This window comes from Somniosus microcephalus, chromosome 5 (assembly GCF_052327205.1).
Source record: "Somniosus microcephalus isolate GS21.2 chromosome 5, FLI_Smic_1.0, whole genome shotgun sequence".
Lineage (NCBI taxonomy): Eukaryota > Metazoa > Chordata > Chondrichthyes > Squaliformes > Somniosidae > Somniosus > Somniosus microcephalus.
This window is the reverse complement of record NC_140991.1, coordinates 128,941,378-129,013,466: the sequence shown is the minus strand read 5'-3', so window position 1 is coordinate 129,013,466 and position 72,089 is coordinate 128,941,378. Positions and strand designations below refer to the sequence as shown.

At 46.8% G+C, this 72,089-nt stretch overlaps 1 protein-coding gene and 1 long non-coding RNA gene across 2 annotated transcripts; one reads left to right on the top strand and one right to left on the bottom strand.

The window, feature by feature from the left end:
* Positions 1–26,907: 26,907 nt before the first annotated feature.
* Positions 26,908–46,694, bottom strand: atpsckmt (fATP synthase c subunit lysine N-methyltransferase). Its single transcript, XM_085988243.1, has 4 exons — positions 46,399–46,694; positions 29,385–29,522; positions 29,247–29,297; positions 26,908–27,345 (listed from the first exon to the last, which is right to left on the bottom strand). The coding sequence occupies exons 1-4, from the start codon at positions 46,642–46,644 to the stop codon at positions 27,169–27,171; spliced, it is 612 nt and encodes a 203-aa protein (XP_085844369.1). The 5' UTR covers positions 46,645–46,694; the 3' UTR covers positions 26,908–27,168.
* Positions 46,643–68,805, top strand: LOC147117319 (uncharacterized). The gene is made up of 3 exons (XR_015078423.1): positions 46,643–47,043; positions 63,132–63,281; positions 67,181–68,805. It is a non-coding gene; the product is annotated as an uncharacterized LOC147117319 (long non-coding RNA).
* Positions 68,806–72,089: the final 3,284 nt, after the last annotated feature.

The window sequence follows — 72,089 nt, the reverse complement described above, 5'->3', positions numbered from 1 at the left end:
ACAATATTCAGCAGATATTACCAATCCTGGTACCATGTTATGTTCATAAATAAATAGACGTTTTCATTATGAACAGCTAGCTTGAGCTCGTCATTTATTCAGCCATGTGGACTAGTGTACAGACATCCATCTTGACTACTGCCTTGTGGGTAGCCCCCTACTAAACATACAGCTCCACCTAGTGTACCATTCTAGAATGACATGTTACTGCTCATTACAACAATACTCAAGGTGTGGTCTCACCAAGGCTCTGTACAACTGCAGCAAGACATCCTTGCTCCTGTACTCAAATCCTCTTGCTACGAAGGCCAACATACCATTTGCCTTCTTAACCACCTGCTGCACCTGCATGCTTACCTTCAGCGACTGGTGCACAAGGACACCCAGGTCTCGTTGCACTTCCCCTTCTCCCAATCTATTGCAGTTCAGATAATAATCCGCCTTCCTGTTTTTGCCACCAAAGTGGATAACCTCACATTTATCCACAATATACTGCATTTGCCATGCATCTGCCCAATCACCCAACCTGTCCAAATCATACTGGAGTTTCTCGGTATCCTCCTCACAGCACACACGCCCACCCAGCTTTGTGTCATCTGCAAACTTTGAGATATATCTAGTTCCCTCGTCTAGATCATTAATAAATATTGTGAATAACTGGGGTCCTAGCACCGATCCCTGCGGTACCCCACTAGTCACTGCCTTCCACTCGGAAAAAGACCCGTTTATTCCAACTCTTTGCTTCCTGTCTGCCAACCAGTTCTTTATCCAAGTCAGTACCTTACCCCCAATCCCATGTGCTTTAACTTTACACGCAAATCTCTTATGCGGGGCCTTATCGAAAGCCTTCTGAAAGTCCAAATACACCACATCCACTGGTTCTCCCTTATCTATTCTACCAGTTACATCCTCAAAAAATTCCAGTAGATTAGTCAAGCATGATTTACCTTTTGTAAATCGATGTTGACTTTGTCCGATCCGGTTACTGTTTTCCAAGTGCTCTGCTATTACATCCTTTATAATGGACTCTAGCATTTTCCCCACTACCGATGTCAGGCTTACCGATCTATAATTCCCCTTGCATGGGAAGGTACTGTGGGGATTGAGGATGGACCAGGGTGTCATAGAGGGAGTGGTCCCTTCGGAATGCTGAAGGGGGAGGGGAGGGGAAGAAGCATTTGGTGGTGGGATCACGCTGGAGGTGGCGGAAATGGCAGAGGCCACATGCATGCTCTCGACCTCTTCAGCAGCACCGACTCACTCTATCACAAAGCTGTCCTGGTCTGCAGTTGCATTTCATCCTTCGCCTCATCCGGTGCTTTAACAAAAAACGTTTTTCTTCCTTTAAGGTGTCAAGGATCGCAAGCTTCAACAACTCTTGGACACTAACGCCCCTCCGGAACCTTCTTCCCCTTCACTTTCCTCTGACCCCATCCCTTCTTCCAATCTCACCCACTGCTGTGTTTTCACTATCCCCTCTGACCTTTCCCTCTCTGACCCCGAATGATCAGTCCTCAGCAAAGGCTTACGCTTCATCCCCTTACGCCCCCACCTCAATGAATTTTGAGCGCAGCACAATGCTGAGCTCTTTTTCCGTCACCTTCGTCTTTGCGTCCACTTCTTTAGCCAGGAGTCTTCTCCCCGAAAGGCTGACCTTTTCTCCCATTTTCAGAATTCTCATTCTACCTGGGCCCCTCCCTCTTGTCTCTTACCTTCGCTAGATCTTTCAATGCGAACTGCCGATGTAACATTGGCCATCTCAATTCCTCTGCTCCCCTCACTCACTCCAACCTACCTCCCTCTGAACTTGCAGCACTCCGTTCTCTCAGATCGAACTCTAACGTCATTAAACCTGCTGACAAGGGTGGTGCTGTTGTTGTTTGGCGAACCGACCTCTACCTTGTGGAGGCTGAACGCCAACTCTCTGACACCTCCTCCTACTTTCCCCTGGACCATGACACCACTACTGAACATCAAGCCGTCATTTTTTACAACAGCAGGACCTGAGGGAATCCCTTATTTCCGGGTTTTCCCACTGTTTTACTCCCCTCCCCAACTCCCGTAAATATTGGGGCCATAGGAACAGAGGAACATGGCAATTGCTAGACAAAAAACCATGGTCTCACCTTCTACTATCCTGGTGATGACATGATAAAATTATAATGGAGTTGTTGACTAATCATGGCAATCAATCGCTATCAATTAGTCTACACTAGCCCCAGACATGAGATGAGGAAAAGTCCTAGTGGTGGAAAGCTTTGGGAACCATAGGTCCAAAGGCATCTATTCGTCCCAAGAATGCACTTATGATATGCCATGTGTCAAATTACTCATATATACTGTACCTAAAAATATTATTTTATGAAAGAAATCTAATTTGCATTTGAATGAATCAACACAATATCTGCTTCCACCATTTCCCACATGTTCACTGAAATAATGTTTCTGCAGATTAGTTTTGAATTTACCCGCTTTCAAGCACAGGCTGTGTCCTCTGGTTCTGCTGTTCTGGACAAGGTGAAACAGCTTCTCATGGTCTACATTATCTAGTCCCTTTAGAATCATAAAAACAGCACTCATGTCACCTCTCAACCTTTTTCCAGTGAGAACATGTCCAATTAATATTTTAGGTGTCAGCCTTGGCTCAGTGGTAGTACTTCTATTCCATTTTGCCACCTTTGTTCTATATCCCCTGGTACCCTTACCTAACAAAAATTATTCAATCTCAATTTTGAAAATTTCAATTGACCCAGCACCACAGCCTTTTGGAGGAGCGAGTTCCAGATTTCCATTACACTTTGTGTGGAAAAATGTTTTCTGATTTCACTTCTAAAAGGGCTCGCTCTAATTTTAAGATTATGTCCCCTTGTTCTGGATTCTCACACCAGAGGAAATCATTTCTCTGCATCTAACTTAATGTACCTCCTCCAAGGCCAATATATCTTTCCTGAGACAAACACAAAGTACTGCAGATGCTGGAAATCTGAAATAAAAACAGAAAATGTTGGAAATACTCAGCAGGTCAGGCAACATCTGTAGAGAGAGAAACAGAGTTAACGTTTCAGATCGATAACCTGACGAAGGGTCATCCACTTGAAACGTTAACTCTGTTTCTCTCTCTACAGATGCTGCCTGACCTGCTGAGTGTTCCCAGCATTTTCTGTTTTTATATCTTTCCTGAGGTTCAGTGCCCAAAGCTGAATGCAGTACTCCAGATGGGGTCTAACCAAGGCTCTGTACAAGTGAAGTATCAATTCCTCACTGTTGTATTCCAACCCTCGAGAGAAAGGCTAACATTCCATTAGCCATTTTGCTTACTTTTTGTAGCTGTGCACTAGCATTTTGTGAATTGTGTACCTGGACACCCAAATCCCTTTGCTCCTCCACAGCTCTGAGGGGGGAAAATTTGGTTGGTTTGCGCCTCCCGTTAGTGCCTTAAGAGGGGCGCAAAGCAACTACCACCTGGTTGCGGCAATGTTTGCGCCGCTCGCGAAATTGACCAGACATTTTGCGGCGGCGCTAAACACTATCGCCACGATCTCCTGCACCCACAGATCATGACGTCAGTTGAGTGTGCAACGCCCCGGTAGCGTCCCGGACCGAATATTGACTGGCACCCCCTGCCGCTAGCAACGACAGGTTGAGGGGAGCGTTTTCCAGTCGGGAAGGGACTGGGGGAGTGCTATTTAAAGGCGACCGCTTCCTGCCTTTTTTTGTCTGCAACATTTTGCACCACGCATTCTGAGTGAGAGAGAGAGACTTCTGGAGATATTCAACGCTGTGTTAAGGAGTTTTGGGTACTGAGCAGCACTTTGCAGGTTCATTTTGATTTGATCTTCCTTGCATCGATTTAGAAAAGGCTATGTGGGCTGCACTCTGAACTGTTCCCCTGGTTCTCCATTGTTCTTTCCAGCAGATTGGATGTACAGGTCTCTCCAGGCCGAGATTCAAGGCTGCAATGAGCAGGGTGTGGATGGAGAGCAAGATCGACCCTCCCCTTTAAGAACTGGCTGGCGCCAGTGTGTCTGTGTTCCATTGCTGACTGACATCACATGAGCTTCGCCAGCGCTCTGAGGTAGCGCCTCGCTCCTCAGCATTAGCGCCTTAAGAGAGGTGTGTAGTACCTGATTTAGCGCTCCAATCACCTCCAGGGGCGATAGAAGCCAAGTTTGCAGTCAGAGGCGATAATTAGCGACAGGCGCTAAACTTTGCGCCCAGCCGATAATTGCGCCCCAAACGGGGCGATACTGAATTTCTCCCCCCCCAGTCTCTTATCATTAAGAAAATATTCCGATTTGTCTTTCTTGGACCCAAAATGGATGAACTTACACTTCCCCACATTGAACTCCATCTGCCATAGTTTTGCCTACTCACTGGGGTAGATTTTGACTTATGGGCGGCCAACCGGTTGAATGCGGTGGTCGGCCGCCTATTCCGGCAGCAGAGGCTCCCATCACTTTAAGGCTACGGCCTCATTTAAATTCATTAGGCGAGCTGCAGGGTGCCAAATAGGTGTCCTGACAGATTGAACACTGTAAATCGGGCCAGAGCTGGCCACAGCAAGGTAAGTTGTGGCCAGGGTCGCAATCACGGAAAGTGGGGGTTCCGTGCAGCAGCAGCCCAGCACTGCTCCTCCGGGAACCACAAAAATAACACTTACGTTTAGCGGGTTTCTTTTCTTCCATCGCCCATGGAAATGATCAGAGCCTGCACTGCCCTTCACTCTTCCCCTCTGGAAGAAAGCATGCTGGCTATCATGAACAGGGAGAGATTCATGGCCAACGCGAGTGGCAACACTAGAGGGTTTCTTCACACTGTACTGTCTTTTTCCTTTCCTATTTCTATCTCACCCTGCATACTCTGTATGACAAACTGCAGTTGCATTCATCAGCCACTTCTCTCTCTGCTCTCCAATCACATTAAAAGCTAACCCTTGTCTCTCTTTTTCATTTCAGGTGCAGGAAATGTGGACACCCTTATGCCACATCAGGAAGAGAAGGTCAGTCTTCCTGAATATGCATCATCACTCAATTTGACCCTAGCAAGCGCCAGCTCAGAGACTGATACAGCGCATATTTTAGAAGGTAGGTTAGAGGAAGAGTCTTCACATGGTATACAGAAGCTAGGGCAGGGAGATAGGACATCCAGCTGCCAGCATGCCACAGCTGCCAGCACTACCGGAGGGCAAGATCACATAGTAACTCTGCTGTAGAGGCATTAGATGCCTTGGCTACCAAAGAAGGCTAATGGGCATACAACAGGAAATACTAGGTCCACTGAGCAGCCTGATAGGGATCTTGCGTGCAATGGCATAGATAAGTAGGTACAAAATTCACAAGTCTAAAGCAAGGTTAGAGATTAGAACCCTCCCATCCCTCTGCCCCCCCCCCACCATGACCTTGATAGTGGACATGAGGAACAAACTCCCAAGGAAGGATCAATTGACACCTTTAAAAGAGAGTTGAATCAATAGGCGTTGAGAAGGGGGATTAAGAGTTACGGAGATATTAATAGCACTGCTTGATTTTATTTCAGGGAAGGAATTTAGTATTCCTTAAAATAGGGATAAATAGGTTGCGAGGGTGGGAGGGTGGGGGGGAAAAGTCCATGATAAAATAAATTTATGTGCATGGAATTTGGGAAATAAGTGGGTATCTTGAGCCAAATGGGATTTTCTTACTCTGGACTTTATGGGGGTGAAGTTCCATAGGGTTCTCCCATTCGTCTACCTTAACTTTAGTGAAAGAACCATGGAAACCCCGTAGAAACGGTAAAAACACCACAAGCCATTTTACCAGGGTTTCCACGGCTCTTCCACCAAAGTTATGGTAGCCGATTAAGAGGACTTCCATGGAAATTTACCCCCTATGCTCTTATATGACCTCCTCCAGCCATCCATCACAGATCAGAACTTTTGCTCTTCTAACTGATCCATTATGTTTCCCTTATTCCACCTTCAGTGGCACAGTTTTCAGCCTTCATGACCTTGCACTCTGGAATTCTCTTCCAAAATTCATCCACTTTAAAGGTGCTATAAAACTGCAAATTGAGACTCTCCACATTGGGAGCCCACCAATACTACTGCTGGAGCTATTGGAATACTGGTTTGAAACCAAAGGAGCCTTCAATGGCTGTTCAATTTAACTATGTGTGTAGGAATCATTAAACTCAGTTTTTAATCAATGGCTATCAATAAATTCCTGGATTTTTTTGGATGATGAATCTGCAAAATTTCCTCCTAAATTTGAGAAAAAATACTTGATATTTTCCATCGTCTTCTTACCAAAAATCAGGCCCAGGGGTGTAAGTACATCACATTTGTGACATCGGCAAGTTCATTGTGTGCAGTATGTGCCGTGATGACATCACAGATGTGATGCGCATGCATTTCTGGACCCAATTTTTGACTGGGTGCAACTTAGAATTTTTTAAGGGGACCTAAATAATATTTAGGTTCTGCTGGGTGGGCAATATTCTTTATGTTGCAGCAAATGTTAGTCTTTTATTCCTAGTTAGGTATGGAGCAAGGACAGCAATGCACTGACACAGTTACCATACTGATAGCCCCCTAAAGACTGAGCTCATCAATCAAAGACTGATGCAGATTACACACCAAGGCATTTGTTACTAAAAACAAGATTGCCACGATCCCCTTTGCCTAATCTACAACAATTTTAATTATCACACCAGCAGAATGGTAGTTGAGAGGATGGAGCTAAACACAAGATCATCAATTTAATTTTTAATTTAAAAAAATGCCTATTGTGTTAAGGGAAAGTCTGATTGGTGAGCCTCATAAAAGTGGTATCCAAGAACTGTGTAAAAGTTGTGTTTAAGTCCCTTGCTTGTTTTCTTCAGATTTAGCAATGTTTAACATCAGAACTGTTTTTTTTTACTAATTTTCTACAAATTGCCTGGGCTGTTTATGATTCATTTTTTCCCATTGACTGTTGCTGTTCTTACACTAAAAATAAGACCTGAAAAAAACAGAAATACAGGTTTTTAAATTGACAATAAAACTGACTTTAATGATCCTTATAAATAATTCATTACATTTTCCAGATTCTTCCAAGCACTTTTTAAGTAACTTCCAAATCATTGTAGGTCAAAATTGCAAAAATGCAAAATGTGTGAATATTAGCTGATATTTGGTTCACAATTTGTTGAAAGAAGGGCATGTGCATTGTTAAATAAAATACCAGTACGGCACTACTCTGTTCAGTGGATTTGAATTTTCAGATTCAGAACATGTCCTTGCTGTGTTCACATCTGTCAGACGGAGGCTAAGGATTTTTTTCTGCACCATATTGGTCTGCAGAAAAATTCGGAGGATCTTCTCCTCCTAAAGGGGTCACAGGCAAATAACATTGTGTCTACTGTTTCTTGTATATAAACAAATTACTGTAAAATGGCAACATTACCCCAGAATAATTTTGTCTTTCATCCTTAAACCAAGATTTAATTAGTGCAATAATTAGCTAGCAGAATAATATTACTGCATATGAAACTCAAACCACAATTTGACACTGAGAGATCTTCATTTATTACTTGAATATAAATTAACTGCTGGTCAAACTGATGAAAAAGCCTTGCTTCCTTCTTGATAAAGTTATGTACCTACATGAATGTCAGGAGCTCAACAAATAAAATGGATGAGTCAGAAGTAATGGAAAACAAGGAGCTAATAGGTATCTTAGGAGCTATTGAAATCTGGCTAAAGGAATAGGATGTGTGGGGAACAAATCTGCAGGACTCAAAAAGAAAAAGAAAAAGAAAAACTGCAGTTGCTGTAAATCTGAAACAAAAACAGTAAATGCTGGAAATACACAGTTTCTATCAAGAGAAAAGACAGGATATTCCAGGTGGGTATCCTTCATCACGCTGCAGGGTTATGTGTGCTTCAAATAGGGTAGAGAAGGAACGAGCAGGGGTGGTGTGGCGCTGTTTATTAGGGAAGGTTTATAAGTTACTGAGAGGAAGAAACTGGGGATTGGCACAAATCTCTCTGGGTGGATCTGGAAGACTGAAAGTGGTAAACGTTAGCATTTGAATTATGTTACAGGTCACCACAAAATGAAAAGTAGGTGGGTACACTGCTGCGGGATGTCATAAAAAACATTAGTACTAAGGCTTCCGTTTTAATGATGGGAGATAAAAATCTTGCTAACACGGACTGCGACTTACAATGGGGACAATCTGTATGTGCAATGGAGTTTATTGAACTACTCCAAGAATCTTTTCTTAAAACAGCAAATGAAGAAACCACAGGGAGGAAGCCAATATTGGATTTGCTCTTGACGAATGAAAGATTGACAGGCCAAGTTGAAGAGGAGCTTTTGGGGTCCAGTGACCATAAAGTTACTCCTTTTTAAGGTTGAATTGAGGATGGAACAAATAATAAAAATGACTTATTAACTGGCTTTCAAGATGGCAGACATGAATATGTAATGAAAGCAATAAAATGGGAATAAATATTTAAAGATGTGGACTGAAAATGGGATTGTTTTAAGGTGATTCTTTTTGCATTGCAGAGGCAGCTTATCCCAGAAACATGTCGAGGACAATGATGAAAACAGAGATCATGGAGGCATTAGGGAGAAACTTTCTGCTTTGTACTCCCGTGCAGAGCGGCGCACGCTGGGAGTGCATAATCACAATTTCCAGCATGCAGAATTCCGTGCTCGTTATGCAGCTTGCGCAATTTCCCACCCATTCATTTTAATGGACCAAAAATTAGACAGGCTGCATAATGGCCATGCTATCCTCCACACCCAGCTTTCCAAAAATGCACTCCTGGTGTGTGCTGCTCTGAGGCCAAGGGCAAAACTAGAAAATGACCCCTACAACATTCTGAAATGTACAGGAAACAGGATAGAGAGAACTATAAAATCAAGCAGAGGAATGCCTAGGATCTGATGAGGTGTGAAGAGGAAACAAACTGAATATAGCGGAAACTATAAAGAACATTTCTTAAGTATAACAGAAGCAAGAGAAGGGTGGAGAGGGAAGTTTAACCATTAACCAGTGACAGTGAGACAGGGAAGTGGCAAAATTACTGAATTGTTATGTTGTGACTTTTTACCACTGAAAAAGTGGAAGAGATACTAGAGTTGAGAGAGGAGTACAAGACACAGACTGCAAACCCTTAGTATCACATTAGAAAGTTCACAAACCTTAAGGTAAACAAGACTTCGGGCTCTAACAATTTCCATTCATGGATACTGATGGACAAAGAGATTATAAATTCCCTCATTGATAAAGTTCATTGGAATCAGGTAACGTTCCAATGGATTGGGAAGTAGCAAACATGACCCCCCACCTTTAAAAAGGAGCAAGGGATTAACCTTCAAATCACAGCTCTAATCAGCCTTTGAATGATAATGCAGAACCAGGAACTATAGGCCTATTAATTTGACTTCAGTTATAGGTAAGATGCTCGAAGGGATCATAAGAAATGCTCTATATGATCACCGAGACAGAGAAGTAATCATTAGGGACACTCAACACACCTTCTGGAAAAGAAGGTTGTGTCTTACTAATGTGAATTTTTTGAAGAAGTCACTAAGTTAGTAGATGAAGATAGCCCAGTAGACACTGTCTACCTGAGTTTTCAGAAAGTATTTGCTAAGGTACTTCTCAACAGGTTGCTCTACGACCATCTTCAAGAAAGGTGACAAGCCCGATTGCGATAATTACAGAGGAGTTTCCCTGCTGTCTGCCACAAGGAAAGTAATTGTAAGAATCCTCCTCAATCGCCTTCTCCCAGTGGCCGAAGAGCTCCTCCCAGAGTGGCAATGCGGATTCTGCCCACTAAGGGGCACAATGGACATGAACTTCACCACATGTCAATTACAAGAGAAATGCAGGGAACAGCACCAACCGCTGTACATGGCCTTCTTTGATCTCACAAAGGCCTTCGACACTATCAACTGAGGGATTATGGAGTGTCCTCCTCAAATTCGGCTGCCCTCAAAAGTTTGTCACCATCCTCCACCTGCTTCACAACGACATGCAAGCCATGATCCTGACCAACAGTTCCACCACAGACCCAATTCATGTACGAACCGGGGTCAAGCAAGGCTGTGTCATCGCACCAACGCTCTTCTCGATTTTCCTTGCTCCAGTGCTCCATCTCACCCTCAGTAAGCTCCCCGCTGGAGTGGAGCCAATTTACAGAACAAACGGGAAACTGCTCAACCTCCGACACCTCCAGTCCAGATCCAAGGTCGTCCCATCCTCTTTGTCGAATTACAGTATGCAGACGACGCTTGCTTCTGCACTCACTCAGAGGTCAAACTCGAAACCATCGTCAACACCTTCACCGAAGCGTACGAGAGCATGGGCCTTACACTAAACATCCGTAAAACAAAGGTCCTCTACCAACCTGCCCCCGCCACACAGTACTGCCCTCCGATTATCAAAATCCACGACAAGACCTTGGACAACATGGACCACTTTCCATACCTTGGGAGCCTACTGCCAACAAGGGCTGACGTCGACGACAAAGTCCAACACCGCCTTCAGTGTGCCAGTGCAGCCTTCGGTCGCCTGAGGAAGAGTGTTTGAAGACCAGGACCTCAATCCCGGCACTAAGCTCATGGTCTACAGAGCAGCAGTGATACCCGCCCTGCTGTATGCCTCAGAGACATGGACCATGTACAGCAGGCACCTCAAAGCACTGGAGAGGTACCACACATGATGTCTCCACAAGATCCTGCAAATCCATTGGCAGGATAGGCGCACCAACGTCAGTGTTCTTGCTCAGGCCAACATCCCCAGCATCGAAGCTTTGACCATGCTTGATCAGCTCCGATGGACGGGTCACATTGTCCGCATGCCCGATACGAGACTCCCAAAACAAGCGCTCTACTCGGAGCTCCGGCACGGCAAGAGAGCCCCAGGTGGGCAGAGGAAACGCTTCAAGGACACCCTCAAAGCCGCCTTGAAAAAAGTGTAACATCCCCACCGACACCTGGGAAGCCCTGGCCCAAGACCACACAAAGTGAAGGAGAAGCATCCGGGAAGGTGCCAAATACCTCGAGTCTCTTCACCGGGAGCAAGTGGAAGCCAAGCGCAGGCAGTGCAAGGAGCGCACGTCAACCCAAGCACCCCATCCACCCGCCCCTTCAACCACCGTTGCCCCACCTGTGATAGAGACTGTAGGTCCCGCATTGGACTCATCAGTCACCTGAGAACTCATTTTTAATGTGGAAGCAAGTCATCCTCGGTTCCGAGGGACTGCCTTAGAAGAAAAAGACTCTACGAGTTAGAATCTTGTGGAACTAGTGGAAAGCTGCTACAATGGATTAAAAATTGACTGCCTGCTCAGAGGCAGAAAATTGTTATCAATGGCTGTGGATCTAATTGGAGACCAGTTGCCAGTGGTGTCCCACACATTAATGTTAGGGCCTTTGCTTTTTACTATCTTTATTCATGACCTAGATGCTGGTGTTGGAAAAAATCTGCAAGTTTGCGAATGATATGAAGATTTGTGTGCGTTAGGGCTGTGATCGGCCCCATCATCACTTTTGAGCTGACAGATGGGAATTTAGTAGTATTAGTTGGGACTACGGAGGAGTCTAAACTACTGCAAGCAGATCTTGATATGTTGGGGGGAACGGGCCATGTTTGGCAAATAGTATTTAACTTAGACAAGTGCAGTATTATACATGTGGGCAGAACCAACAATAAACATACATACACCTTACAGGGAAAATAACTGAAGCCTGTGTTATATGTTCATAAATAAATAAATAGACGTTTTCATTATGAACAGCTAGCTTGAGCTAGTCATTTATTAAGCCATGTGGACCAGAGTACAGGCATCCATCTTGACTACCGCCTTGTGGGTAGCCCACTACTAAACATACAGCTCCAACTAGTGTACCATTCTAGAATGACATGTTACTGATCATTACATCCCCCTTCCTTAGAGGTTAAACAAAATCAATATCAATCAACCATAACGACATAAACATCTTCACAACAGTCAACACATCTTCAAAGCTTTACTTTATGAACTCTAAGCTTTTCATTCTTTTATTATAGTTTTCTTTATACTCAAAGATTAAGTCTATCAGGTTTTACTTCACGTGTGGATCTTCTCAACACAAGTAGGTCTGATGTGTTTTCATGAGAGCCTGTATGTGTGTTTGTGTTAGATTGTTCTGGTGGTGAGTGACAACATTCAGTTGTGGCATTGTCATCGATTTGCTCTTGGATAGTTTCTTGTGCTTTCAGGAGGGAACGGCGGTTCCTCATGAGAATCTGTCCTTCCTCTGTTCTAACAGTGTATGACCTTGGTCCTACTTCCTCAAGAACTGTAGCTTTCCTGTTCCATGCATCTGGATCCTCAATCCTGACATCATCCCTTGTCAATGGTTTCAGAGTTTTGGATGACTTGTCATAGTGTGATTTCTGTTTCAGCTTTAACAGTTGAAGTCTCTGTCTCAGTTCCTTACACTGCTTTTCTTTTGCACAGCAGGGTAGCATGGTGCGCAACTTGCAACCCATTAGGAGTTCAGCAGGTGAAGAACCACAGTCTAAAGGGGAGGCTCGGTAGCTCAGCAGGGCGAGATAAGGATCAGACTTGCTTTCTGTTGCTTTCTTCAGTAGCTGTTTGAGAACTTGAACACCTTTCTCTGCCTTACCATTCGATTGAGCATACAGAGGACTGGATGTGATGTGTTGAAAGTCATAATGTGCTGCAAACTGTTGCCACTCCTTACAGTTGAAGCACGGACCATTGTCGCTAATGGCAATCCTGGGAATTCCATGTCTGGCAAAGATGGATTTAACATGCATTATGACACTGCTTGCTGATGTGCTTGAGAGCAGCGCCATCTCGGGATACTTAGAATAGTAGTCAATCACTATTAGATAGTCTTTACCATTCAAATGAAAGAGGTCTATACCAACCTTTTGCCATGGTGCTGTTGGTAAGTCAGCTACTATCATTGGTTCCTTTGCTTGTTTGTTTTGGTGTTTCTGACATGTCTCACATTCGCCTATCATGTTCTCAATGTCCTTATTTATGCCAGGCCAATAAACAGTGTCTCTTGCTCTCCTTTTGCATTTTTCAATTCTGAGGTGTCCCTCATGAATCCTTTTGAGCATGTCTTGACGTAGAGCCTGTGGAATGACTACTCTGTTCTGCTTTAGTAATAGTCCACTTGTGACACTCAACTCTGACCTGATGTGATAGTACCTTGGACAGGAACCTTTTGGCCAACCATGATGAATGTTCTCTATTACTGTTTGTAACACTGTATCTTTTACTGTTTCTTCTGCTATTTGCTTTGATTTTGTGTCTGACACGGGCAGCACAGCAGTGACCATACTCACATGAACATCCACGTCTTCCTCAGTAGAGCTCACATGACTCATTGTGGGTGCTCGGGATAGTGCATCTGCTAACACTATGTGTTTGCCTGGTGTGTAGATCAGTTCAAAGTCATATCTTTGCAGCTTCATCATGAGTCGTTGAATCCTTGGAGACATCTCATTCAGATTTTTTTTTATGATGGCAACCAGTGGGCAGTGGTCTGTCTCAACTGTGAAGGTGGGAAGTCCATATATGTAGCCATGGAACTTTTCTAGTCCAACTACCAAGCCTAGACATTCCTTTTCAATCTGGGCGTATCGACACTCAGAATCAGTCATAGACCTGGAGGCATAGGCAAAAGGCTTCCAATCTTCACCCTCTGCTTGTAGCAAGACCGCGCCTAGGCCATCTTTTGATGCATCTGTTGACACTTTGATTCTCTTTGTTGGGTCAAAGAAGGCGAGTACAGGTATGGTTGTCAGCACTGTTTTAAGGTTCATCCACTCTTGTTCATGTCTTTCTGTCCATGCGAACTCATTTATTTTATGTAGCAGGTCTCGCAGACAGGCTGTGTTGGCTGACAAGTTAGGAATGAACTTTGCAATGAAGTTTATCATCCCCAGGATGCATAGCACTCCTTTTTTGTCAGTTGGTCGGGGCATGTTGAGTATGGCATTTACTTTTTCCATACCTGGCTCTATTCCTTTACCAGATAGATTATCTCCTAGGAAAGTGACTTCCTGGACACCAAACTGACACTTGGCTTTGTTGAGCTTCAATCCATTCCGGCGTATGCTCTGTAGCACTTTAGTCAGTCTCTCATTGTGTTCTTTCAGTGTGGAGCCCCAGATGATGATGTCATCAACATAGACCCGAACTCCTTCCAGACCTTCAATTATGTGTTCCATCGCTCTATGAAAGATTTCAGATGCAGATATTATCCCGAAAGGTATTCTGAGGAAACAATGCCTGCCAAATGGTGTGTTGAAGGTACAGTATTTGGTGCTCTCTTCATCCAGTTTTAGTTGCCAAAATCCTTGTGAGGCATCGAGCTTCGTGAAGTATCTGGCACCTGACATTTCACTGGTGATTTCTTCTTGCTTGAGAATCTGGTAGTGTTCACGTTTTAGGTTTGCATTTAAGTCCTTTGGATCCATGCATACTCTTAGATCATTGTTCTTTTTCTTTACACATACCATGGAGTTAACCCAGTCTGTTGGCTCTTCAACTTTCCTGATGACTCCTAGTGTGGTCATTCTGTCCAGTTCTTCCTTGAGCCGGTCACGCAGGGGTGCTGGAACTCTCCGTGGAGCATGTACCATTGGCTGAGCATCCTCCTTCAGCTGGATCTTGTAAGTGAATGGTAGAACTCCAAATCCTTTGAACACACCCTGGAAATCACTCACTACAGAATCCACTGAGTCATCTGGTCTGCTTATGGCACAGTTTATATGGTAGACTCTCTTGACCAGTTCGAAGTCCTCACAAGCTTTGTCACCTAATAGTGAATCAAGTCCTTCAGCCACAACAGAAAACATGAGATGATGCACTTTGTCTTTGACTGTCACTTTAAGTCTGCATACACCTAAGCTATCTATATTCTGTCCATTATAGTTCTTCAGTCGTACTGACCTTTTCTGTATTTTGGGCTTTTCTTTCATATTTTTAATGTCACTCATACTGATTAAGTTTGCTTTTGCCCCAGTGTCTAGTTTCAATGTAACTAATGCTCCATTTACCTGCAGTGGCATTATCCATTTGTCCTCTTTTACTGCATTAACTTTATGTTCAGCATTGTCCATTCCTGAGGGCTGCACATTTTCTGTATCCTTTTTGATATTGTCACATGACACCATTCCTACAAAAAATGTCTCACTTAAATCAGTGTCCTCAATCACATTGACTTGTTGCCCTTTCTTTGCCAAACAATGCTTTTCAAAAGTAAAAACAAAGTGATTCTTTCCATTACATTTTGTGCCCATTTTTCCAAACGCTGGGCATTTTCTTGACTGGTGCTGGTAACCACAGTGTTTACAATTAAAAATTCCATCCTCCGATTGCTTTGCATTTCTGTTCTGCCCCTGTTTCTTCCCCTTGTAAGACACAGCACCGACAGCAGCACAGTCACTCATTACAGTCGCATTATTATTAATTTCACTGAAAGTCTTCGTGTGCTTCTGAGCTAGCTCACTGGCATGGCATATTTTCACAGCATCCTCCAATGTTAGTTCGGTTTCTCTCAACAAACATTCCCTGACCTTTTTATCATGAATACCAAACACAATCTGGTCACGAATCATGGATGATTTCAGTTCAGAGAAATTACATGTCTGTGCTTTCAGTTTCAGATCGGTCACAAAGCTATCAAAAGTCTCATTTTGCTGCTGTGTCCGTGAATGGAACACATACCTCTCATAGGTCTCGTGCTTTTTGGGAGATCAATGTGTATCAAATTTCTTCAGCACATCGTCCATTTTTTCTCTGTCCTCCTCTTGATCAAATACAAACGTATTAAATACCTCTATCACCTGTGGGCCTGCAACCGTGAGCAGCAACGCTATTTTCCTTGCGTCTGGCATCGTACCGAACCCGATGGCGGCAATGTAAGTTCGAATTGTTGTTTGAAAGTCTGCCAATTGCAGTCGACATTCCCCGTGAGTTTCAAACCCTCCGGTGGCTTCAAATTCTCCATGTCGTGTTTCACAATATTCAGCAGATATTACCAATCCTGGTACCATGTTATGTTCATAAATAAATAGACGTTTTCATTATGAACAGCTAGCTTGAGCTAGTCATTTATTCAGCCATGTGGACTAGTGTACAGGCATCCATCTTGACTACAGCCTTGTGGGTAGCCCACTACTAAACATACAGCTCCACCTAGTGTACCATTCTAGGATGACATGTTATTGATCATTACAGCCTGTAGTGAAAAAAAAAGTTCATAACTCTCAAGAGGTGCACGACCAATGCCATGAAACTATATCTAAAGCAAATAGGATACTCGGTTGCATTCACAGGACTATTCAATATAAAATGAAAAATATCGTTTTGACCTTGTACAAGACCTTGGTTAAGCCTCATTGAGAATACTGTATCCAGTTGTTGTCTCCTCACTTCATGGGTGATATTGAAGCTTTGGAAAAGGTTCAGAGGGCCACAAAATTGAATCTCAGTTTAATACACTTTAGCTATCCAGATAGGCTTCAAAGCTGGATCTATATACTTCAGAGAAGTGTAGACTCAAAAGCATTTGATTGAGGTCTATAAAATAATGAAGGGACTAGATTGTGTGCATATTGACAAATTATTTCAATTAGATAAGTTGGGAAGACCAGGGGTCACGCTTATAAATTATGCAAAGGAAGAAATAGGTTATAAATTACGCAAGGGAAGAAATAGGTTAGGTGTTAGGCAGTACTTCTTTTCCTAGAGAGCAGTGGACCTATGGAATAAGTTGCCATTTGTGTGGCGAGTGCTGATTCATTGTATAGCTTCAAGAGAGAACTGGACTGGTTCCTGTCTGGAGCAGTGATTGCATCATACAAGAGGTAGGTACCAAGAAATATAAGTCATGGTCAATGTGGTCTGTTGGATTAGTTTCAGTCAAAGATCAGAGAGGAATTTTCTAGATCTTTGTTTTTACAATTGGCCTTAGGTTTTTATCTGGTTCTTCACCTCTTCCAGAAGATTACATGGCACCTAGTGGGTAGGGAGTGATCTTAATTGTGATGCATAAGGCATCACATTTATACGGGACAGGCTAGATGGGCCAGCTGGTCTTTTCCTGTCTGACATTTTCATATGTTCTCACCTCAATTGTGGGGTAAAGCGTTCTAGATTTTGTTGACATATAGCAAAAGAGATCATCTGGAAGAATAGGGTCTGATCAGGAAGAGTCAGCATGGTTTCAGAAGGGACAGGTTGTGACTGACCAATTAATTGGATTTAAGGAGATTACAGATCTGGTTGATAGGTGTGAGGCATGGCTGTTATCTACCTGGATTTCAAAAGGCATTGACAATAATCCATGTAACAGACAGATTCACAAGTTGTGTGCCCATGGGATAAACTGCAAATTATTAGCCTGGATTGGTGCTAGGCTGAAAGGTAGACAGCAAAGGGTCGTAGTGCAGGGGGAAGTATCAGAGTCCTACTGGGCCTTTGTTGGAGCTGCTGACATTTATCATTTTTTAAATGAATTAGAGGATGAAATAGTGCCCAAGATGATACCCAATTGGGTGCACTGGAAAATGTTGCTAACTAACCTGCAATAATTCAAAGGGATCTTTACAAGCTAGGTCAATGGGTACATAAAATAAGAATATGGAGTACATATTAAATGGCAGTGTGCTTGAGGTAACAGAGCAGTAAAGAGATCTGAGAGTTTGGTGGATGGGTTGTTAAAAGTGCCAGTTCCGTGTTTGCAGGTCATCAAGAAAGCAAATGAAATGTTATTATATAAAGCTATGGGTGTAACTTATCATTTAAAAGGAGGTAATAAACAAAATGCTACAGATTCTGAAAATCTGAAATAAAAACAGAAAATGCTAGAAACAATCAGCAAGTCAGGCAGCATCTGTGGAAAACAGAAAAAGGTTAACGTTTCAGGTCTATGACCCTTTGTCAGAGGTAATGTTGAAGTTGACTTTGGTGAAGCCACATCTAGAGTACTCTCTCCAATAATTCTACATCTTTTCCTATAATCTGGTGAGCAAAACTGTTCAGTTATGATCCCTGAATTACAGGAAAGATGTAGAATTATTGGATGGAGCTTAGCAAATGCAGGATTTGAGGAGCAGGGTTTAAAATTTTAAGGTAAGGGTGTCAAAGAAAAATAAGAAAGTTAGGCAATTTTTTTTCTAAACTAAAAAAGGTGATAGCACTGTGGAACAGATTACCAGCAGGTTTTAAAAGGTGAATTCCTTTCAGTAAATGGAAATTCAAGGCTATTTGTTCTAAAATCACAGTAAGGAACCTAATGGAAGGTTTGCTAAGTGGATCAATGGTCTTCGCTTGCCTAAAGCATCTTTCAACCTGTCAGACTATCTAAGTATAACCGTACTTTAATGCAATACTCTACATCATCATAGTTCATGACTCAGTAACTTGATATCAGAAGCACTACTGACAGCATTTTAGTTACACTATCAAGGAAATTCAATCAAATTTCAACTTAGCAGAAAGATACACTGACATTTTATTTTTGTATAGCACCAACAGTGCCAACACTCATGATTTTATTGCATTAAAAGAGTAGCAGTATTCCACAGAGTGGCAGTATATCTACTCTGCAGAAGACTAATAGCACATGTGTGAATAAAACTGAACACAGACTTCATTAATGTATATGGTTCTGGCTGTTTATTGCACAGCTGCTTAAAGATGATTGCTTTTTCTTCAAAAAGTGCACAGTGCAGTAGTTTTTGACTTTATTTTTAAGATGTGGTTCTAGAAATTCTGTTGATAAACCAATTTTGCTGAAGCAGCAGCAGGTGACCTTGTACGTCAGCCAGAACAAAGACCCGTTTTTCTCTCTCCCAACTTCCCCCTTCTTCATTTAGCTCAGCATGTAGCACTACCTTCAAAAGAGGGACAGAGCTCCATAGGTTGAAGTGATCCTACACTGCCTCAGCCAAGTAACCATTCTTAACTTAACTTAGGCAGTCCCTCGGAGCCGAGGATGACTTGCTTCCACGTTAAAAATGAGTTCGCAGGTGACTGATGAGTCCAATGCGGGACCTACAGTCTCTGTCACAGGTGGGGCAGACGGTGGTTGAAGAGGCAGGTGGGCGGGGTGCTTGGGTTGACGTGCGCTCCTAGCGCTACCTGCGCTTGGCTTCCGCTTGCTCCCGGCAAAGAGACTCGAGGTGTTCGGTGCCTTCCCGGATGCTTCTCCTCCACTTTGTGCGGTCTTGGGCCAGGGATTCCCAGGTGTCGATGGGGATGTTACACTTTTTCCAAGGAGGCTTTGAGGGTGTCTGTGAAGCGTCTCTTCTGCCCACCTAGGGCTTTCTTGCCGTGCCGGAGCTCCGAGTAACGCGCTTGTTTTGGGAGTCCTGTATCAGGCATGCGGACAATGTGACCCGTCCACCGGAGCTGATTGAGCGTGGTCAAAGCTTCGATGCGGGGGATGTTGGCCTGAGCAAGAACACTGACGTTGGTGCGCCTATCCTGCCAATGGATTTGCAGGATCTTGCGGAGGCAGCGTTGGTGGTACCTCTCCAGTGCTTTGAGGTGCCTGCTGTACATGGTCCATGTCTCTGAGGCATACAGCAGGGCAGGTATCACTGCTGCCCTGTAGACCATGAGCTTAGTGCCTGATTGGAGGTCCTGGTCTTCAAACACTCTCTTCCTCAGGCAACCGAAGGCTGCACTGGCATATTGAAGGCGGTGTTGGACTTCGTCGTCGACGTCTGTCCTTGTTGACAGTAGGCTACCGAGGTATGGAAAGTGGTCCACGTCGTCCAAGGCCTTGTCGTGGATTTTGATAATCGGGGGACAGTACTGTGCGGTGGGGGCAGGTTGGTAGAGGATCTTTGTCTTGCTCTCGTACGATTCGGTGAAGGTGTTGACGATGGTTTGGAGTTCGACCTCCGAGTGAGCGCAGATGCAAGCGTCGTCTGCATACTGTAATTCAACGACAGAGGATGAGACGACCTTGGACCTGGACTGGAGGCGACGGAGGTTGAACAATTTCCCGTTTGTTCTGTAAATTAGCTCCACTCCAGTGGCGAGCTTACTGAGGGTGAGATGGAGCATTGCAGCAAGATCTAGAAGAGCGTTGGTGGGATGACACAGCCTTGTTTGGCCCCGGTTCGTACATGAATTGGGTCTGTGTTGGAACCGTTGGCCATGATCACGGCTTGCATGTCGTCGTGAAGCAGGCGGAGGATGGTGACAAACTTTTGAGGGCAGCCAAATTTGAGGATGACACTCCATAATCCCTCACGGCTGACAGTATCGAAGGCCTTTGTGAGATCAAAGAAGGCCATGTAGAGCGGTTGGTGCTGTTCCCTGCATTTCTGACGTGCGATGAAGATCATGTCCATTGTGCCCCTTAGTGGGCGGAATCCGCATTGCAACTCTGGGAGGAGCTCTTCGGCCACTGGGAGAAGGCGATTGAGGAGGATTCTTGCAATGACTTTCCCTGTGGCAGACAGCAGGGAAACTCCTTTGTAATTACCGCAATCAGACTTGTCACCTTTCTTGAAGATGGTCACAATTACAGCGTCTCTGAGTGTGAGAGTACTGGCACAGAGCATAACCACAGACTGCACTGTTAACTGAGTGCACCATGAACAGAGTGCGAAGTTTATTTTTTTTATTGAGAGTAGGAATTTGGTGCAGAGGGGGAAGGAGGTGCCTTTTCTTGCCTTTAGTAGTTTGTGTAAGCGTGAGGTAGCAAGTAGAGCAGCAGATTTAAACAGGGCCCGATAGCCAGCAGCAGCAGAGCCAATTGGGAGAAGCAGAGTGGCATAGACCAGACAAACAGAGGAAAAAACTCAATGATGTCATAGTCAGCACAGAGTGTGGAGTGGCACAGGTAAGTTACAGTTAAGTATTAAGTTTATTGGTTAGTGTTTTTTATTTAGTGGTTAGCGTTTATGTTTTGGTGGTAGCTAAACAGTTAAATAGCCTTAAAGCTAAAGAGAATCTATAAATAAATTTTATCTATCAATAAATATAGACTATGCTATGGCAGAGCAGGTTGTATGACTGGACTGCAGTATGTGGGGGTTTGTAGAAAGCGAGACTGTCCCGAGCAAACATGTCTACAGTAGATGTCTCGACCTCGAATCTCTCCGGCTCAAAGTCCGGCTGGAGTGAAAGTTGGTGACACTCGGAGACTTAAGGGAGGGGAGGAGTATCTGGACAGTTTGCTCCAAACCGTAGTCACACCTCAGATAGGTGCAGGATCAGAGCAGCGCTGGTCCGACCGATAGTGTACAGAGCAAGGGGAACTGAGGTGAGATAGAGAACGAGGATCCACAGAAAATGATCCTATCCAACAGGTACAATGTACTTGATACCTGTAAGGATAAGGATAAAGACTGTCAGAAGGACAGCCAGAATGCTGACAATGGCACCTTGGAGCAGGAGGGAGGAGGTCCAAAGGGAGAAGGTGGGGAAGAGTAATGTGGTAGTTGTACAAGATTCAATAATTAGGGGGATGGATAGTGTCTTTTGTAAGCAGGATCGAGAGTCCCATATGGTACGTTGCCTACTTGGTGCCAGGGTGAGTGACATTTCAAACCAGCTTGATTGGATACACCCCCCTCCCTCTCCAATATCCTATCGGTGTGGTCCATGTTGAGACCAACAACATAGAAAAGAGTAGGCAAGAGGTCCTGTTCAGAGAGTACCAGGAGCTAGGAACTAAATTAAAAACAGGACCTCAAGGGTTATAATCTCTGAATTATTACCTGAGCCACGTGAAAATTGGCATAGAATAAGCAGATTAGGGAAGTGAACTTGTGGCTGAAGGAGTGGTGTGGGAAACAGTGGTTCCATTTCATGTGACACTGCCACCAGTACTGGGACAGGAAGGAACTGTTCCATTGGTACGAGCTCCACCTGATTCGGGCTGGGACAAGGGTCTTAGCGGAAAGGATAAATAGGGCAGTCACAGGACTTAAACTAGTAAGTGGGGGGGGGGGGGGCGGTGAGTGGGAGGGCTCAGGTGCAAATGGTAGTATAAATAATAAGAAAAACGAAAAGGAAGAGAGTATAATAAGTCAGAAATTGTGCGTTAGGCACTACAGGTAAAGGGAAAACTAAAAAATATAAAGTAATTAACTCAGGAGAGAGAAATAAGAAATGTGCGAGAAAAACAACATTAGAGCAGGACCGGTTAGAGTGTGTGGCCCAAATAAGTGTTCTTTATACAAACGCACAAAGTAGGAGGAACAAATTGAATGATTTGCAGGCACAAATTCAACTTAGAGGGTATGAGATGGTAACCATTATTACAAGACGGTTAAGTCTGGGAAGTGAATATACCAGATTAGAAGGTCTACAGGAAGGATAGTGAATCTGGTAAAGGGGGAGGAGTAGCCTTAGTGATTAAGGATAAATTACTTCTATGATAAGAGGTGATATAAAGAGGGGTAAGCAGGCAGTGGAGACATTATGAGTAGAGTTAAGAAATAGAAAAGGATTTAAGACTGTAGTGGGAGTTGTGTATAGGCCCCTGGTAGCAGCTGTGAAGTGTCAGAATGTAATAATGCAGAGATTAGACAAGCACAAAGTAAAGGCAGGGCAATTTTAATGGGGGATTTTAACTTCCATATAGATTGGGATAAGCAGACGAGCTCATGTCAGAAAGGTAGAGAATTTCGAGTGTGTTCAGGATAGTTTTCTGCAACAATCAGCATAAAATTTGAAAAGAGTAAAAAAAAATGTTTTTTCATTCATCATTTAAAAATACTTTAAAAAAGGTAAGTTTATTTTTAGCCTGGTAAAAAACTTTAATTATTTTTTTCAAAAAATTAAATTTTTTTGTTTAAAATATTTAATTTATTGTAATTTTAACTCATTTAAAAAATGTGGTTTATTTTTTTTAATTATTTAATGTTTTAGAGTGTTTTGGGGTGATCTCCATTCATATAATTGACAGATCTATCTGTCAAGTGTATGATGGGAGATTCCCTTCTCCTATTGGCTCCCCATGGCCCATGTGATCACATGCACCTCTGGGATACGTGGGCCCTGCACATTTCGAGTTGGAGAGGCCCAGGAGTGGAAGCATACACACCTCAGGAGCCCTCAGGTAAGTCCGTAGATTGTTTCCAGATCAGAGGCCTCCGCCCGCAGTAAGCCTCCGATCGGAAAATATGGCCCATTATGTCCCAGAACCAACAAAGGGGCAGACCATATTAGATTTAATAATAACCAATGAGCCACATTGAGTTAACAGCCTAACGGTGCATGAACATTTATCAAATAGTGACCATAATATGATTGAGTTCAATGTTGTATTTGAAGGGGAGAAATGCAAAACAGCTAAGAGTCTAGATTTAGGTAAGGCCGACTTCAACGGAATGAGACAGACTGTCCACAGTAAACTGGGCAAATCTGTTAATGGGTAAAATGACAGATGACCAGTGGGAGGTGTTCAAAAAAGAATTTAACATGATACAGAACCAGTTTATATCCCTGAGGGGCAAGAGCTCGAATTGCCAAAAAAAAAGCCATGGATGACTAATGAGGTAAGAGACAACATAAAACTAAAAGAAAAAGCATACAAAAAAAAGCACAGATCCTGGTGAATGGAAGAGATACAAAGAACAGCAAAGGGTGACAAAACAGATAACAAGAGCTACAAAAAGGGAGTATGAAATGAAACTTGCATGGGATATCAAAATCTACACCAAAAACATTTACAATATTAGGAAAAAGAGGGTGGTGAAGAGCCATGTGGTCCCCTTAAAAACTGACATTGGTGATATTATAAATGAAAATAAGGTAATGGTGGACATGTTAAATAATTACTGTGTGTCAGTATTTACAATAGAGGAAGAGAAGAGCGTGCTGGACATCCCAAGGTTCCACCACAGACCCAATTCACGTATGGACCGGGGTCAAGCAAGGCTGTGTCATCGCACCAACGTTCTTCTCGATCTTCCTTGCTGCAATGCTCCATCTCACCCTCAGTAAGCTCCCCGCTGGAGTGGAGCTAATTTACAGAACAAACGGGAAACTGTTCAATCTCCATCGCCTCCAATCCAGATCCAAGGTCGTCCCATCCTCTGTCGTCAAATTACATTATGCAGACGACGCTTGCGTCTGCGCTCACTCGGAGGTCGAACTCCAAACCATCGTCAACACCTTCACTGAAGCGTACAAGAGCATGGGCCTTACACTAAATATCCGTAAAACAAATGTCCACTACCAACCTGCCCCCGCCACACAGTACTGCCCCCAATTATCAAAATCCACGACAAAGCCTTGGACAACGTGGACCACTTTCCATACCTCAGGAGCCTACTGTCAACAAGGGCAGATGTCGATGACGAAGTCCAACACCACCTTCAGTGTGCCAGTGCTGCCTTCGGTCGCCTGAGGAAGAGAGTGTTTGAAGACCAGGACCTCAAATACGGCACTAAGCTCATGGTTTACAGAACAGCAGTGATACCCACCCCGCTGTATGCCTCAGAGACATGGACCATGTACAGCAGACACCTCAAAACACTGGAGAGGTACCACCAACGCTGCCTCCGCTAGGTCCTGCAAATCCATTGGCAGGCTAGGCGCACCAACATCCCCAGCATCGAAGCTTTGACCATGCTCAATCAGCTCCGATGGACAGGTCACATTGTCCACATGCCCGATACGAGACTCCCAAAACAAGCGCTCTACTTGGAGCGCCGACACGGCAAGAGAGCCCCAGGTGGGCAGAGGAAATGCTTCAAGGACACCCTCAAAGCCTCCTTGAAAAAGTGTAACATCCCCACTGACACCTGGGAATCCCTGGCCCAAGACTGCACAAAGTGGAGGAGAAGCAGCCGGGAAGGCGCCGAACACCTCAAGTCTCTTCGCGGAAGCAAGCAGAGGCCAAGCACAAGGAGCGCACGTCTACCCAAGCACCCCACCCACCCACCCCTTCAACCACCGTCTGCCCCACCTGTGACAGAGACTGTAGGTCCCGCATTGGACTCATCAGTCACCTGCAAACTCATTTTTAATCTGGAAGCAAGTCATCCTCGGTTCCGAGGGACTGCCTAAGAAGAATAAAAACTGACAATGGTGGTATTATAAATGAAAATAAAGAAATGGTGGACATGTTAAATAATTACTTTGCGTCAGTATTTACAGTAGAGGAAGAGGATAGCGTGCTGGACATCCCAAGGAAACTGACATTGAATCAGGGATGGGATTCACCAAAATTAGCGTAGCAAATTAACAGTAATGAAGAAAATAATGGCACTGAAGAGTGATAAGTCCCTAGGGCCAGATGGTTTTCATCCCACGGTTTTAAAGGAAGTAGGTGAGAACATTGCAGATGCCCTAATTATGATTTTCCAAAGTTCTCTTGATTCAGGAACTGTTCCTTTAGATTGGAAAATTGTATGTCACTCCGCTATTTAAGAAAGGTGAGAGAGGAAAACCAGGGAATTCTGAACTGATTAGCCCAACATCTGTTGTCGGGAAATTACTAGATTCTATGATTAAAGATGTAGTGACTGAAGACCTTGAAAATTTTCAGGTGACTAAAGTAGTGGACAGGGGAATGTCTATGGATGGTATTTATATGGACTTCCAAAAGGCATTCGATAAAGTCCCTCATAAGAGACTGTTAGCTGAAATTGAAGCTCATGGAATTGAAGACAAATGATTGACCTGGTTAGGAGATTGGCTGAGCAGCAGGAAACAGAGATTAGAGATAATGGGCAGGTACTCCAATTGGCAGGATATGACTAGTGGCGTCACACAGGGATCTGTGTTGGGGCCTCAACTATTCTCTGTATTTATTAATGACTTAGATAATGGGATAGAAAGCCACTTATCCAAGTTTGCCAATGATACAAAGATAGGCGGCATTGTAAGCAGTGTAGATGGAAGCACAAAATTACCAAGAGATATTAATAGATTGAGTGAATGGATTTCAATATAGGCAAGTGTGAGGCCATCCACTTTGGACCTAAAAAGGATAGATTACTTTCTAAATGGTGAAAAGCTAGAAGCAGTGGCGGTCCAGAGACTTAGGGGTCCACGTACATAGACCATTAGAATGTCATGGGCAGGTACAAAAATAATCAAAAAGGCTAATGCAATGCTGGCCTTTATATCTAGAGGGCTAGAATACAAGGGATTAGAAGTCATGCCACACCTTAAGAAGGATATATTGGCCTTGGAGAAAGTGCAGTGTAGATTTATTAGAATGATATCTGGACTCCAAGGGTTAAATTACAAAGAGAGATTATACAAACTAGGGTTGTATTCCCCAGAATTTTGAACATTAAGGGTTGATTTGATCAAAGTTCTAAGACTTTCAGAAGTGAAGTTAGGAAACACTTCTACACGCAAAGGGTGGTAGAAGTTTGGAACTCTCTTCCGCAAATGGCAATTGTTAATTTTAAATCCGAGACTGATAGATTTCTGTTAACCAAAGGTTTTAAGGGATATGGGACAACGGATATGGTGTTAGTTCACAAATCAGCCATGATCCACTGAATGGCGGAACAGGCTTGAGGAGCTAAATGGCCTATTCCTGTTCCTATGTTCCTACTGGCAGGCTATTTAAACACGGGGAGATAGGTTGGGGGACTAACCACCAATACCAAACCCAATCCTGTCCTCACCAAGGGTCACTGGATAATGATCAAAAGCTGAAAATAGCTGGTGTGGTGGTGAAGGTGCACTAAGATTAGATAACTCATCAAAAATCAAAGATTGAATTTTCCTCATCTGTGTGGCTATGTGTCACACCCCACATTACACTTACTGTACCATCCCAGGGGAAAGAGGCAGCTGGCGGTTCTGAGAGTCCACTTTAACATTGCAATAAACCAGACATAATTAAACCAAGGTTTCATTAGTAACATTTCTTATACTATATTAAACATCACATCTGGACAGAGTTCATTAAAAATGGCATTTTTGTTTACTGAATCTGGTAGAGTAGAAACATTTGTTCAGTTACACAGAAGTTCAGTATTTCCATTATACTTGTCCTGTGAAAAACAGATGGGCTTAAAAGCAATGCTGCAGCTCCAAACTGTTTAGTTGACCGATTAGGTCACTTCCTAACAAAGTTTTTCCACTATTTAATTCTCATGGACAATATTGTAGCCATACTGCAGCAATATGAAAATTCTGCAAGCCTTGTCCTTCCCATTGTTTTAATCGGAGTCTTCTTTTGCTGTGGTTTTAAATGCCTTTGCATCATACAACCAGGTGGTATCGATTCCCTTTCCAGATTCATGAACAGCAATCCAGCTGGGAAATGGAAAACGACAAGCTATGACTCTGGCACTGCCCTTCAGCTCGCTCTGAAGTTTCTCCTCTAAGGGTTGCATCTGGAACAGCAGAAAACGCAGTCAGGAAAATTCCCTGATATAAAGCGATGCTGCTGCTAAATTAAAGAAAAAGTCTTCCAATCTAAAAGTCACATTTCAGAAAAAAAATTACATGAACTCACTGCTATTTTACAGTTATGTGTCACATTTAACACAAACAATTTTTTCTAAAACCTGCTTTCTGATAGGCAGGTATATTTTCAATACCAATTTCTTAATTCATGACAAAACCAAGTTCTTGGGGTCCTGCCTCCATCAGCCCATTTGCCTTTAAAAAAAAAATCACCCAATGATGATTGGTCCAAGATCAGGATTTCTACGTTTGCCACATCTTGAGGCTGATTGAAAACATGAGATTCCTTCTCTTTGTTTTACTTCTTCACACACCCCCAAGTCTCATTACTCCACTGAAACATGGCTAGATGAGGGGCGGAGCTGTGGGATTAGAAGCCAAATGAAACAAAAACAGGTCTCCACCCAACCCTGGAAACAAGAAATTATAGAAATTTGCTGCAATTAGATGGGGTCTAAACCTCAAATACACCATTAAATGAACATGAAAAAAATCTATTCATAGATTTTTTTTTAAATCTTTCACATACAGTATAAATGTGCATAGCATGGAGTAGTAGGGTTCATGCCTATGCCCCTACATGATGTGGCTGAGACAAGCAGCTCATAATCAAGAGATGCCAAGTGCACGCTAGGCTATTTCTGATAGGAAGAAAGAAAATAAATAAAACTAAAAAAACAGCAAGTGAACCACCCTGAGCTGCGAGCTACTGCTTTCAGGAGTGTATGTACCCTTCCTCGGCTACAGACTGGACAGGGGGGGTAAAGCGACCTTAAAAGGAAAAAATACATCTTATTTTTAAAAGTGACATACCAATTCTTATGCCAATTTTTATTCCTACCACTTCATTGTCTCCTTACACAATCCAGGTGGCAGGGTGAACAGCAGTAAGCACTCCAAAGTCTGTTACAACAGAGAGCTTCCTCTACAACCTATTTAACAGTGACTATACTTCAAAGATAATTAATTGACTGTGAAGAATTATAGGACATCCTGGGGACATGAAAGGCACTGTACAATTGGAAGTTCATTCTTTCTGTCTTTATCCCAAGCTTCAGAAGGACGTCCGTCAACCCCATGGCCCTTGTGAGCAAGATTACCAAATTAGTGCCAATTAACACTGATTTTGTGTTATGGACTTACGGTCACTAGGAACGGAGTTCAGGCGCACAAACTAATTTCACTTTGGACTTTTACAACCAGAGAGGCAACCATAATCCAATCATTCTGGGCTAGGTTCAAACCCAAAGTCTAAGGTGTGAAAAAGTGCGCTAATCCATTTACAACGGATTCCTATAAACAAACTCTTTATTAATATGTTTACTTGTAAAGAACCAATGAAGTCTACTTCCAAAATTAAACTTTCCAGTTCCATCTGTTATGATGAATATAATTGAGACTTCAGCAGAAGTATTTGAAAATGCGTTTAAAAATGGCTCTCCATCCAGTTCTCCAATACACATCCTCGTCAAGTGAGGTGCCACACCGGAACAGAGTTTTGCAAAATTTACCTTTATATATAGAAACATAGAAGATAGGAGCAGGAGTAGGCCATTCGGCCCCTCGAGCCTGTTCCACCATTTAATGAGATCATGGCTGATCATCCAAATTCAGTACCCTGTCCCTGCTTTCTCCCCATATCCCTTGATCCCTTTAGCCTTAAGAAATATATCTAACTCCTTCTTGAATATATTTAATGAATTGGCCTCAACTGCCTTGTGTGGTAGAGAATTCCACAGGTTCACCACTCTCTGGGTGAAGAAATTCCTCCTCACTCTCAAATACACTTGCAAGTAAACTTTATATAATTAGTTATTAACACACTCACCATCTGCGGAACTCCAAATATGACAACATTGCTAAATTCTGAGAAATTGACCTAAAAACATAAGACAAAAATAATTACCTGCATTGAAGAAAACAGATTTTGAATACATAGGAATAGTTATGCATGAACTGTCTGTACCTTCCACAAGTCAGCTCTGTAAAATCTGGTATTGTGGTGTACTCCTTCCCGCCATGCTCTATACCTAGAGTACCAAACCAACCAGGGATTCAGCTCATAACCCACAGCTCGAAACCCTCGCTTTGCTGCTGCAATTACCTATAAAGTCAAAAAGGTAAAACAACAGGTTTAAAACTACATTACCATAAAACCTGGTAAACAGGTTGTTGATTTTTTCTTGACCCACTAACCTGGGTATGCAATTTATACGATGGGGCAACAATAGAATTTTGACGTCTACCACGTCACTGGAAGTTGTGGCCACAATTTCCACATCGTTGTGACCAATATACCAGATTTTACTTACAGAATAATCCAAAATATCAAGTTCTTCCTAACAAAAATTAAAATGCAATTACAGTAATGAAATGTTTTATTTTTAGAACAGTAATATTCCTATTAGAAAAACAGAAGTCAACTTGTATCAGGTCTGTCCCCAACATCTGGTGAAAACCCATCATTTCTTAAAACAATATCTAGCACATTGCAGCCATAAACCACATTTGGTTAAAAAATCTGTTTCAGGCAGGGTTATGCCAACTAATCAAATATATAATGCAATACTAGTTGACCTCTCATGGTCTTGATTCCTTGTGTGAAAGGCCAAGTTGTGTCTTCATGTGAAGCAGGGTTAATTCAATATCATTCTAATGTGGTATATTCTCTCCTTGTTTTTATATTTCTATTATAAATTCCTATGTCCACAATTACAATGGAAATTATGTTAACTCGTCATGCTGTAATTACAGCCTCCCACTAGTGGTGGCACTTTGGGACATCCTGAGAATGTGAAAGGCGCTATATAAATGCAAGTTCTTTCTTCCTTCCTTTCATCTTGTTACTTGTTAGATCTTCCTATGCATAAAATGGCTACTGTTTGTCTACGTAAGAGTTACTGAACTCACTCAACATTTTCTTAATCTTCTTAATGAGATCACTAACTTGTAATCGCTCAGCAACAACAACTTGTATTTAAATAACACCTTTAACATAGTAAAACGTCTCAAGGGGCTTCACAGGAGTATTATAAGACAAAAAATTTGACACCGAGCCACATAAGAAGATATTAGGGCATGTGACCAAAAGCTTGTTCAAAGAGGTAGGTTTTAAGGACTGTCTTAAAGGAGGAGCGAGAGGTAGAGAGACGGAGAGATTTAGGGAGGGAATTCCAGAGCTTAGGGCCTAGGCAACAGAAGGCACAGCCACCAATGGCTGAGCAATTATAATCAGGGATGCTCAAGAGAGCAGAATTAGAGGAGCGGAGATATCTTGGGGGGTTGTGGGGCTGGAAGAGATTACAGAGATAGGGAGGGGTGAAGCAATGGAGGGATTTGAAAACAAGGATGAGAATTTTGAAATTGAAGCGTTACTTAACCGGGAGCCAATGTAGGTCAGCGAGCACAGGGGTGATGGGTGAACTGGACTTGGTGCGAGTTAGGACACGGGCAGCCGAGTTTTGGATGATCTCAAGTTTACATAGGGTAGAACATGGGAGGCCAGCCAGGAGTACGTTGGAATAGTCAAGTCTAGAGGTAACAAAGGCATGGACGAGGGTTTCAGCAGCGGATGAGCTGAGGCAAGGGCAAAGACGGGCGAAGTTACGGAGGTGGAAATAGGCGGTCTTAGTTATGCCGCGGATGTGTGGTCGGAAGCTCATTTCAGGGTCAAATATGACACCAAGGTTGCGAACAATGTGGTTCAACCTCAGACAGATGTTAGGGAGAGGGATGGCGACAGTGGCTTGGGAACAGAGTTTGTGGTGGGGACCGAAAACAATGGCTTCGGTCTTCCCAACACTTAACTGGAGAAAATTTCTGCTCATCCAGAACTGGATGTTGGACAAGCAGTTTGACAATTTAGAGACCATGGAGGGGTCGAGAGAAGTGGTGGTGAGGTAGAGCTGGGTGTCATCTGCGTACGTACATATGGAAACTGATGCTGTTTTTTCGGGTGATGTCACCAAGGGGCAGCATGTAGATGAGAAATAGGAGGGGGCCAAGGATAGATCCTTGGGGGACACCAGAGGAAACAATACAGGAGCAGGAAGGGAAGCCATTGCAGGTGATTCTCTGGCTACGATTAGATAAGAATGGAACCAGGCGAGTGCAGTCCCACCCAGCTGGACGACGGCGGAGAGGCGTTGGAGATGGATGGAGTGGTCAACCGTGTCAAAGTCTGCAGACAAGTCAAGAAGCCTCGGAGAGCCATTTTGGTACTGTGACGGGGCAGAAACCTGATTGGAGGGATTCAAACATGGAGTTTCAAGAAAGATGGGCATGGATTTGGGAGGAGTCAACACGTTCAAGGACTTGAGGGGAAAGGGAGGTTTGAGGTGGGGCGGTAGTTTGGAAGGGCGGAGAGGACAAGGGTTGTTTCTTAGAGGAGGGGTGATGACGGCAGATTTGAGGGAGAGGGGAACAGTACCTGAGGAGAGAGAACCGATAACAATATCAGCTAACATGGGAGCCAGAAAAGGAAGTTGGGTGGTCAGCAGTTTAGTAGGAATGGGGTCGAGGGAGCAGGAAGTGGGTCTCATGGACAAAATGAGCGCAGAGAGGTCAAGAGGGGAGATCAGAGAGAAACTGGAGAAAGATGCGAGTTCAGGACTAGGGCAGGGGGGAATCTTAGAGGAACTTTGGCCCGAAGGAAGGGAAGTGTCAGAGGCAGCTGAACGGATTGTCTCAATCTTAGAGACAAAGAAGTCATGAGCTCATCACACTTGTTGTTGGAGGTGAGGGTGGAGGAGACAGGGGAGAGAGGTTTAAGGAGACAGTTAGCAGTAAAGAATAGAAGCCAGGGTTTATCTTTGCATTCCAGAAATATTCTGGAATAGTGAGCAATTTTGGCAGATGAGAGCAGGACCCGATAATGCTTTACGTGTTCTAGCCAGATCTGGCGGTGAATGGCTAAACCAGTTGTCTGCCATATCCGTTCAAGTCTGCTTCCCTTGGACTTAAAGGTGCGAAGATGATGGCCAGGGTGAGACAGAGTAAGGGGCTTGGGCATCAAAAGTGGTGGTGAGGGTGTGGTTGAGCAGATTGTAACTGCAGAATGTGGCAGTGAATAGAGGGCCAAAGGCTGGACAGTTGGGATCTCGTAAGTGCAGTTGTAAGAGACCTGGGAGAGTTTTTTTTCCAGGGGCAGTCACAGAAGGAAGTAGGGTTGTGGGGGGAGGGGGGACGGGGGAAGAGAATGGGGATGCAGGTGGAGAGCGATACGAGGAAGTGGGCAGAGATGGCCTTATCTGCGATTGACACAATGGGAGTAGCAATGCCATGAGAGATAGCAAGTTCGAGGGTGTGGCCGTGAATATGGCTTTGGGAGTTTACATGGAGGGAGAGATTAAGGTAGGATAGGAGGCTAGTGAACTCAGAGAAGAGAGAGCATGATGATTTGAGATGGAGATTAAAAATCACCGAGGATGAGAAGTCGCTCGGTGCAGAGGATGAGGGAGGAAAGCAGTGAAAATATCTCTGTAATAAGAATTTTATGGTACTTCGTTGGGCGGTAGAGAACGAGAATTTTAAATGAGGGGAGAGAGGTGGAATAAGGGGAGATGCTCAAAGGAGGAGAAAGTGCCAGAGGAGTAGGGGGACAGACCAAGGTATGATTTGGTGATGAGAGCCACACTGCCAACACGGTGGTCTGGGCAGGGCAAGTGGTGGAAGGTACAGCCAGGCGGGGAGACTTGATTTAAGGGTAAGGTGTCATCACTCCTCAGCCAAGTTTCTGTCAGGGCCATGATGTCGATGCAATCATCCACGATAAGCTCAAGGATCAAGGGCCTTGCTCGCAAGTGAACTGACATTCTGGGATGCGGAGAGGGTCGGTGATGGCTGACCCACTGCCACAGTCCACAGGGTCAGCACTGGCGGGCGGTGAATTGGACGGGGAGGAGATTGGCAAGATTAACGCCCAGCGGGCGCTGGGCAGAAAGGTTGGCGAGAGAGTAGGATGGGACAGTTAGTGTTGCTGCTTGTAATGAGGCAGCGACGAGTGACTTGATGGGCCCTTCGGAGGATGCCAAGAGAGGCACAGAGAGAAGCTGTAGGCTTATCTAAGAGGGAGTTTAAACAGAGTACTGCGAGTTGGGTGAGTCAGGGAGTCAGGTGAGGAGTGGAAGGAGGAGCTCCCTTGCTTCGCCTTTGTTTTTCCTAACTTTTCACCCTGTAGGAATTGGTTCTTACTTTACACCAAGGAAAGAGTCCAAGAGCGGGAGCAGTCAACCAACAACAATTGCAAAACCGCTAAAGTGACATCACAACCAGGGAAGAAGCGGATTGGTAAGTAGGACCTGGTGAGTATTTCTACAGTCCAGTCGTTAAAAGTAAGGTCGTTTAGAGGAAGTAGTGTTTAAAGGGAAGTAAGGTCCCTAGTGTATTTAATATTCTTTAATTTAAAGGAAGTAGAATAAATTAAGGGTAGGACATGGCAGGGCAGCTCGGCTGCGTGGAGTGCTCCTCCTGTACTATGTGGGAAGTCAGGGACACTTTAGGTGTCCAGGGCGAACACATGTGCAGGAAGTGTCTCCAGTTGCAGCTACTCAAAATCTATGTTTCGGAGCTGGAGCTGCAGCTGGAGCCACTGTGGAGCATCCGCGAAGCTGAAATTTTCGTGGATAGCATGTTCAACGAGGAGGTCACACCGCAGGTAAAGAGTGCACAAGCAGACAGGAAATGGGTGACCGCCAGACAGAGTGAAAGAACTAGGAAGGTAGTGCAGGAGTCCCCTGGGTCCATCTCCCTCTCCAACAGGTTTTCAGTTTTGAATACTGATTTTGGGGGGGGGAAAGAGATGGTTTCTCAGGGGAATGCAGCAAGAACCAAGTCCGTGGCACTACGAGTGGCTCAGCTGCACAGGAGGGGAGGAAAAAGAGTGGGAGAGCAATAGTGATAGGGGATTCTAACGTAAGGGGAACAGATAGAAGTTTCTGTGGCCACAGATGTGACTCCAAGATGGTATGTTGCCTCCCTGGTGCCAAGGTCAAGGATGTCACTGAATGGCTGCAGGACATTCTGAAGGGGGAGGGCGAACAGTCAGAGGTCGTGGTTCACATTGGTACCAACGACATGGGTAGAAAGAGGGATGAGGTCCTGCAACAAGAATTTAGGGAGCTAAGTAGCAGATTAAAAAGCAGGACCTCAAAGGTTGTAATTTCTGGATTACTCCCGGTGCCACGTGCTAGTGAGTATAGGAATAGAAGGATAGAGCAGATGAATGCGTGGCTAAAGAGTTGGTGCAGGAGGGAGGGCTTTAGTTTCCTGGATCTGCTTCTGGGGAAGGTGGGATCTGTACAAGTCGGACGGGTTGCACCTGAACCAGAACGGGACCAACATCCTTGCGGGGAGGTTTGCTAGTACTGTTGGGGAGGTTTAAAGTAACTTGGCAGGGGGATGGGATACGGAGTGGAGCTATAGTAGGGGGTGATGCACAGCCAAATATAGAGGAAAAAACAAGTCAGCCTGGAAGGCAGAGCAAATATGTAACGGCACAAGGGAGTATGGCAAGGATGGATGGCATTTATTTTAATGCAAGGAGTCTTGCGAGTAAGGTAGATGAATTGAAGGTGTTGATGAACATATGGGAGTATGATATTGTTGCTATCACAGAGACATGGTTGAGGGAGGGACAGGACTGGCAACTCAATATTCCAGGGTATAGAATCTTCAGGCGAGACAGAGGGGGGTGTAAAAGAGGGGGTGTCGCAATATTAATCAAGGAGTCAATTACTGCTGTAAGGAGGGATGATATCTTAGCAGGTTCTTCTAATGAGGCCATATAGGTAGAACTTAAAAACAAAAAGGGGGCAAGCACTTTGCTGAGAGTGCACTATAGGCCCCCAAACAGTCAAGGGGAGATAGAGGAACAGATATGTAGGCAAATCTCAGAGAAGTGTAGAAATAATAGGGTAATAATAGTAGGGGGATTTCAACTTCCCCAATATTAATTGGGATAGTCAGAGCGTGAAAGGCTTAGAGGGTGCGGAATTCTTAAAGTGCATCCAGGAGAGCTTTTTGAGCCAGCATGTAGAAAGTCCAACAAGAGAGGGAGTGGTACTGGACCTAATTCTAGGGAATGTAGCCAGGCAAGTGGTAGATGTGTCAGTAGGAGAGCATTTTGGTGACAGTGACCATAATTCGGTGAGATTTAAGGTATTCATGGAAAAGGACAAAGATGGACTGGAAATAAAGGTTCTAAATTGGGGGGGGAAGGACGATTTTAATATAAGGCAGGATCTGGCCAAAATGGACTGGGATCAACTACTTGTAGGAAAATCCACATCAAAGCAATGGGAGTCTTTCAGAAAGGAAACAGAGTACAACGCCAACATGTTCCCATAAAGGTCAAGGGTGGGACCAACAAGCCCAGGGAACCCTGGATGTCAAGGGATATACAAGAATGGATTAGGAAAAAAAGGGAGGCTTTTGGCAGATACAAAGAGGAGTATAGAAAGTGCAGGGGGTTACTTAAAAAAAATTAGGAGAGCGAAGAGGGGGCATGAAAAAACACTGGCGGGCAAAATAAAGGAAAATCCCAAGGTGTTTTATAAGTATATTAAGGGCAAGAGGATAACCAGGGAAAGAGTAGGGCCCATTAGGAACCAAAGTGACAATCTGTGTGTAGAGCCGAAAGATATAGGTGAGGTTTTAAATGAATATTTTGCATCTGTGTTCACTATGGAGAAGGGTGATGTAGGCATAGAAATCAGGCAGGGGGATTGTGATATACTTGAACAAATTAGTATTGAGACGGAGGAGATAGTAGCGGTTTTAGCAGGCTTAAAAGTGGAAAAATCCCCAAGCCCTGACGGGATGTATCCCAGGCTGCTGTGAGGCAAGGGAGGAGATTGCAGGGGCTCTGACACAAATTTTCAGAACCTCTCTGGCCACAGGGGAGGTGCCAGAGGACTGGAGAACAGCTAACGTAGTACAATTATTCAAGAAGGGTAGTAGGGATAAACCAGGGAATTACAGGCCAGTAAGCCTAACATCAGTGGTAGGGCAATTATTGGAAAAAATTCTGAGGGGCAGAATTAGTCTACACTTTGAGAGGCAGGGATTAATCAGGGATAGTCAGCATGGCTTTGTCTGGGGGGGGGGGGGGGGGGGGGGGTTGGTGGGAGGATCATGTTTGACCAATTTGATTGAATTTTGAGAGGGGATGACTAGGTGTGTGGTAGAGGGTAGTGCAGTTGATGTAGTCTACATGGACTTCAGTAAGGCTTTTGATAACATCCCGCATGGCAGACTGGTCAAGAAGGTAAGAGCCCATGGGATCCAGGACAATTTGTCACATTGGATCCAAAATTGGCTTAGTGGCAGGAGGCAGAGGGTGATGTTCGAAGGTTGTTTTTGTGACTGGAAGCCAGTGGTGTACCGCAGGGATCGGTGCTGGGTCCTTTGCTGTTTGTAGTGTACATTAATGATTCAGATATGAATGTAGGAGGTATGATCAGTAAGTTCGCAGATGGTACGAAAATTGGTGGAGTGGTAAATAGCGAGGATGGAAGCCTCAGGCTACAGGACGATATAGACGGGATGGTTAGATGGGCAGAACAGTGGCAAATGGAATTTAACCCTGAAAAGTGTGAGGTGATGCATTTTGGGAGGACTAACAAGGCAAGGGAATACACAATGAATGGTAGGATCCTAGGAAGGACAGAGGATCAGAGGGACCTTGGTGTGCATGCACATAGATTCCTGAAGGCAGCAGTACAGGTAGATAAGGTGGTTAAAAAGGCATATGGCCGAGGCATAGAATATAAGAGCAGGGAGGTTATGATGGAGCTGTACAAAACGCTAGTTAGGCCACAGCTGGAATACTGTGTGCAGTTCTGGTCATCACACTATAGGAGGGATGTGATTGCATTGGAGAGGGTGCAGAGGAGATTCACCAGGATGTTACCTGGGCTGGAGCGCTTCAGCTAGGAAGAGAGACTGGACAGGCTGGGGTTCTTTTCCTTAGAGCAGATAGGGTAGATAGAAAGGAACTTTTCCCCTTAGTAGAGGGGTCAATAACCAGGGGGCATAGTTTCAAGGTAAGGGGCAGGATGTTTAAAGGGGATTTGAGGAAAAACCTTTTCACCCAGAGGGTGGTTGGAATCTGGAACTCACTGCCTGAAAGGGTGGTAGAGGCAGGAACCCTCAACATTCAAGAAGCATTTAGATGAGCACTTGAAATGCCATAGCATACAAGGTTACGGACCAAGTGCTGGAAAATGGGATTAGAACAGACAGGGCTTGATGGCCGGCGCGGACACGATGGGCTGAAGGGCCTCTTTCTGTGCTGTATAACTCTATGACTATTAAGCCTCGGACAGCAGCAGGAGAGTAGGAAGGTCAAAGAGTAATGAAGGATTAGGGTAGGGATTTGGGAAGGCAGAGTATCCGAGAAAGGAGAAATGAAAGGAGGCATGATGACAGGAGAGAGCAGTCAAAGCGGGATAGAGAGAATAGGAAAAAGGGGGAGAAAAAAGTGGAAATAGAAGTGAAACAGCTCGGGTCCACTCTCACCTATATTTCATGGCCTGTAATTTCTTCACAATGTTTGGTGCAACGGTGTAAGTGCATCAGTTTTTCCAGAGAAATTTGCACACCAGTGACTCAAGTCAGAACCTCATTATGCACAAATTTCCACAATCATTTGCGCCACTCTCAAGTTACGTCCGCTATAACTCTACTTATCTCATTAACATAGCTCCACCCCCATGCAAAAGACCAGAGAGAACGCGTGTTTCCTGCACTTATGCCAGTTCCGAATGGGCCCAAATTTATGCACAGCACAGCCCCACCTCATCCAAAAATCAGCATAACGGAGGAGTTTTAACTTTGGAATAGGCCCCAAACTTTATTTCTGGCATTGTATAGCAATTTTCTTGCCGATTTTACTAAAATTAAATTCTCACTGATCTGTACTGTATTTTATATATCTTTGAATGATTTATTAGGCATCTGAATCAGTAACATTAAAAATAGAGAAGCTTCCACACTTGCATTTTTCTTAAACATGCAGCAGTGTTTAATGTGCATAACTGATAATTAGTTTGAAGCCATTAAACTTTCATAACATTAATAAGATAGAGACACAAACAAGGAAGATGGTGTAAGCTCTACATGGTTCCTCAGGCCCCTAATGATAACACTGAATTTATGCCAGTTTTTACATTCTGCCTTATGCAAATGAGATCCACAGGAAATTTTGTCGCAAATTGTCACTGGCAAGATCAGCTCAGATTAAAAAAAATAAAGACCATAATTTATATACAGTAGCGCCTTTCACAGCCACCGGACATCCCAAAGCGCTTTACAGCCAATTAAATACTTTTTTTTGAAGTGTAGTCACAGTTGTAACATAGGAAACACGGCAGCCAATTTGCACACAGCAAACTCCCACAAACAGCAATGTGATAATGACCAGATAATCTGTTTTAGTGATGTTGATTGAGGGATAAATATTGGCTAGGACACCAGGAATAACTTCGCTGCTCTTCTTCAAAATAGTGCCATGGGATCTTTTACATCCACCCGAAAGCAGACGGGGCCTCGGTTTAACGTCTCATCCGAAAGACGGCACCTCCAACTGTGCAGCACTCCCTTAGTACTGCACTGGAGTGTCAGCCTAGATTTTTGTGCTCAAGTCTCTGGAGTGGGACTTGAACCCACAACCTTCTGACTCAAAGGCGAAGGTGCTACCAATTTCAGCACATCAGCACAAGTTGGATCGAGGAAATTCCAGACCCATAGAACACACAGAAAATTAATTTATACACTCCATTGACAGGACTAATATTCTCCCTATAAAATTACAAATCAGATTATTGAACTAATATTAGTTAGTCACTATAGATTTATAAAAACAGAATTCACATTGAAACCTCTTTTAATTGCAGTCAACTCAAATTTGTGTTTTTCACAGAGAAATCAGGCCCACAAAAACACTTATGGTGACTTCTTAGACTGGAGTAAAGTTTGTGTCACATTCTTTGTTGTGGAATGTACCCCTCATTTGCATAAATTCTTTTGGCTATGATTTTAAACAGTATTAAAGTATACCAAGTTTTAAATTTCCTTTATGACCTAGTATTACATTGAAATTGTCTCTTATCGCTATGCTCTGACATCATATCAATTGTTTGCTAAAATCAGACGAGGAATTTCTCTCTCTTCCCCTCCATCTTGTCTTCATTTCTTATCTTGCTGTATGGGTGGGGCCTGTTGCTACAGCAATATCCAAGAAGGGAGGTCAGGTGGTGTCGAAGCTTACTGCCCTTGGCAAAGTCACCATACTAATTTTATTATAGGACATGGGCATTCCCTTTCCTCCCTCAGGAGTTATCAATCAGTTGGGTTTCTTTTTGGACTATCCCAGGAAGTTCTCTGATGCAGATGTTAATCCCAGAGCTGACGGGCACATTATTGAGAGGTGTGGTTAATCACTTCTACACAGGGGTCCTCCTATTGATTCATCAATAGTCACTTTGCAGCTGCTTACAAAGACTCCCTGATATCCCATTTATATTACAACACTGCCTCTGGAAACAATGCTGTAATATGCATGTGGCAATATGCATGCCTGCAGAGCAGGGGCCACTCCACAATTTCATTTCACTTTCAATTCACCCATTCAGGGTAGCAATGCAACATCAGGAGAGGTCCCTAGTCTGTGGTCAGTTAAGTGCATCTGTGTGCAATTGATCAATATTGCGGCTGGTCTCCAAATTCACTCCACAATGCACAGGGTGAACTCAAAACAAGGGCAGCTGCATCATATTGCAAAAATAATATAAATAAGGTTGTAAATGACATCAAGTATGGTAAGCATGACTTAATTTTGCTTCTTATTAATATATATATATATATATATATATATATATATATTTTTTTTTTTTTTTTTTTTAAGTAGTCCATATAAAAAGTGGGATAACAGGAAAGTTGAATATAATAAGGGCTGAATTTTCAGCTGGCCATCCACAGAAACAGGATGGTAGCACCCCAAAAATCCCTCTGGATCCCTTGCAACCCATTAGCTCCTCTGATTGAAGTATTCACTGTTTCTCTTTATCTTTCGTTAATCCAGCACCACTAAATTTTCAGTTCTGACCATGAGTTACAACAAAACTTGAATCTGCTAACAGCCCTGGTTAATTTCCAGCATTTTCTATTTGAGTTCCTCCATCTCTGAGGGATTTACACCCCATCTCTTCCAAGGTGACTGGATTACAAACCTTCACCCCAAAAACCTCCACCTTCCCTGGGGTTGGTTGCAAACTGCACAGGGGTTGGTTGCAAACTGCACAGGGACTGGTTGCAGCTCAATTCATCCTCTCCCCTTGCTCATCACCACTCTCTCTCTCTCACGCCTTCCCACCTCTCTCTCTCGTCTTCGCTTTCCTCCTCTCCCTGCCTCTCCCCCCTCACCGAACCCACTCGCCCCTCTCTCCCCTCCCTTACCTTCCACTCGCCCCTCTCTCTCCTCCCTTACCTTCCACTCGCTCCTCTCTCCCCTCCCTTACCTTCCACTCGCCCCTCTCTCCCCTCCCTTACCTTCCACTCGCCCCTCTCCTCCCTTACCTTCCACTCGCCCCTCTCTCTCCTCCCTTACCACCCACTCGCTCCTCTCTCTCTCCTCCCTTACCTTCCACTCGCCCCTCTCTCTCCTCCCTTACCTTCCACTCGCTCCTCTCTCTCCTCCCTTACCACCCACTCGCCCCGCTCTCTCCTCCCTTACCACCCACTCGCCCCTCTCTCTCCTCCCTTACCACCCACTCGCCCCTCTCTCCGAACCCACTCGCCCCTCTCTCTCCTCCCTTACCACCCACTCGCCCCTCTCTCTCTCCTCCCTTACCACCCACTCGCCCCTCTCTCTCCCTTACCACCCACTCGCCCCTCTCTCTCCTCCCTCACCACCCACTCGCCCCTCTCTCTCCTCCCTTATCACCCACTCGCCCCTCTCTCCCCTCCCTTACCTTCCACTCGCCCCTCTCTCTCCTCCCTCACCTTCCACTCGCCCCTCTCTCATCCCTCACCTTCCACTCGCCCCTCTCTCTCCTCCCTCACCTTCCACTCGCCCCTCTCTCCCCTCCCTTACCACCCACTCGCCCCTCTCTCTCCTCCCTCACCTTCCACTCGCCCCTCTCTCTCCTCCCTCACCTTCCACTCGCCCCTCTCTCTCCTCCCTTACCTTCCACTCGCCCCTCTCTCCCCTCGCCCCTCGCGCTCCTCCCTTACCACCCACTCGCCCCTCTCTCTCCTCCCTTACCACCCACTCGCCCCTCTCTCCTCCCTCACCGAACCCACTCGCCCCTCTCTCCTCCCTTACCACCCACTCGCCCCTCTCTCTCCTCCCTCACCGAACCCACTCGCCCCTCTCTCTCCTCCCTCACCGAACCCACTCGCCCCTCTCTCTCCTCCCTTACCACCCACTCGCCCCTCTCTCTCCTCCCTCACCTTCCACTCGCCCCTCTCTCCCCTCCCTTACCTTCCACTCGCCCCTCTCTCTCCTCCCTCACCTTCCACTCGCCCCTCTCTCCCCTCCCTTACCTTCCACTCGCCCCTCTCTCTCCTCCCTCACCTTCCACTCGCCCCTCTCTCTCCTCCCTCACCTTCCACTCGCCCCTCTCTCTCCTCCCTCACCTTCCACTCGCCCCTCTCTCCCCTCCCTTACCTTCCACTCGCCCCTCTCTCTCCTCCCTCACCTTCCACTCGCCCCTCTCTCCCCTCCCTTACCTTCCACTCGCCCCTCTCTCTCCTCCCTCACCTTCCACTCGCCCCTCTCTCTCCTCCCTCACCTTCCACTCGCCCCTCTCTCTCCTCCCTCACCTTCCACTCGCCCCTCTCTCTCCTCCCTCACCTTCCACTCGCCCCTCTCTCTCCTCCCTTACCTTCCACTCGCCCCTCTCTCCCCTCGCCCCTCGCGCTCCTCCCTTACCACCCACTCGCCCCTCTCTCTCCTCCCTTACCACCCACTCGCCCCTCTCTCCTCCCTCACCGAACCCACTCGCCCCTCTCTCCTCCCTTACCACCCACTCGCCCCTCTCTCTCCTCCCTCACCGAACCCACTCGCCCCTCTCTCTCCTCCCTCACCGAACCCACTCGCCCCTCTCTCTCCTCCCTTACCACCCACTCGCCCCTCTCTCTCCTCCCTCACCTTCCACTCGCCCCTCTCTCTCCTCCCTCACCTTCCACTCGCCCCTCTCTCCCCTCCCTTACCTTCCACTCGCCCCTCTCTCTCCTCCCTCACCTTCCACTCGCCCCTCTCTCCCCTCCCTTACCTTCCACTCGCCCCTCTCTCTCCTCCCTCACCTTCCACTCGCCCCTCTCTCTCCTCCCTCACCTTCCACTCGCCCCTCTCTCTCCTCCCTCACCTTCCACTCGCCCCTCTCTCTCCTCCCTCACCTTCCACTCGCCCCTCTCTCTCCTCCCTTACCACCCACTCGCCCCTCTCTCTCTCCTCCCTCACCTTCCACTCGCCCCTCTCTCCCCTCCCTTACCTTCCACTCGCCCCTCTCTCTCCTCCCTCACCTTCCACTCGCCCCTCTCTCCCCTCCCTTACCTTCCACTCGCCCCTCTCTCTCCTCCCTCACCTTCCACTCGCCCCTCTCTCTCCTCCCTCACCTTCCACTCGCCCCTCTCTCTCCTCCCTCACCTTCCACTCGCCCCTCTCTCTCCTCCCTCACCTTCCACTCGCCCCTCTCTCTCCTCCCTTACCACCCACTCGCCCCTCTCTCTCTCCTCCCTCACCTTCCACTCGCCCCTCTCTCCCCTCCCTTACCTTCCACTCGCCCCTCTCTCTCCTCCCTCACCTTCCACTCGCCCCTCTCTCTCCTCCCTCACCTTCCACTCGCCCCTCTCTCTCCTCCCTTACCTTCCACTCGCCCCTCTCTCTCCTCCCTCACCTTCCACTCGCCCCTCTCTCTCCTCCCTTACCACCCACTCGCCCCTCTCTCTCCTCCCTCACCTTCCACTCGCCCCTCTCTCCCCTCCCTTACCTTCCACTCGCCCCTCTCTCTCCTCCCTCACCTTCCACTCGCCCCTCTCTCTCCTCCCTCACCTTCCACTCGCCCCTCTCTCTCCTCCCTTACCTTCCACTCGCCCCTCTCTCTCCTCCCTCACCTTCCACTCGCCCCTCTCTCTCCTCCCTCACCTTCCACTCGCCCCTCTCCTCCCTCACCTTCCACTCGCCCCTCTCTCTCCTCCCTTACCACCCACTCGCCCCTCTCTCTCCTCCCTTACCTTCCACTCGCCCCTCTCTCCCCTCGCCCCTCTCGCTCCTCCCTTACCACCCACTCGCCCCTCTCTCTCCTCCCTCTCTCTCCTCCCTTACCACCCACTCGCCCCTCTCTCCTCCCTCACCGAACCCACTCGCCCCTCTCTCCTCCCTTACCACCCACTCGCCCCTCTCTCTCTCCTCCCTCACCTTCCACTCGCCCCTCTCTCCCCTCCCTTACCTTCCACTCGCCCCTCTCTCTCCTCCCTCACCTTCCACTCGCCCCTCTCTCTCCTCCCTCACCTTCCACTCGCCCCTCTCTCTCCTCCCTCACCTTCCACTCGCCCCTCTCTCTCCTCCCTCACCTTCCACTCGCCCCTCTCTCCCCTCCCTTACCTTCCACTCGCCCCTCTCTCTCCTCCCTTACCTGCCACTCGCCCCTCTCTCTCCTCCCTCACCTTCCACTCGCCCCTCTCTCTCCTCCCTTACCACCCACTCGCCCCTCTCTCTCTCCTCCCTCACCTTCCACTCGCCCCTCTCTCTCCTCCCTCACCTTCCACTCGCCCCTCTCTCTCCTCCCTCACCTTCCACTCGCCCCTCTCTCTCCTCCCTTACCACCCACTCGCCCCTCTCTCCTCCCTTACCACCCACTCGCCCCTCTCTCTCTCCTCCCTCACCTTCCACTCGCCCCTCTCTCCCCTCCCTTACCTTCCACTCGCCCCTCTCTCTCCTCCCTTACCTGCCACTCGCCCCTCTCTCTCCTCCCTCACCTTCCACTCGCCCCTCTCTCTCCTCCCTTACCTTCCACTCGCCCCTCTCTCCTCCCTTACCACCCACTCGCCCCTCTCTCTCTCCTCCCTCACCTTCCACTCGCCCCTCTCTCCCCTCCCTTACCTTCCACTCGCCCCTCTCTCCCCTCCCTTACCTTCCACTCGCCCCTCTCTCTCCTCCCTTACCTTCCACTCGCCCCTCTCTCTCCTCCCTTACCTTCCACTCGCCCCTCTCTCCTCCCTTACCACCCACTCGCCCCTCTCTCTCCTCCCTCACCTTCCACTCGCCCCTCTCTCTCCTCCCTTACCTTCCACTCGCCCCTCTCTCCTCCCTTACCACCCACTCGCCCCTCTCTCTCTCCTCCCTCACCTTCCACTCGCCCCTCCCTTACCTTCCACTCGCCCCTCTCTCTCCTCCCTTACCTTCCACTCGCCCCTCTCTCTCCTCCCTTACCTTCCACTCGCCCCTCTCTCTCCTCCCTTACCTTCCACTCGCCCCTCTCTCTCCTCCCTTACCACCCACTCGCCCCTCTCTCTCCTCCCTCACCTTCCACTCAGAATCACAGAAACCCCACAGTGCAGATAGAGGCCATTTCGGCCCATCGAGCCTGCACCGACACATATCCCACCCGATCCCCGTAACCCCTATACCAACACATATCCCACCCTATCCCCGTAACCCCACGTATTTAATCCCCCTAACACTAAGGGTCAATTTATCATAGCCAATCAACCTAACTTGCACATCTTTGGACTGTGGGAGGAAACCGGAGCACCCGGAGGAAACCCACGCAAACACGGAGAGAATGTGCAAACTCCACACAGACAGTCGCCCGAGGGCGGATTCGAACCCGGGTCCCTGGCGCTGTGAGGCAACAGTGCTAACCACTATGCCACTGTGCTCGCCCCTCTCGCCCCTCTCTCTCCTCCCTCACCTTCCACTCGCCCCCTCTCTCCTCCCTCACCTTCCACTCGCCCCCTCTCTCCTCCCTCACCTTCCACTCGCCCCCTCTCTCCTCCCTCACCTTCCACTCGCCCCCTCTCTCCTCCCTCACCTTCCACTCGCCCCCTCTCTCCTCCCTCACCTTCCACTCGCCCCCTCTCTCCTCCCTCACCTTCCACTCGCCCCCTCTCTCCTCCCTCACCTTCCACTCGCCCCCTCTCTCCTCCCTCACCTTCCACTCGCCCCCTCTCTCCTCCCTCACCTTCCACTCGCCCCCTCTCTCCTCCCTTACCACCCACTCGCCCCTCTCTCTCTCCTCCCTTACCTTCCACTCGCCCCTCTCTCTCCTCCCTTACCACCCATTCGCCCCTCTCTCTCCTCCCTTACCACCCACTCGCCCCTCTCTCTCCTCCCTTACCACCCACTCGCCCCTCTCTCTCCTCCCTTACCACCCACTCGCCCCTCTCTCTCCTCCCTTACCACCCACTCGCCCCTCTCTCTCCTCCCTTACCACCCACTCGCCCCTCTCTCTCCTCCCTTACCACCCACTCGCCCCTCTCTCTCCTCCCTTACCACCCACTCGCCCCTCTCTCTCCTCCCTTACCTTCCACTCGCCCCTCTCTCCTCCCTTACCACCCACTCGCCCCTCTCTCTCCTCCCTTACCACCCACTCGCCCCTCTCTCTCCTCCCTTACCACCCACTCGCCCCTCTCTCTCTCTCCTCCCTTACCACCCACTCGCCCCTCTCTCTCTCTCCTCCCTTACCACCCACTCGCCCCTCTCTCTCTCTCCTCCCTTACCACCCACTCGCCCCTCTCTCTCCTCCCTCACCTTCCACTCGCCCCTCTCTCTCCTCCCCTCGCCCCTCTCTCTCCTCCCTTACCACCCACTCGCCCCTCTCTCTCCTCCCTTACCACCCACTCGCCCCTCTCTCTCCTCCCCTCCTTCCACTCACCCCTCTCTATCCTCCCCTCCTTCCAATCACCCCTCTCTATCCTCCCTTACCTCCTCCTCCTCTCCTTCCACTCACGCTCTCTATCCTCTCCCAGCCACTCACGATTCTGCCGTCCCCACTACCGATATCCACCAGCGCTCCCCGGCGGCCGCTCAGCAACTGCAGCACGTTCTCCACCTGGGCCGGCGTGGCCGGGACGAAGGGCAGACAGACCCGCCTTAGAGCCGGGGCCACAAACGGTGCGGCCACCGCATACAGAGCGAGCACTGCGCCGCCCGCAGCACCCACCAGGACCAGCCCCCAGCGCCGCTTGGGGCTCGGCCCTATACCGTGGGCCGAATCGGACATTTAAGTAAAACGGCCGGGACGGAACGATTGCACTGAGAAGGTGCCACAGTGAATGAGGTCCGGTCAGCGACAGCTTCCCAACGGGAACCATGGAAACCAGCGGAGCCGCCATTTTACCCAAGTCAGCCTCCTCCTGCTGTCAACCTCGGCCTTTAACATGGGAATGGATATTTCCCCCCCCCCCAAAAAAAAATTGGCACAGATTTGCCTGTCAAAATAACAGTTAGGCTAATGGCGCTACAGCAACTTAAATAACCAAAAGTTGCTGTCCGAGTTGTGCTTCCGCCGTTTACTTTGTGAAAATGGCATCTGGCTGTCTGCCTCACAATTGAAATGCATTGAATGGCGTGACGTTGCTGTGTTTGTGCAGTAGATATAAACTAAACTCACCACAGAAAGGTAATTATTGCCCATTCCCATCTAAGTATCCTTTTAACAGTTTGATAACAACAACAACTTGTATTTATATAACGCACTAAAATGTACCAAGGCACTTCACAGGAGTATTAGACAAAAAATTTAACATCGAGCCACATAAGGAGAAATTAGGGCAGATGACCAAACTGCTAATCAACCTCTCTGGCACTGAAAATGTAACTATTATAAGTGTGGAGTCTCATCCCTTCAGGTATTAATTGTTGTTTGAGATTTTTAAAATATCAAATTTATCATTTTTTAAATTTTCCTTTCTGTCTCTCTTTACCCTCTTAATCCAATCCCTCTCTTTATTTCTCTTTCTGTATCTGATTTGACATTGAATTCACCCACTCTAATTTACACCTTCTAGTGATGTTAATTTCTCAATCCTTCAGTCTGATTGGTTAAGGCGATACACAGTTGCTGGCCCTGTTCTCTCAGGTCACAGATGCCCTGTTTCACCCGCTGCAACATTATCAGCTCGCACTTTCAGCAACTTGCCACGCAAAAAAATAAAAAACCTAAACTAACAAGGTCCATTGCTGAGTCCCCTACCATCAACATCCTGGGGTCACCATTAACCTGAAACTTAATTGGATCAGCCACATAAATGCCGTGGCTACTAGAGCAGATCAGAATCTAGATGTTCTATGGTGAGTAGCTCATCTCCTGACTCCTCTAAAGCCTCTCCACTACCTGTAAGGCACAAATCAGGAGTGTTATGGAATGTTGACCACTTACCTACATGGGTGCAACTGTAATAACACTCAAGAAGCTCGACACAATCCAGGACAAAGCAGTCCATTTGATTGACACCTCACACATCTGGAATACACTGCTTGAAGGGATGATGGCAGCAGATTCAATAGTAACTTTCAAAAGGGAATTGGATAACTACTTGAAGGGAAAACATTTTCAGGGCTATGGGGAAAGAGCAGGGTAATGGGATTAAAAACAGAAAATGCTGGAAATACTCAGGTCAGGCAGCATCTGTGGAGCGAGAAACAGAGTTAACGTTTCAGGTCGATGACCCTTCATCAGAATGGGATTAATTGGATAGCTGTACCAAGGAGCCAGCACAGGCATGATGGGCCAAAAAGCCTCCTATGCTGTACCAAAGTAGCCTAAACATCCACCCCTCTACTTGTTCACTGTACCATGGCTGCAGTGTGTACTATTTACAACATGCACTGCAGCAACTTGCCACGGCATTTTCAGCAGCATCTCCCAAACCTACTGTCTTGTTTTGCACGCTTTGTACAAAAATAATAAATTGCAGGACAACGGAGTATTACAGTTTAAACTCTTTTATGAAGCATTAGGTCTGTGATCTCAATCATACAGCACAGTGGGGACAAGATGGAGTTAAGACCCCTAGCCTGAGTCTTCCAAAACAATAGTAGTCCTTACAGATGCCTGCAGGCCAATGACAACTCAGCATGTGATCACATGTGAATATAATAGGTATTCCTTACAGATGCCTGTGGGCCAATGATAATTCAATATGCAAATGTTACATCCCCTTTTAAAAGAAAAATGTTATGCATTACTTTTAAACCTTTCTACCTAATGTTCTCGGTAGCATAAACATATAAGTAAACTCAGTATTTAACTAGCGCTGAAAACATCTCAACGTTTCAATAATGATGTACAGTTTTTTTTTAGGGCAGCAATCCGCCTATAACCTTTGACAGTTCACAAGTCAAGGATAACTCTAGGCTTGACCTCTCGTCCCGACCTTGTGTGGTATGGAACTGAGCATGCTCCTGAATCGGTCAACAAATCAGGTTCAGATTTAGGCTCAGGTAAGTATGATGTGTTTTGTGTATTGTTCTGTTCATCACACTCTGTTGAACTGATCCTCTCATCAGAATGACGGTGTTGTTCCTTGGTGTTCAGGAGGTGCCTGCGATTGCAGCGGTACACCTGTCCTTCTGGGGTACGGACGTAATACGATCGCTCAGTGTCAGCTGGCTGGATGACGACTGCTGGCTTCCAGTAGTCATGCTGCTGGATTCTGACGGATTCTCCATTGTGCAGCGGTGGCAGTAGTCTAGCTGACCTGTCATAGTATCTCTTTTGGTGTTGCTGTCTCTGTACACATTTTGCATGCACTTGCTTGCAGCTGACGACCTCTGGCTGCAGCTGCTGGTTGGTGCTTGGAAGGATTGAGCGAAGTCTGCGGCTCATCAACAGCTGTGTTGGTGACTTGAAGTTGTCAACCGGAGTGTTGCGGTACTCAAGGAGACTGATGTAGGGGTCTCTTTTGTCCGCTTTGGCTTTGTCCATGAGTATTTTTGCAATCTGGACAGTTTTTTCAGCAAGGCCATTACTTTGAGGGTAATGTGGGCTTGATGTGACATGTGTGAAATCCCATGCCTTGGCAAACGACTCGAACTCTTTTGATTTGTATTGGGGGCCATTGTCTGAGATGAAAGTCTCTACCATGCCATGCCTGGCAAAGGCTGCCTTTAGCTTGTGGATCACAGCTGCAGATGTGGTGCTGTGAAGCTTGTCCAGTTCAAAAAATCTGCTGTAGTAATCAACAGTCACTATGTAGTCCTCGTTGTTCCATGTGAACAGATCCGTTGCCGCGACCTGCCAAGGCCTGTCTGGGATACGGTGAGGTATCATGGGCTCTTTGACATTTGATGGGCGGCGTTCTAGACAAATGGAACATTTTCCGACAATGTCCTCAATGTGTTTGCACATTCCGGGCCAAAACATAATGTCCCGTGCTCTTTGTTTGCATTTTTCCATGCCCATATGTCCAGCATGAATTTTTGTGAACATCTCTTCTCTGAGACTGGTAGGAATGCTGATTTTCTCCCCTTTGAAGATGATTCTGTTGATTTGTGACAGTTTGTCTCTGTGGTTCCAGAATTCAGATATGCTCTGAGGGCATTTCTTCCTTTCCTCAGGCCATCCTTCATGTATGACTTTGCTCAGCAGTGTGAGTTGTGCATCTTTCTCTGTTTCTGCTCGGATCTCCTTCAGTTTTGAGTCACTCACAGGTAAGTTGTTGTACACCATGTGCACCTGCACATCCATGCCTTCACTGAGGCTGCTGCCCTGGTAGCTAAGATTTTCTGGAGAGCATGTCTGCGACAGGAATGTCTTTGCCTGGGCAGTGAATGATTGTGAAGTCGTACTTCTGTAGCTGAAGGATCATTCTTGTAGCCTTGGTGGGGCTGCGGCTAGTGGTTTCCTCATGATTGACTCGAGGGGCTTGTGGTCGGATTCCACAATGACTTGTCGGCCATAGACGTACTGGTGGAAACACTTACATCCAAACAGAATTGCATATAGCTCTTTCTCGATTTGAGCATAGTTAATTTCACTGTCTGTGAGAGATCTGGAAGCGTAGCTGATGGGCTTTCCTTCTTGCAGTAATACTGCGCCTAGTCTGTACTTTGACGCGTCCACTTGTAGTCTGAGCTCTTTGTTGGGGTCGAAGTAGGCAAGAATTGGTCCTGGTTCTCTGGTGATTAGGTCTTTCATTTTCTGAAATGCTGTGTCATGTTGTTTGTCCCACAGGAACTCATTGGATTGTTTGAGCAACTGACGCATGGGTGTGTTGATTTCGGAGAGGCTCGGGGCAAACTTGGCTAAGTAGTTAACCATGCCTAGTACTGTCTCCAGCTCTGCACGGTTCTTTGGCGGCTCCATCTTCTTGATGGCGGAGATTTTCTCTTCATCCGGCTTAATGCCATCAGTTGAGAGGCGATGCCTGAAATAACTGATCTCGGTGGATCCGATTATGCTTTTCTCGGGGTTGAGCCGGATACCTTTCTCCCGTGATCTTTGTAGCATCGCACGGAGGTTCCTGTCATGTTCCTCTCTATTTCTGCCATAGATGAGGATGTCGTCTACGATTGCGAATACTCCGTCGAGGCCTTCATAGGTTTCGTCGATCTTCCGCTGGAATTCATCCTGAGCTGAGATAAGACCAAATGGTAAACGCAGAAATCGGTAGCGTCCAAACGGTGTGTTGAACGTTGTTAGCTTAGATGACTCTTCCGTGAGCTTGATAGTCCAGTATCCTGATCGTGCATCCATTACACTGAAGTAACATGCTCCCACTAGCTTGGGTGTGATGTCATCTAGCGTTGGTAGAGGGTAGTGAGGGTGTTTGATAGCCTTGTTCAAATCTCTGGGGTCGAGACAGACTCTGAGCTTGCCTGTACGTGGTTTCTCAACCACTACTAACGCGTTGACCCACTCTGTCGGTTCTGTTTCCTGGACAATGATTCCTGTATTCTCCATGCTCTGCAGCTCCTCCTTCAGGCGACTACGTAGAGCAAGGGGTATCCTTCTCGGTGGGCAAACCACAGGGGTTGCTGCTGGGTCAAGGTGAATAGTGCATTCACCTGGGAATAGTCCGATTCCTTTGAAAACGTCAGCAAACTCCTCCATGACTGTCTGCTTCTCAACTGGTGCTGTCAATGATAGCACTAGCTTGATGAGGTCCATGTCTAAACATGCCTTTAGACCTAGCACTGGAGGTGCTCGAGTGTCAACAATGTAAAAGTGCAACATCATGTCGCTTTCTTTGTACTTGCATTTCATCATGCATGTGCCTTTTACAATGAGCTGCTCACCCCCATAGCTGGTCAGTCTGCGTGAGGTGGGCTGTAGCTCTCACTCATCCTTCAAGTTGTGATACTCAGAGGAATTACATTAACCTGAGCTCCAGTGTCTATGTAATGAAATCTGTTTGTCTTGATCCTGTATTCGTTTTGCACTCATGTATATTACCCTCCCCCACTGTGTATAGTTTCACTTCCTCTTTCCCGACTAACCTGGGAGGTTCCAGGTCTTGGCTCTTGGCTCCGCCCCTGACTTCTCTTACATAAAGATCCCAGGATCTGTATGACTCATTCCTGTGAACCAGTCGGCGTGTTGAGATGTTAGCTCTGATCTTAGTGATTAAAAGCCAACTTGTTTAAGTCTATAACTTCTAGTTTTGTGGTTATTGAAGGCCCATCAATTTTAATCACTAAAGAATACTAGGATGGATCGACTCCTAAAACCAGAGCGTCTGGACTTGGATCCACATTCTGCTGAAGCATCAAATCAATTTGGACACTGGCTCCAATGCTTCGAACTCTTCACGGGGGCCTCATCCGCTAGCGAGGTAGATAAACTGAGTCTACTGACTACTCGCGTAAGTCATCGGATTTATTCGTTCATCCGGGACGCCACCTCTTACACGTAGGCCATCACTATCCTGAAGGCCCAATACCAGAGGCCGGTAAACGAAGTGTACGCCAGACATCTGCTGGCTACACGCAGGCAGCGACCAGAGGAATCAATGGACGATTTCTTACAGGGCCTAAAGGACCTGGTCCAGGACTGTAACTGCAAGGCCGTGACGGCCAACGCGTACTCTGACGAATTGGCCCGCGATTCCTTCATCACGGGCCTCAAATCGAATTATACCCGGCAGAGACTGCTGGAGAAGGAGGTCCTGGACTTAAAAAAGGCAGTGGCCACTGCGCGATCGCTGGACGTGGCCCAGAAAAACTCTGACTCTTATTCTTCCGGCCATGCGGCCCTCACCGCCTCGTGCGCGCCGAGGGGGCCGCCATCTTGGAATCAGCCATCTTCCCCATCCCGGTCTCAGACCAGCTCTACGCCGCCGGAGTCCCCACACAGAAGTTCACCCAGGAGTCCTACTACAGCGGCAATGTCTCGAGGCCCGAAATGCTACTTCTGCGGCCAGGCCAAGCACCCCAGACAACGATGCCCAGCGAAGGACGCTACATGCTTCAAATGTAAGAAAAAGGGGCATTTTAGCAAAGTCTGCAGGGGGAATCCGATTTCCAACTCCGTCACCACCTCGTGCGTGCCGTGCGGGCCGCCATCTTGGGATCCGCCATCTTTTCCCGACTCAACGGCCGCCCAGGGCCCAACAGTGGCTTCGATCACGGTGGATCAATCCAGGCCACACCCGTTGACAAAATCCATGATGGACATACAGGTAAATGGGAATTTAACGAAATGTTTAATTGACTGTGGGAGTACCGAGAGCTTTATCCACCCTAGCCTGGTACGGCGGCACTCATTAACGGTAACCCCTACACGGAGCAGAATTGCTATGGCTGCTAAGCCCCACACTTCAGACATTTTGGGCTACTGTGTGGTAACACTGACTGTAAAAGGCACGGACTACAAGGATTTTAATCTCCTCGTGATGCCAGAACTCTGTGTTAATGTAATCTTGGGCCTGGACTTCCAGTGCCACCACGAAAGTGTCACGCTAGCATATGGCGGGTCCCAGCCGCCACTCACAGTCTGTGGCCTATCAACCTTAAAAATCAGCCCGCCCTCTTTATTCGCTAATCTCGCTCCGAACTGTAGGCCCATAGCGACCAAAAGTAGACGGTACAGTCTGGAAGACAGACACTTTATCAAGGCGGAGGTGGACAGACTCCTGCGGGAAGGCATTATTGAATGCAGTACCAGCCCGTGGCATGCCCAAGTAGTCATAGTTAAAAATAGCGAAAAGAAACGGATGGTAATTGACGACAGCCAGACTATTAATATTTATACCCAGCTGGACGCCTACCCTTTACCCCGTATATCAGAAATGGTCAACCAGATTGCGCAATACCGAGTCTTCTCGACTATCGACCTCAAATCCGCGTATCACCAGCTCCCCATTAGAACGGAGGACCGCCCATACACCGCCTTCGAGGCGAACGGGCGCCTCTACCATTTTCTCAGAGTGCCCTTCGGGGTAACAAATGGGGTCTCGGTCTTCCAATGTGAGATGGACCGCATGGTTGATGAGAATAAACTACAAGCTACCTACCCCTATCTGGACAATGTCACTATCTGCGGGCACAACCAGCAAGACCACGATCTAAATCTTGTGAGATTTTTAAAAACTGCCCTAAAGCTGAATCTAACCTACAATGAAGACAAATGTGTCTTCAACACAACCCGTCTCTGTATCCTCGGCTGTGTGGTGGAAGATGGGGTAATTGGACCGGACCCTGACCGATTACGCCCCCTAAAGGAACTGCCCCTGCCACACAACCCCAAAGCTTTAAAAAGGTGCCTGGGATTTTTTTCATATTATGCCCAATGGGTGCCCAATTACTCTGATAAGGCCCGACCCCTTATTAAATCGACGTCCTTCCCACTATCAGCTGAAGCTCGGGAGGCTTTCACCAGTATTAAACAGGACATTGAAAGGGCTGCAGTGTGTGCAGTGGACGAATGCATTCCCTTTCAAGTCAAAAGCGATGCGTCAGACTTTGCCTTAGCTGCGACCCTCAATCAGGCTGGGAGACCTGTGGCCGCCTTCTCCCGAACCCTTCAGGGACCTGAAATCAGGCACTCTTCTGTCGAGAAGGAGGCACAGGCTGTAGTGGAGGCAGTGCGGCACTGGAGACACTACCTAGCCGGCAAACGTTTCACCCTGCTCACCGACCAGCGGTCGGTGGCTTTCATGTTTAATAACAAACAAAGGGGGAAAATCAAGAATGACAAAATACTCAGGTGGAGGATCGAACTATCCACGTTCGACTATGATATTATGTACAGGCCGGGAGCCCTTAATGAACCCCCAGACGCCCTATCGCGGAGAATGTGTGCCAGCATTCATACGGACAAATTACAGGGTCTCCGCAATGACCTCTGTCACCCAGGGGTCACCCGACTATACCATTTTATAAAGTCCCGCAATCTGCCCCACTCCATCGAGGAGGTCAGGGCAATGACCAGAGCCTGCCGCATCTGTGCAGAATGCAAGCCTCGTTTCTACAGGCCTGACCGTGCACATCTTATCAAAGCCACACGGCCATTCGAGCGCCTAAGTCTGGACTTCAAGGGACCCCTTCCCTCTGCCGACCGTAACGTATACTTCCTCAATATCATTGATGAATATTCCCGCTTCCCCTTCGCCATTCCCTGCCCAGACATGACCAGTGCCACGGTCATCAAGTGTCTCTGTAATCTATTCTGCATGTTTGGCATGCCGAACTACATACACAGCGATAGGGGGACGTCATTCATGAGTGACGAGCTGCGCCAGTTCTTGCTCTCGAAGGGGATAGCCACTAGCAGAACCACTAGCTACAACCCCCGGGGTAATGGGCAAGTGGAAAGGGAAAATGCTACTGTTTGGAAGGCTGTCACGTTAGCCTTAAAGTCAAAAGGCCTTCCGACCTCCCGCTGGCAGGAAGTCCTCCCAGACGTGCTCCACTCCATAAGGTCTCTGTTATGTACTGCCACTAACGCTACCCCTCACGAAAAGATGTTCGTTTTCCCCCGGAAATCCACCTCGGGCATATCTCTACCCACGTGGCTGACGTCTCCGGGGACAGTACTATTGCGGAAGCACGTGAGAGGCCATAAAATGGACCCCCTTGTGGAAAAGGTACAGCTCCTCCATGCAAACCCTCAGTACGCCTATATCGAATACTCTGACGGGCGAGAGGACACTGTTTCCATAAAAGACCTCGCTCCCTCGGGGAGCGGAGAGGATGATGGGAGACTACCCGATGAAGACCTACACTACAAAGAGACAGGACGCCCAGAGGTATCAATACCCAACTTTAACCTGGAGGACACTGCAGATAACCTGGAAGACACTGCGGAGGCCCGGACAGCGGAGGAACCAGAATCCACTCCCCTAGAGGCACCCCAACCGGCTTTGCGCCAATCACTGAGAACTGCAAAACCTCCTGACAGACTCACTTATACCAACTTTTAAGAAACATCACCCCGATGGACTAAATCTATAGAAGGGGTGAATGTAATGAAATCTGTTTGTCTTGATCCTGTATTCGTTTTGCACTCATGTATATTACCCTCCCCCACTGTGTATAGTTTCACTTCCTCTTTCCCAACTAACCTGGGAGGTTCCAGGTCTTGGCTCTTGGCTCCGCCCCTGACTTCTCTTGCATAAAGATCCCAGGATCTGTATGACTCATTCCTGTGAACCAGTCGGCGTGTTGAGATGTTAGCTCTGATCTTAGTGATTAAAAGCCAACTTGTTTAAGTCTATAACTTCTAGTTTTGTGGTTATTGAAGGCCCATCAGTCTAGTTTAAACTTAAGCTCTGTGCCCTGTTTTCCTATCTCAATATTTGCAAAGGCTTGCTCAGTCTCTGAAATCTATTTTTTCTGTGACACAGAATCAATAAACAGTTCCTCTGCATTTGGCTCTCTATCTGGCATTTGGCTGTCACTCACTGTGTGTACTGCTTTTCTAAAAACAGTCCTGCAAACTTTAGCAAAGTGGTTCCGTTTACCACATTTAGCACATTGCCTTCCTTTGGCAGGGCATTGCTCCTTTTCTCCATGCATCTTGTTTCCACAATATCCACAATTTTGAAGCGTTTTATGTCTGTGTCGCTCATTTTTAGAACTCTCTCTGTTCTTTCTGTTCTGAAACACGCTCTCTGGGCGGTGTTCTTTGGTGTGTGTCTATTAACTGCGTGCACTGTCTGTTCACGTGAGCTGCTCGTGGCGCCGGTTATGGTTTTCAACTGTGCTTGGGCCATCTGGTGCGATCTAGCTATGTCCATAGCTTTGTCCAGCATTAGCCCGGACCCAACATTCAAAAGTTTCTCTCTCACTTTAGCTGAATGTATTCCAAACACGATGCGGTCTCTGAGCATCTCATCTTTATCCGCATATTCAGTCTTTTACCAGCAGCTTTAACTCAGTCACGAACTGTTCAAACGACTCACTAGCTCCTTGTACTTTCTCCTGAAACTTGTACCTAGCGAATATCGTATTTGTCTTGGGCATCACATATGATTCAAAACGGTCAAAATAACTTTTCAGTACCTTTGCTTCATCCGCGGTGAGAGACCATGTGTTAAAAATGTCTCTCCCTTTTTCTCCGATCCACAGGATTAGGTAGCTGCATCTTTCTTCCTCCCCTTTGCTTTTCAATGGAACCGAGCACATTAACTCCACGTGTTGCTTGAACTTGCACCATTCTCTATGTAAGTTCAAAGATTCCCAATTCATTCGAGGTAAGGGAGCTCCAACGATGTCCATTTCCAATCCCTGTTCTGACACCATGTCTTGTTTTGCACACTTTGTACAAAACTAATAACTTGCAGGACAACAGAGTATTACAGTTTAAACTCTTATGAAGCATTAGGTCTGTGATCTCAATTATACAGCACAGTGGGGACAAGATGGAGTTAGGACCCCTAGCCTGGGTCTTCCAAAACAATAGTAGTCCTTACAGATGCCTGCAGGCCAATGACAACTCAGCATGTGATCACATGTGAATATAATAGCTATTCCTTACAGATGCCTGTGGGCCAATGATAATTCAATATGCAAATGTTACACCTACAACCTCCACCACCTAGCAGGTGCATGGGAACACCATCACCTCCAAGTTCCCTTCCAAGTCGCCAGCACAGACATGATGGGCCGAAACACCATCTTGACTTGGACATACATCACTGTTCCTTCATCGTCGCTGGGTCAAAATCCTAGAACTCCCTACCTAACATTATTGTGGGAGCACCTTCGCCATACAGACTGCAGTGGTTCAAGAAGAAGGCTTACCACCACCTCCTCAGGCAACAAGGGATGAGCAATAAATGCCAGCCTTACCAGTGACACCCACATCCCAACAATGAATAAAAAATACTGGTTAATTTTAAGCAAAACTACCACATCCAGTTGAGAATGGGGATGGACAATCGGGGAAGTAACAGGAGGAAGTGGTTTCATAATAGCCCCAGCCTCAGCTGTGGTGGAGCCCAGAATTTGAGTGCAAGAAAAGGCTGTTGTTTTTGCAAGCGTCTTCTGTCAAAATGCTAATTGGGCAATCCCACTTAGCTTCCTCCCGAGGTCCCCAACATCATAGATGCCATTATTATTGGTTGCTGGTGCATTCATGTCACCGGTTACGGTAGTGTGGCTATGTTACTGGACCAGTAATTCCCTGGCCGAGATCTAAAGAATGTAAGTTCAAATCCCACCATGGCATTTTGAAAATTTGAATTCAGTTAAAAAGAAAATCTGGAAATGAAAAGCTGGTATCGTGTGATCATGAAGCTATCAAAATGTGGTTAAAAACCTAACTGGTTCACTCACATCCTTTAGGGAAAGAAACCTGCCTTCCTTCCCAATCTGGCCTGTATGTGACTCCAGCCGCGTACCAACATAGTTGACTTTTAACTTCTCCTTCACCACACGGACTGCAGCGGTTCAAGAAGGCAGCTCACCACCACCTTCTCGAGGACAATTAGGGATGGGCAATACAGCGATGCCCACATCCTGTGAATGAATGAAAAAAGTCGCAGTATATGTGTATCCATTTTCAGCCCATAGATGGCCTGATTTAATATCAATTCAACAAGGACTCAAGACAAGTGACAATATTTGTACATAAACTGTCAGTGAACTAACACAACTCTGGTGAAAGGTAAATCATCCTACGTTTTTTAGCATAAATACCACTAAAACAATATCCTACTAGGAATAGAATCATACATAACACCTCATTGAGAATGGGCAGGTGCTGATACAATGTCCGCTGGTCAATGACTGTTCCACCTTCGCTTCTTATTGAATATCTTTACCTGATGACACTTTATAATAGCAACAACAAGACCAACATTTTTTTGGCACACACTTGGAATTCTCACCTTTAAAGCCAACACCAGCCAATGGAAAGAAATCAAAGGAACACATTTCTCTTCCGGAGTGTGCCAATATGATGGGCACTAAAGAGATTAGGTTACTATTCATTAGCGAGGTTAAGAAATCACATTATTTCATCGAGTCAATTTTAATCTAATATAACTTTAATATGAAGCAAATTCCAATAAATGGATGACTTCATGGAGTGGGTAAGCAAATCAATGATCAATGTAAGTGTAGGGAATGAAATATTGCCATTGATCTAGACAATTTACATCTATGCCTTACATCAAGAAATGTTAATCTAATTTTATGTGCCATTAATGATAAAAGTGACTGCACAGGATCAGAAATCACCAAACATTAATTTCTGTCATCAGAACCTGACTGCAATATTTACTCAGAGCCATACTCGCCCCATTCTCTTGCTTGCGGGGACTCCCACAGAACGGCCCAGCAGCCGATCCCGTGGACTTACCTGCTCGGCAGGTGGCCTCTGGGCCACACAAATGTGCACCTGGAACAGGTGGGTAGTCAGCCGACGCATTTAAATAAGGCGTTGGAGTTAAAATACCTTTTAAAATATTTTTTCTGCCAGAGCAGGCGAGTTTTGAACTGACATCAAAGTTCACCCACTGAAAACTGGCGCCCAGCTAAAATTGAAGCCCTCTTGTCTTAGTTTGTATGATCATTTGACGTTACTGTTGATTGGCTTAATCTTCCTCAAGTGTTTGACTTTAATGAACTTGTACTTGTTTGTTATTGTTGCGCAATTGCAACCTGCTGTGTGCAGTCTGATGTTGGCCTCTTTTTTTATTTTCTTTCTTTTCATATTTTCTTAGTTTTACGCATAAACATACGAACAATGATGGACAGGTTCAGAGCCTCTGGTCTATCCAGCCTGTCCCACACAAGTATCACAATGGCCCAGAAATTCGGGTCGGGGGCTGCCCGCGGGTGCAAGCCCCCGACCTGCACTTACCTACCGCGCCGACCGTTGAGCTGTGGGCCCCTGTGGAATTCCGATCCGGGGCCTGCTCCAGCTGTCGGCGCGCAGTGCTTGCGTATCCCAGGGGCACAGTTAGTTTGAAGCGCCCCCTGGGATCACGTGGGCCATGGGGAGCATACATGGAATGCTCCATTCATAAGTCTGACAGGAAGACCTGTCAAAACTTAGAAATACTACGGCCCCATAACATCACTAAATCTTCAAATGAATTTTTTTTAATCACATTTTTTAAATAAACTATAAATTACATGAAATAACTATTTTAAACAATTTAAATTTTTGAATTTTTTTTTTTCTAACGGAGCTAAAAATAAACTTACCTTGCTTTAAAGTATTTAAAAATAATAAACCTGTGGAAAAAATGTTTTAATTTTAATTAATTCACCATTTACCTTGTAAAAAGCAGGCCTTACGCCTGCTTTTTACATGTCTAACTTCTGGAGACTTACCCTCCCAGGAAAACCTGTAAAAAAAAAACGAAGTTTGATGCGCACGCGCAGCCTCTCCCGCGCACGCGTTCGACCTCTGAACCCCTTCGTTCAGGGGAACGGAAGTGCCGGTTTCCCGCGCATGCGCAGTGCATGCAGCAAACCGGCACTTCCATTGGGCTTACGGGTGAGTACCCCGTGCGTACTCACCCATGGAGACCCAAATTTCTGGGCCAATATATACAATCCCCACTCTACCCAAAACCATGTGATCTCCTCTGACGTAGCTATTGCTGTGCAATTCAACTGTAAGACTTTTAAAATTTGTTACATCGAAGCACACAGCGCTCAATGTACATCGGAATTGAATTTATCATTATAATTTAGGGGCAGTTAAGATTTATTTTAGTGCCTAACTCAAAGGTCCACTTCCATGGGCAACACTTCCTTATGAACTGAAATGTGACTTTATCTGTGAAGTAATCTGGGATAATAGACCATAGGGTAAAAGACAGACCCATTTTACACAAGGTAAATATTAAAAATAACCACCATACACTTCTAATCTCTGACATATTGGGCACATAAAACACTGACAGAGTGTATATTTGTAGAGTGCAAACTATGAATCAGGTTTATTAAGAAATAAAATTAAACGAGCAAATACAGCAGCTATCTCTAGATTACAGAACTTCACTTAAAAATCATAGTCCCTATTATAAAATAATAAAATATCTCAAATTTCTGGCTCCTTTCAGTAGTACTACACTCTTACTTTGGATCAACATCAATGATGTGGCTTTTATATGAGATCAAACTCCCACAGAGCCCTTTGTTAACCTTCTGTATAGCACTACAGTGAGGATAACTGCTCATTTTTCTATCAAGTAAATCCTGAGCTTATCAGACAACTTGGTTGAAATACCTGCGACAACAGACTCACACTCTTCTCTGTCTTCCTCAGTAATCAAGTTTCTAAACAATCATCTTTCTGAAAAGATCTGGGCAGAGTTTCTTGAATTGGTGGGGTTCCCACTGGATATGCATTGGGGCAGGACTTCTGCTCATTGGCTGACCCTGCTCAGACCCCACCAAATGTTATAAGGGCAGCCTCGTTACAATAATGAGGACAGGCTGCCAGTGCTATTATCGCTATCTATTGGGAGCTCACTTCAGGGGTGGTGGGGAGAGAGAGAGGAACAGGAAATCCAACACTGCTGCAACATTGAAATGGCTGCAACAGTTCAAAGGGACAAGCCACTTACATAGAATCTGAAAACTAAAACATCAAATTGTGCTGCAAGCATATCTGAGGGTGATCAGGCAGATGACCGAGTTCTGAGACTCCTCTAGATGTTTAGTTGTCCCAAATAAGAGAAAGGAGAGAGAATTTATTTGGGACGGAAGGAAGAAGACCAACAAAAAGGGTGTAAGCACAATGAAAGAGATGGCCTTGGCAGTCAGGAGTTCTACTTCTGGGTTCATAAAACTCGTGTTCAAGGCCCTCCTTGGGGATCACCTCCCACCCCAGACTCGACCTGCTGGCCAGCTTAGCATAGGAGCCGGTCGATTTCCCACTCTCCCTGACTCTCCCAGCCACAGTCTGTTCGCCCTCCTGCCATCTGGGAGATGCTACAGATGCATTCGCACCCGTATGACCAGATTTAGGAACAGCTTCTTTCCCAGGGCTGTCATCCTACTGAACTCCACAAATAAACTCTAAAGTCTGCACATCTGCCAATGCACTTTATTATGGTTATGTTTATGTTAATGTATTACAAGCCAAATGTATGTTGAATGTTTAAATGTCTTAATCTAAATGTACACTCTCGGGAGCCGCAAGCCTACATTTCGTTGTACTGCACTTGTGCACTAACAATGACAATAAAAGTTGATTTGATTTTTGATTTTGATTTGATTACATTGGGCTGTTGGTATTTAAATAAGGCTCAAATCCATTTTATGGCTTGGGCCTCAGGCCTGCATGTACTGGCACAGGGAACCATCATTCTGCCGACTTTGCGCCCATTTTGGGCAGAAGTCAAATTTCTCGGCCACTGTGTTGGCTCCTGTGTCATGCAAGAGTAATTACAGTGCTACTCAGTTTAAACCATTTATTTTGTGGTTCTTAGTGAAGGTAGAGCAGCTGAAATAGATTATAGGCCAGAAAATTCACTGCAGCTGGTCCCATTCTACCATGGTAACTTCGCTGGAAGTGGGGCGGGAGCCAGTTTTTGCACTTCTGGCGAAGTTATGGCGGAAAAGCAGGACCAGTCCCAGCAGACTCAACTGAAGTGTAACACTGTAGCGCATACTGATGTAGAACAGTTAGCAATTTGACAGACTGTCTAAGGCAGAAGTGAAATTTCTTTACTGATAGAAAAGCAAAATACTACGGATGCTGGAAATCTGAAATAAAAAACAGAAAATTCTGGAAATACTCAGCAGGTCAGGCAGCATCTGTGGAGAGAGAAACGAAGGCCTGGAATTTGGGCATTGGAGGCGTACCTCCGATGCACTAAAAATATTGGCACTTACCTTCAGGCTCCCAGGTTTCGAAGACTTCGAGTTGGGCCTGCAGGTGTACGCCTGCGTAAAAGCCCACGGATCCTAGCGACACAGGTGGTTTGGACATCCCTGGGATCACATGGGCCAGGTCCTCCAATCAGAAAGGAGGATTCCTAATATGCTTATGGGAATTCCATTTACGAACAAAATCCCCATAAGCATATTAAGAATCCCCAAATAACTAAATAATTTATACAACTGGAATAAAAATAAAAGTTCCCATTTTCAAATTTAATTAAAAGTCCCTTCAATAAAGCATCTATATATATAAAACGGTTGGTCTGTCTTTCTGTCTGTTTGTCTTTGCCTGTCTGTCTTTCTGTCTGTCTGTCCGGCTATACAATCAAAAGTTATAGAGTGTACCTACACATATGTTATATCAAAAGAAATCTTATCATTAGGGGAGTCTAATAGGCGTATTTACTTTTTGGTCAGACAAAAATTGTTCGGACAGCATACAAAAAAGGTTCAAAAAACGGCAACATTCCATTCATTAGCATTGAGTGACGTGATGGTTGACCAATCGGTGCGTCACGGGGGGCGTTTCATTGCGTGTGTGGGCGGGCCTAATCCTTCTGAGCTGAGGTAAGTGGCCGCCATCTTGATTCCTAACGATTTATTTTTCCCACTTTCTGTGTGTCTGTGTTTATTTTTCCCACTTTGTGTGTGGAGGGGAAATTGTTTTTAAAGAAAGTAAATTAATTTGTAAATATTTTTTCTAAGCTGATTAATTTTCCTACCTTTCACCCTCTTTTTTTCCTCTTGACTCGCTACCTCCGCCGGGCGCCGCAACCTTGGAGGCCTATCGCACCTGCAGGCCTCAAAGCCTCGGCCTCTCCTAGCCAGCCACGCCCGAGCTAGGCACCGCCCGTCCTGCCCCGCGATCGCTGCCATCTTGGTAAAGGCTGGCGGCGCGGGACTGGGCTGAGCATAGCCCTCGCCGCCATCTTAGTAAAGGCTGGCGGGGCGGGAGTCAGCACGCGCGTCAACGTCGGCCCGGAGCGCGACCTGAGCTAAGGTGAGTCCGGTCGGGCCTCACGCGCTAGGCCGCGCACCAGCCGGCCCTGAGGCGCTGATCTGTGGAGGGGGAGGGAGGGAGAGGAGAGGGGGAGGGAGGGAGGGAGAGGGGGGAGGGAGGGAGAGGAGAGGGGGGAGGGAGGGAGAGGAGAGGGGAGGGAGGGAGAGGAGGGGGAGGGAGAGAGAGGAGGGGGGGAAGGGGGAGGGAGGGAGAGGAGGGGGGAAGGGAGAGGGGGAGGGAGGGAGAGGAGAGGGGAGGGAGAGGAGAGGGGGGAGGGAGAGGAGAGGGAGAGGAGAGGGGGGAGGGAGGGAGGGAGGGGAGAGGGAGAGGAGGGGGAGTGAGGGAGAGGAGGGAGGGAGGGAGAGGAGGGGGGGGAGGGAGAGGACGGGGGGGAGAGATGGAGGGGAGGGAGAGGAGGGAGGGAGAGGAGAGAGGGGGGAGGGAGAGGAGAGGGGGGGAGGGAGAGTGAGGAGAGGGGCAGGGAGGGAGGGAAAGAGTGAGGGGGTGGGACAGGGAGGGAGAGCTCGCCTTCTTCCTTCGCAGGGGTCGATCGGGCCAGGCCTGAGGCGCTCCTTCCCCCCCCTCTCCAGGCTAATCCCAAACTAAATCCAGCAGTCTCTCTCTCTCTTCCCCCCCGTCTCTCTCTTCTCCCCCCCCCCCCGTCTCTCTCTTCTCCCCCCCCGTCTCTCTCTTCTCCCCCCCCGTCTCTCTCTTCTCCCCCCCCGTCTCTCTCTTCTCCCCCCCCGTCTCTCTCTTCTTCCCCCCCCCGTTTCTCTCTTCTCCCCCCAGTCTCTCTCTCTTCCCCACCCCCGTCTCTGTCTTCTCCCCCCAGTCTCTCTCTTCTCCCCCCAGTCTCTCTCTCTCTCTCTCTTCCACCCCCAGTCTCTCTCTCTCTCTCTTCCAACAACAACATGCCCTCAAAAAAACCCTCGGCACCGCCGGGCACTCCAGCTAGTATACAATAAAAGTTTAATTTTTTGAAAAGTAATTTTAAAAATTTTGATCCGGGCCAATATTTGCATAAACTAATTTTATATATTTGTGCATGATTTTATATTTTAAAATTTTTATTTAAGATTTATATTTACCTTTATGCTGGCAAAAGCAGGCCCTACACCTGCTCTTACCAGGCATAAGGGTTGTGTGGGCATTTGCCAGGCAGTAGTTGTGCAAATAGCCCAACTCTGCACTAGCAAAAGTGATTTTTGAGTCAGTGCAGTAGATCTGTCAAGGCAAAACTTGACAGATCGCAAGTTCCAGGTTTTCGCGCATGTGCAGCGCATGCAGAAACCTGGACCCCCTGGAACTTGCAGGGTCTTTTAGAAGGCTTACGACGGCGTACGCTGTGCATACGCCGTCATCGGCATCGTAAAATCCGGGCCATTGTTAACGTTTCAGTTCGATGATCTTTCAGCAGAACTGGTAGTAAAATTTCTTTACTGATATAAAGTAATTAATTTTGTTCTTATCTTTATAAACAATAGAACCTTCTCCTTAGAAAAAAGCCCAAAATGTGATTATAAAGTGTTGTATAAATGCTAAATGTATCAGTTGGACACTATATCGGGTAGCTTCATGTCAGAATGCGATACTTCATCTTGTTAATAAAAGTAGGCAATAAGGGTGTAACAATTTCAAGACACCTACAGAAAAATTAAATTTTTCCACAACTGTTCATTTATGACAACTGATGTTTAGTTATCCTATCTGAGAGCTGTAGTAATGTTTATACCTAGGGGGTGAAATTTGGCTCCTTTGTGCCTGCCGTTAATGGCTCCAGGGAGCACTAACAGTACACAAAGGGTTGTTGCCTGGGGAAAGCGATAAAAGCGCCTCCTACAAAATTCGGTGGGGCGTTGTTGAGGCGCTACCCAATAGCGCCATGCCCCCGCTGGTAGTGCCCCGAGCCGCCGAGCCTCCGACGAGGATGTCATCGCCGTGCATGGCGACCCCTTAGCACCCCGCCATGTCCCCTTACTGCCCCGCAGCAAAAATTTGGTGGCGCCCCGCAAGTCTGCCATGGGCGGTGTCAGCGCCAGCCTCGCTCGTGAGCCAGGCCGACCTCTGCTCGCAAGACGGTATTTAAAGGGGAGGTGCGGCCGCGACTCACACCACCATTTTCTTTTTTTGGCTAACCTCCAGGTCAGCCCTCGGTGTTGTGCCGTGGTGAGGTCCTGGCCACCACTGCGCAGCCCAGCACCGCGTCTCGGTGCCAGGCTGCTGCCATGGCACCACGACGCCCTGGTGGCCTGGTTGGGGCCATCGGAAGCCCTGCAGAGTGCACAGTGGCCCTCTCCTTTAACTGAAGGGGAGGGACGTTGAAATGTGGCAGCACTCCGCGGAGCCTCCGTAGAGCACTGCCGATCGAGCCCCGATATCGCCTCGTTTACTACCCCACCAGGAAGTGGAGCACCCGACATTGCGCTCCACTTCCTGGGCGGGGTGGCGAGGTGAATTTCGCGGTCGGGGTGGGACTTCCTCGCCGGGCGCAGGATGTCCCGCCTCGCCCGCGTTACCGCCCCGAAGCGGGGCGCTACCAAATTTCACGCCCAAAATCTCTTACCTCCAGTAGGCAGATTATATATTTTAATGATTCGAACTGGCTGGCCAGCATACAATAATCTCCAGCAGAGACCATATTAGAAGAATTCTATTTGAATTTGAGATTGGTACCACAAGTGGTCTGTCTACTGAAGGTGATGGTGCTGTCTCCAGCAGATTCTATTATAAAAATAGCATTGTGCTGGAGGAAGCACTGGCCTGTTGCCGAAGTCAGTTAAAAGCTATGGACATTTTTGAGTGAAATCTATAAGAATATTCATCTTCAGAAGCATTTCTCTGCACTGTTAGATGAATTTTCTCATTGACAATACAGATATAACACAGAAAATGCTGGAAACACTCAGCAGGCCAGGCCATCGTTTCAGGAGATATAACACAAACTGTCAATAATATAAATCATTTTGTAACATTAGAAGCAACACTGTTAAAAAGCAACAAATTCATCAGATTCACACATATTTTCTAATTCAGCGCAGCAATTGGCATCCTTACTAACTTTCAACATTGCCAATAATTTGATACTCTGTTATGTCAAAATCCCATTAAGCCTGGGTTGTCATTTGTGATCATTGTTCTCTTGTTGATATTCTGATGCTCAAAAAGCACTATAAGCACATAAGAAAGTCATGGGAAAGAGTGAATCTGACCTATTAAGAGTTTTTTCCATGTATCATGCACAGCCCACTGTATCATGAACTCTATACAACCAATTTAATCTCCTAAGTAAAGCTCTGCAAATCTTCTCTCTGTCTCCAAAGATAAAACAAGAAAAACTCCAGAATATCTGCCCAACATGAGCCAGTTGCTATTGAAATGAGAGTTCCATGGCCTCAGCAGCTCAGAAACCATTATATTCCACACTGTACTCAGCTTTATAACCCTCTGTTCTCTTATTTCATTCCAGGCAAAACTTTTTTATCACCCAGTAGAAATTACCAATATTCTATTGCTGGGTGAAAAGAAGATTTAGACGGAGAAATTTGTTTTAGCCAGCAACGTTGCCAGTGTCACCAGCAACTGGAGTTAACGTCCGCTGAAAACGGCCACAACACTAACAGAGCAAAATTGATCTGGGGGGGATGGAGATTGTTGGTGCAGCGCTTACCTGCCGTGCAATGCCGTCCTGGTGGTGTTGCTGGAGGCATCCGAGGCAAAGTTCCTGTGCAGGTGCGGCATTCGAGCTTCGCACAGCCTCTGGAATCGAGGCTGTGGAGCTCGCAAGGAATTGTGCGTAATGAAGAGGTCTGAGAATTAAAGGGGCCATGCATACTGAAGCAATACAAATTAAAATGAAGTGAAACAATGCAGTTTTTAGCCCTTTTTGCCTTTTAAAAAAATATTTAACATTAAAAAGAAGTTCCAAATGTGAATATTCAGCTCTTAAAGCTGAATTCCCTTCCTAACCTCAAAAAATGCCTTAGCACTAACACAAATGACTCAGCAAGCCAGGGAAGGGGCACTCGTACGTAGCACTCCAGCTTTGTGCAGGGGGTCAACATTGCAAGAGAGGTCCTCCACCCACAGGAGCAGGAGGCCCTCCAGAAAGAACAATGTGGGAGTACATCACTAAGGCTGTCACTGCCAGCAATGTTGCCCCCACCACCTGGCTCCAGTGCCCAAAGCTTCATGACCTCAGACCACTGGTCAAGGTTAGTGAATGCATCTTCAAATGCCGTCTCCTACCAACTGCAGCACTAGCCTCACACACTGCTCAATGCACAACCCCCACCCCAATCACTCACCTACCAACAATCTGCACCAATCATGAGGCACATCTCCCATTCCTAGTCTCACCTCACCCCGTCGGAGGATACAGTGCAGGCCATTCTTGGCCGGAGCATGGCTGAGCCCTTGGCCAGCGGCGGGGCTGAAAGGATAAAAGATGCTGCTATCCTTATACATTATCCTCCTTCTGACATGCACCTCATGCTTTCCCTCCCTCCCATCACCACAACTCCACTCTTGTGCCTTCCTCATTTCACACACCCAAGAAAGGCAGCCTGCCCAGCCAGTGGGTGACAAGATGAGGGAGAGGAAAGTGAAGAAGAAGAAGAAGATTGATTTGACACTCCCAGCTACCAGCTCCTCAAGGTCAACCAGCAAGGACATTTGCAAGGTCCCCCACTGAAAGTCAGCAGCCTTCCACCAGCCATGCTGCAGCCACTGGAAAGCACTGCATGACATCAGTAGGATAGGCAAAGGCACACACAAGACACTCACTAAAAGAATGCATATGGATGATGAGTTGATTTCTTGATGTCACATTGGATGGATAGACGTATACAGGTGGATTGGAAAGTTTGCTTTGTGGTGGCTTTTATTTCAGCATCATGGCCAAGAGGACCTTGTGATGGTCAGTAACAGATGGTAAGATGTGGGACTAATGTTGAAATGGGAATTGGGGTTGTGGTCACTGGGACCGCAGGCAGAGGATTCCATCCTGGATATCCCGGCCACAACAGGGCTGTCTGGGATGTATCCTTCCGTCTGACTGCTCCTCTTCTGCTTCCTCCTCTTCGGCTTCCTCCTCTGCGGCTTCCTCCTCTTCTGTGTCTTCCTCTTCTCTCTGCAAGCAGATGCTGTAAATGTGAATTGACAGCATAAAATCCTGGAAATACTCAGCTGGTCAGGCAGCATCTCGACCTGAGACATGAAATCTGATTTTTTCTCCACAGATGTTACGTAACCTGCTGAGTATTTGCAGCATGTTCTGGCTTCTCAAAGGCGTTCATTTATCATCCGAGCCCTTGCAAGTATCCAGCAGCACTCTCTACACACTTTAAAAACTTTTCACATCTATTGCAGCAAGCCACCACTTCAATAAAATCAAAAAAAAGTTCAAAACCTTAAATTCAAACTTACCTGAACAATGTGTCTGTCCCTTTAAGAGGTGCAGACTTCACTACAGTCAGCCTGCTTGCCCGGTGTGCTTATGACCCAGCGCTGAATTCAGCACTAGGGTCGAAGTTCACGCTTGTGATGTAAAGTTGCACACCAATTTACGTCACAATGCCACCATTTTCTCCAGCATGGCGTTGCCAGTTACCGGCAGCGCAAAGGTAAGCACGAAAACGGTGGCTGCCATGGGAACTGACAGCAGCTGGTGAAAGAGCGGAGTCCGCTGTTTTAGCGCCATTTAATGGCGCTACAGAGTGGTGCTAAGGCCACGAATTTCTAGCCCTTAAAATTTGAAAATAGAATCCTCAGTTTTCTTTTAAATTCCTTACTGGCAAATAGGAAACAGAACCTCTGGCCCTGAGTATCCATAGGGTTTCAATTCTCTATTTTGGCATTAAGGGATAATTATTCGATACAAGAGAAAAAACAAGTTTAATGCCCTTTGTCATAACAGTTCTGATGAATGGTATACACCTGAAATGTTAACCTGTCTTTTCTCCAATAAGCTGCTGACTGACATGCTGTATATTGGCAATATTTCGTATTTTTACTTTAGATTTCTGGTATCTGTCATTTATTTCTTTTATATACATAGGCCTAGAAATTCAGTTGGGCGCGGCAGCCGTTAGCGCCTTAGGAGGAGTAGATTTCGAGCGCTAGGCGCTTAGCGGCCGGGCGCAGCGCGATCTGCGCCTCGCCCCAACTTCAGTACACATTTAGCGCCGGCGCAAAGTCTTAGCGCGCGCCCTGCTGCGCGCGCACATCATGACGTCATTTGCTAGTGCAACACCTTTTGTGCGCCCCGAACCGTAACTTCACTCGCGCCGGCCCATTGTGCGCCGGGCGGCCCGAGCGACTGTGAAGTGGAACGGTACACAGCCCAGCCGGGCCGCGGGGAGCGGGGAGCGCAAATTAAAGGGCACTTACCCAGGTATTTTGCAGCATTCACTCTTGTGCAACGGTTTTTTGGACAGAGACCAAGGAGGAGAGTTTACTGGTTTGGACCAACACTTGGACAGGTATTTTTGGCTCAGGCCAGAGCTTACCAATTATCTTTGCCTTCATTCAGAGCTCAGTGTTTGCCAGCATATAATGGGGTCTGCATTGGGTGGCAACGCTGAATTTCAGCCTTATGCCAGAAGGGCTTACAGACACCGTGAGAGAGTGGCAGCCCTGGCTAGACGCAGAGGGGGCAACAGGCGTCGCCAACTGAGGCCTTATCCACGCAGGGTATACCGCCAGCAGACCTCCTATCTGACCATGTCTGCCGCGATGTGTGTTAGGAGGCTGCGATTCCGAAGGGAGGTGGTTGCAGACATCTGCCGGCTGCTTCAGAGAGATCTGCAGCCACAGCTGATGCGCAGGACGTCTCTGTTGGTGTGGCAGTGAAGGTGACGGTGGCTCTCAACTTCTATGCCACCGGCTCCTTCCAATCCGCTACTGGGGACATCGCTAACATCTCCCAGTTTGCCGTGCATTGCTGCATCCGCCAGGTGACCGAAGCCCTTTTCAGAAGGAGACATCAATTCATCTCCTTCCCCATGACCCTGGACAAGCAGCAGCAGCGTGCAGTGGGGTTTGCAAGAATAGCGGGCTTCCCCATGGTGCAGGGCGCCATTGACTGCACGCATGTGGCTTTGCAGGCACCTCTTGAGCATGCCGAGGATTACCGCAACCGGAAGGGCTACCATTCCCTCAATGTACAGCTGGTGTGTGACCACAGGCAGCGCATCCTAGCTGTCAATGCCCACTTTCCAGGCAGCAGCCACGATGCCTTTATCCTGCGACAGACAACTGTGGCTGACATGTTCCAGGCACAGCCTCCCCCAAGAGGATGGCTTATCGGGGACAAAGGCTATCCTTTGTGTACCTGGCTCATGACCCCGCTCCGCGCGCCCACGACCCCTGCTGAAGAGGCATACAACGAGAGCCATCAAGCGACGAGGAACCTCATAGAACAAACAATCGGCGTGCTCAAGCAACGGTTCCGCTGTCTCGATCGCTCCGGGGGAGCCCTCCAGTATTCGCAGGATCGAGTCTCCCAAATCGTCGTCGTTTGCTGCATGCTGCACAACCTGGCTATCCGCAGGACTCAGGCACTGCCACCTCACGTTGGACCACCACCTCAGGAGGAGGGGCATGAGGACGAGGAGTACCAGGCCAGGAGGGAGGCACAAGGTCCAAGGGCCGCCCGTCGGCGGCTTATTGAACGTCACTTCTAGGCCCCCTGTCAGGGAATGGCTTGTGCCAATGATAGAACATGATTGCAGCCGCTCCGCAAGCCCTCAGCCGGTTAAGGCAACAAACACTTCAAAGATCAAACATGGACAATGTGAATAAATAAAATGGTTTATTGTACAAACTCTGGGCCCTTCCCACATGAAAACCAAAAACAGACGAAACCCCCAAAAAACACTCAAACACATTACTCGCTCCCACAACCTGGAGAGGATTAACAAAATAGGGCAACTAAAATGGCCGTCATTCTCGGCCTTCGTCAAAAACAAACATCACATCATCGGCCTTCAAAAAACATACATCCAATTCTCGGCCTCAAGAAACAAACACAAATGGCCACACATTCGACTATTTGGCCCGCTAGGGCGATGCCTTGGCCATCTTTGGGTGGCCCCTGCCCGCCCTGCTGCTCCGCCTCAAAGTAAGGCCATTGGCTGCTGCAAGGCTGGGGGCAGGCTCCTGAGGGGCACATGTCGTGACGGCAAATGCCCTTGGGGGTCGGCCTAGTCGAGGTCTGGCCGTCGAGCGGGCGGCTGTTGATTGCTGCAGCTGTGGCTGGCCAGCATCAGTCGCTGCAGCAGCTCCTGGCAGCTCCACTGGGGGACTGGCAGTGGCGGCTGGAGGAATGGCGGCAAGCTGGCGGATGGCAGGCACTCGCTGGTCGCCTGAGACACTGG

Excerpts from the sequence above, each read along its gene's own strand:
- atpsckmt (XM_085988243.1), bottom strand. The coding sequence starts at position 46,644 with ATGTCCGATTCGGCCCACGGTATAGGGCCGAGCCCCAAGCGGCGCTGG. Across the intron at positions 29,523-46,398 it reads GTAGTGGGGACGGCAGAATC|GTAATTGCAGCAGCAAAGCG; the intron begins GTGAGTGGCTGG and ends TTGACTTTATAG. Across the intron at positions 29,298-29,384 it reads ACAGAGCTGACTTGTGGAAG|GTCAATTTCTCAGAATTTAG; the intron begins GTACAGACAGTT and ends TTATGTTTTTAG.